The sequence below is a fragment of the Rissa tridactyla genome, chromosome 1 (assembly GCF_028500815.1).
Source record: "Rissa tridactyla isolate bRisTri1 chromosome 1, bRisTri1.patW.cur.20221130, whole genome shotgun sequence".
NCBI classification, from domain to species: domain Eukaryota; kingdom Metazoa; phylum Chordata; class Aves; order Charadriiformes; family Laridae; genus Rissa; species Rissa tridactyla.
Genome location: NC_071466.1, coordinates 10,371,697 through 10,427,343, shown reverse-complemented (window position 1 = coordinate 10,427,343; position 55,647 = coordinate 10,371,697). Strand labels below are relative to the sequence as shown.

Sequence of the window (55,647 nt, the reverse complement as noted above, 5' to 3'; positions counted from 1 at the left end):
GTATGCACTACCCCAAAGGCATAGCGAGACTCTGTGTATATTGTTCCTTCTCCTTTCTCCAGTTAATTTAAGTGCCTGGTTTAAGGTATACATCTCACATATTTGAGCGGACCGTGCACTAGGTAATTTTTCAGATGCTTTTACTTGTTGGTGTCGCGTAAAAAGGGCTGTAGTTTCCATATTTGTCTGTCAGAGTCCCGGACTTTCACTGATTTACTATCAGAGTCCCACCACAGGACTTTCACTGAATCAGATTCACAAATAATCGAAATTAGTTGTTTTATTGAGAGCGACAGAACAGACTTGAGATTGCCGTTGATAAATTCACTAACTACAATAGCGCTAATTACTTCAGGTTAACATTGCTAGCAAAAATAATGATAGTACAGCAACCCGGGGTAACATTCACCAGAGGGTGAAAGGCGCAGCGCTTACCCAGAAAGGCGTCCCTGCCTGGGGCGGAGGGAGAGAACACAGCCCGTCGACTGGTCCGTCACGTATCAAGTTTCTTCTCTCCCAATTTAACAGTCATTTTCTCCATCCTTTTATCCCCAAACTTACAAGGTTTCCCTCCCCTAGGTGACGTGTAGTATGATTGGGGTGGAGAGACGAGTGCTGTAGTCATATATGTTTAGCATGATCTCTAAAAGCTTCATTAGCATATACAGGGGCGTCAACTTTAATATGCATTTCACAGGTAAGGAGGCAAAGGTCAATTACCAGACATGGCAGCCTCTCAAGGAAACAAAGAGCTACACGAGGTCTCTTGATTTTACTGTCTCTGCTGATGAAAAGCAGGGCTGTCCTGGCTCCCCAAGACTACCCCGTCATTTACGTAGCCTGTGATAGCCAGACAAGCCTTCACTCCCCTGGGTTGCACAAGAGATAGCAAAGCCAGTCTTAATTGCTCTTTGAGCACAGAGACTTCACCTCATTATCCACATTCCACAGTCGACTCACTCCATGCACCACCGCATAGCCATTACACCTCTCTCCTTCTATCCCTCTTGAAGGACCGTCTACGAACAAATGAAGACCCCCAGATAGGGGTTCTTCCCTTAAGTCAGATCGTGTCCTAGTCTGGTACTCAATTACATCTATGCATTCGTGTGTAAGTTCTTCATCCTTTGCCTCTATTTTTTTCACAAAAAGCTCACTGGGTTAAGGCAAGGGCGGGTAGTTAAAATCAAATCATCCTTTTCAATTAAAATTCCTTCATACTTCAGTATTCTTGAATTGGTTAGCCGTTTTCCCGTGGTTTGGGCTAAAATGATTTTTACTTGGTGAGGGGTGCTAACTTCTATCATTCCCCTGGCCACCCTCAGGAGACCAGATCTGAGAGTTTAGATGAACAGGCCACTGGCTGCCGCTTATCCCCCCCCACTCTTGAGTTCCTAACGCAGCCCCTTTGTCTACAGTTACAAATAGTTGAAAAGATTTCTTCAAAGAAGATAAGGCTAAAACTGGAGCTCTGATTAGGCTCTGTTTTCAATCTTACACTAAATCCTCCTCTTCTTCTGTCCAAACCAATACATTCGGATCTTCAGCTAACAGTTTGGAATATAGTCCTTTAGTCTTTTGAGCATACTCCTCTATCCACAGTCTACAGTACCCAGTCAGCCCCCAAAATTTTCTCAGTTCCCTCTTGGTCTTTGGCAGAGGTAAGTCTACTATTCCTTTGATCCTCTCAGGATTTATAGGATTTATTTTTTCGACTCCCTTCACTGACTACATGTCCCAAGTACTTCACTTCTGTTTCCACCTATTGCAATTTTTTTTATTTTTTTTTTTTGAGACCCTCAAACCTTACTGTCCCAAAAAGCTCAGTAACTCATTCGTGGCTTCTTTTACCCTGCCTTCTTCCTCCCCAGATACCAATAATCATCCACATACTGAAGCAGGGCTACTCCCGATGGAGGGCTGGATTGTTCAAGCACTTGTTCTAACACTTGCCAAGCAAATTAGGGGATTCTGTAAATCCCACAATGATAACACCCTACCGGTGAACCTCGAGCTGCTGGTAGGAGCGGTCGGGGCAGTCCTCGTCCCCTGTTATTCACCCCTCTCCCTCGCCCCCAAGTAACAGCCTAAGGGGTCCCACTTTGGGGATTCAATTTCTTTGTCGATTGAAACATCACCGACGGTCTGGGCTGCGAACATATAAAATGGATTTGGGCGTTCCTGAATCTATTCATCTTGACCCAGCAAAAAGCATATTCACCTTCTTCAACTTCCTTATTAGTCCTTATTATTCACATACATGTTTAAAGTCTGACAGACCCAGTCTTCATCAGATCCAAATTTGGACCAAAATACACTAGGAGGTCTTATGGGTTCTTTGGTCCAAACAAATTCAAATGCAAATGCAAACGTGTCCCACCTGGGACACCTCTGGGATCCTCTAAGACAGACACAGGACCCCTAGGACACCCCTGAGACCCTTCCCAGGATGTCCACGGCCCCCCCGTCCGCCCCCGGCTCCTCCGGGATGCGGTCCGAACAAAACAAATCATTTTCTTTTTATCTTTATCCCTTGTACAAGAAGAATCATTCCGAAACCTCAGCATTCTCCCCTAAAGGACTGTCTGGGGCAATGTTCCCGGGGTCTTTCTTAGTATCCCCTTCTTCATCCCTAGGCCTAGAATCCTTATTTCCCATTCTGAACAGAGACTTTTCTTACACCCCTTCCTTTCGCTTCGTCCTTCTCCGGCTGCGCCCCTCGCGGGACTACAGAACCGCGGACCCCGACTCCACACTCGCTTCGTACCGCAGTACGTCTCAGTCACTCACACACAAGTCTCTTAGAATGTCCCGACCACCAAGGCAATACTTTAACGGTCCGATTTTTCTTACCTTGGTCCGTGCACGGAGTTGCCTGGTCGTACTCTCTGTGCCGACTGCACCTATCCCTTTTCCCCCTGTGGTTCACAGAGTCTGCTGTACAACTGGGTCTCGAGATCTTAGTCGATTCCTCCCGGAATCCCTGCGACGATCCACGAGACCGTTGAAAACAACGGGACGCGTCTTCCCGTCCTTCGGCAACACGGACTCCCAAGAAGATGACTTCTGCTCCCGGACGAGCCCCCAAATTGTGAGAAATAAGTTCCGGTCCGAATGAAATAGGCTCAGGCAGAATCCTCTGGGAGGCACATTTTTATTCACGCTCTTGCAAGAGCGGGTGACCTAGCAAGTAGGCACACTTTCCGTTCTTGAAACACCACACCTTTTTATTTCCTAATCCCGGCCCAATTTTTCCCTCCCCTCTTTCCCGTTGGTTGGGTACTCCAGGGTTCACGGTCTGTGCGAGGCGCCTAAAATTCTTCCCGCATGTCCTGCCGCTGTTTGCTTCTCTTCATGCTACACCTAAAGAGATTATCTGACTAGTTTATTTCCTTCCTTTTTGGTAACAAAAAAATTGCTCCATGTCATTAGCCCTGGTTAAATGTATGACTACCCTTCCAGACGCTAATCCAGTAGGAATCACTTTGTCCTTTTGTCTGTGTGATAAGAGATGTTCTACAAGCCTTTGCTGGAGCCTCTTTGTCTCAGTCATTCCCTTATCGTGTCACCTCTGATGGAAACGGCTTTTCTCCTCTGCAAAAGCAACACCTGCCTTTCTTACACCCCTGAGCGGAGTTGGCGCAGGGCTGGGGTCTCGGTGGGACCCCCGTCCCCGCTGCCCTGCACTTTCCATGCTGCCTGGCCCCTTTGCCTTCCTCCTCGGCCGCTGGGGCTGCCCTGGCCGGGCTCCCTCCTCGCCTCGGGGCTCCCCGCGGGGACAGCGGCTCCTTCCCCTCGCCATGTCCCCCCAGCCGGGTCCCTGCACTCAGCCGGGGGCGGTGTTGCTGCCCCCCCGCACTCCCCTCGCTACGGCCATCCCTGCTGCCAGCGTCTGTGCGCCATCCCAGCCAGCCCGAGGGCACTCCGTGTCCCCCGCACCCTGTTCCGGCTGCCCCAGCGCCTCCGGCTCTCATCCCCCAGTTCCCCCATCACCCACGGGTGTCTCCCCGGGTTTGGCCACCGTCCCCCTCCCCACCAGCTGATCAGTCCCCTCCACCGGTGACAAGATGGCATGAGCCCCGAGGCCTCCGACAGCCAGTCTGTGGGGTGTGGGGCAGGGATGGGGACGAGGGGCCCAGCCCCCCCCGGCACAGGCTGTCGGGCAGGGTGAGCGCAGACCAGCCGCCATCGCTGTCGCAGGAGAAGAGCCAGAGGTCACTCAGCCAGAGCTGATGGAGTCGTTATTTTATTGAGGACGGATCAGTAAATGCAGGGGGGTGAGATATTCCGTAAGCCCGGATGGATCGGCAGGAAATGCTCCGCTATTTACCGCACGCGGGGTTTGGGTGGGATACAAAGGTCATGACGTTGGTTTCCCATATGTATCTTAAATGTCACAGGTATGCAAAGGTACGGTGTCTCTCAGCCTCGAGGGGTCCCCTTGAGAGGGGTCCCTGCTCCAGGGGACAGTCCCCACCTGGGCAGGGGGAGCTCCACAGACCCCGATGGCTGCGGGTGTTTAGAGCATCGAGGGGTTGAGTCGTAGTCGGGTTTTCTGCTGCGTTCAGGCTGTTTCAGCCACTTACCAGCCCGATCTCCAGCCGAAACAGGGCTGGTTTTTGGTTTTGGTGCTGAGCTCTCGCTGACGGCCTCATGCAAGAGCATTAACTTGGGTTTGGCTGAGCATCTGCCTGCACCCAAGTGCGGTTCGCTCACACAGCAGGGCTGCACCCCTCACCCACCGTCCCCTACCCGCGCAACAACCTGCACCCGCCCCTGAACGTGGCGGCTTCCCCTTGTGCGGCTCCAACGGCAGCTTCCCCTTCAAATTCCCCCACTCCAACCCGGCGAGAGCCCTGCAGCTGCTGCGGGACCCTGCCAGCCACCCGCGGCACCCAAGTGCTGCCCCACACCCGCCATGGGTGCTATGATGGACCCCAGCACTGACCTGCCCTGCCCTGGGTGGGCAGCAGCCCCAGAGCTCCACGAGCCCCGCACTCTGTCACCAAAGGCATCGAGGGCCAGACCCCTCCGTCCCTCCTGGGCACCATCCTGGCCCCAGCCAGCACCCGGAGGGGACGGGGTGGGGGCTGCCCTACTCTCCTGGGACCCTCAGCAGGGCTGCCGGACACTGGAGTGGCATCTCGGGGGGCTGCAGCAGACCCGGCCCCTGGCCAGGCAGGGTGGCAGGCACCGGTGGGGACACAGGAGGAGCGGAAGGTGTCTCTTTATATATATATATAAATATATATATGTGGTCCAGAGGAGGCCCCGGAGATGCTGGGAGGGCTGGAGGCCCTCTGCTGTGAGGACAGGCTGAGAGAGTTGGGGGCGTTCAGGCTGGAGAAAGAAAGGTCCGTGGAGACCTTGGAGCCCCTTCCAGTCCCTCAAGGGGCTCCAGGAAAGCTGGGGAGGGACTCTGGATGAGGGAGGGGAGCCATGGGACGAGGGGGAAGGGGTTTCCAATGCAAGAGGGAAGATTGGGCTGAGATCTGAGGCAGAAATTCTTGGCTGTGAGGGCGGTGAGCCCCTGGCCCAGGTTGCCCAGAGAAGCTGTGGCTGCCCCATCCCTGGAGGGGATCAAGGCCAGGTTGGACGGGGCTTGGAGCAAGCTGGGCTGGTGGGAGGTGTCCCTGCCCAGGGCAGGGGGGTGGAATGAGATGATCTTTAAGGTCCCTTCCCACCCAAACCATTCTGTGATTCTATGATTCTACATCTATATTTCTCTACGTCACCACCCAGACAACTGCTCGGGGGGCCGTGACCCCTCAACCCTGCAGCTGGGGCAGCCCCGGCCGAGTCAGGTTCCCGCTCTCAGGCTCCTCTTCCCTGGCGCTGGTGGATCTTCCACCCTGCAGGTCCATGAAGGGCCAAGGGGGGCTCAGGACGAGCCACCCTCATGGGGCACCCGTGGCCACCACTATCCCTGGGGGCAGTGAGTCCACGGGGCCATCAGGCAGCATTGCCCAGGACCAGCACACTCATGAGGAAGACCATGAGGAAGAAGACCCACATGAAGAAGCGGTCCATCACCTTGGCCACCTTCTTCCACTCGCCGGTCCGGCGCTGGGAGGCTTGGTGATGCCGGAAGCAGCTGGCGACGTAGCCCACGTTCCTCAGCAGGCCATCATGGTGGCACAGGCAGCGGTCCCGGGGACAGCCCCCTGCCTCGGCACCCACCTCCCCCTCCATGGGGCTCTCCCCCGGCCCCCCAGTGTCCTCCCTGCCCGCCCGCCTGCCCAGCACCCGCTGGGGGCTCTTGCAGCTCTCGCCCACCTCGTAGACACAGCAGAGCCAGGCCATGTGGTGGAGGATGAGCCACCTGGCCCAGGGGGGCATGGGCCGGGCCCCCGGGCCGCAGTGGTGGACGTTCATGATGAAGATGGTCAGCGCGGTGGAGGCCGTGATCATGGTCATGGTGGCGATGTAGTACTTCCCTGCGTGGGTAATGGGTGGTGATGCCGCAGCGGGGTGGGGAGAGACCTGTGCCCACCTCCCCCCATCGAAACCCCCCCTGGCATGGGGGGGTGCCCACCACCCCGGTGCAGACGCCCTGGTCCCATGGGAGGGTCCTGGGTGCCATCAAGGCTCACCAATGAGCGGGACGCTCTCCGAGGGCTGCATGCTCTCCGCCACCAGCAGCTGGAAGACGGTGAGGGCCAGCAGCACTGTCACCCCCAGTGAGACCTTCTCCCCGGAGTCGGCCGGCAGGTAGAAGCCAAGGGGTGCCAGGAAGGAGACCATGATGCAGGGCAGGAGCAGGCTGAAGATGTGAACATAGTGACCAAGGATGAGGAAAAGGCTGAGGTACTTAATGCAGTCTTTGCCTCAGTCTTCAGCAGTAGGACCAGTTGTTCCCTGAGTACCCAGACCCCTGAGCTAGAAGACAGGGATGGGGAGCAGAATGAAGCCCCTGTAATCCAAAGGGAAACGGTGAGGGACCTGCTTCAGCACCTGGAGCTGCACAAATCTATGGGGCCGGATGGGATCCACCCAAGGGTATTGAAAGAGCTGGCGGAAGTGCTTGCCAGGCCACTTTGCATCATTTATGAGCAGTCCTGGACAACCGGGGAGGTCCCAGCTGACTGGAGGTTAGCAAATGTGACACCCATCCACAAGAAGGGTCGGAAGGAGGATCCGGGGAACTACAGGCCAGTCAGTCTGACCTCGGTGCCTGGGAAGGTCATGGAACAGATCCTCCTCAGTGCCATTACACGGCACATGCAGGAGAACAGGGTGATCAGGCCCAGTCAGCATGGGTTTGTGAAGGGCAGGTCATGCCTATCAAACCTAAGATCCTTCTACGATAAGGTGACCCACTTAGTGGATGAGGGAAAAGCTGTGGATGTTATCTACTTGGATTTTTGCAAAGCTTTTGACACCGTTTCCCACAGCATTCTCCTGGAGAAACTGGCTGCTCATGGCCTGGACAGGTGTACTCTTCGCTGGGTAAAAAACTGGCTGGATGGCCGTGCCCAGAGAGTGGTGGTAAATGGAGTTAAATCCAGTTGGTGTCCGGTCACAAGTGGTGTCCCCCAGGGCTCGGTGCTGGGGCCGGTTCTCTTTAATATCTTTATCAATGATCTGGATGAGGGGATCGAATGCACCCTCCGTAAGTTTGCAGATGACACTAAGCTGGGCGGGCGTGTTGATCTGCTTGAGGGGAGGTTGGCTCTGCAGAGGGATGTGGACAGGCTGGACCGATGGGCTGAGACCAATGGTATGAGGTTCAACAAGGCCAAGTGCCGGGTCCTGCACTTGGGTCACAACAACCCCATGCAGCGCTACAGGATTGGGGCGGAGTGGCTCGAAAGCAGCCCGTCAAAAAAGGACCTGGGGGTGTTGGTTGACAGCCGGTTGAATAGGAGCCAGCAGTGTGCCCAGGTGGCCAAGAAGGCCAACAGCATCCTAGCCTGTATCAGGAATAGCGTGGTGAGCCGGACTAGGGAAGTGATCACCCCCCTGTACTCGGCACTGGTGAGGCCCCACCTCGAGTACTGCGTTCAGTTTTGGGCCCCTCGCTACAAGAGGGACATTGAGGTGTTGGAGCGTGTCCAGAGAAGGGCTACAAAGCTGGTGAGGGGTCTGGAGGACAAACCTTATGAAGAACGACTGAGGGAGCTGGGGTTGTTTAGCCTGGAGAAGAGGAGGCTGAGGGGAGACCTTCTCGCTCTCTGCAACTCCCTGAAAGGAGGTTGGAGAGAGATGGGGGCTGACCTCTTCTCCCTGGTGACAAGTGATAGGGTGAGAGGAAACGGGTTCAAGTTATGTCAGGGGAGGTTTAGATTGGATATTAGGAAACATTTTTTCACTGAAAGGGTTATTAAACATTGGAATAGGCTGCCCAGGGAGGTGGTGGATTCACCATCCCAGGAGGTGTTTAAAAAAAAGGGTAGATGGGGCACTTAGGGACATGTTTAGAAGTGGCTTTTGTCAGGGTAGGTTAAAGGTTGGACTTGATGATCTTAAAGGTCCCTTCCAACCTCAGCGATTCTATGATTCTATGTAGAAGGAGGCGCGGCGGCGGAGGAGCAGCGTGTAGGTGACATCAGGGTAGGGCTCAGAGCAGCAGCCATAGGTGATGACGTTCCTCGTGGCCGGTGTTATAGATTGTGGCCCAATAATTGACAGGAACCAGTCCGATTAATCAAATTAGTTTATTAAGCAAGCGGCAGCAAGCAAAACAGCGCTGGGCGGCCGGGGAGTCTTTGCTCCGCCAACGGCGCACAGCCACTTCCCGAAAGTAGTTGATTATATACTCTTCTGGTTCCCGTATATGTGTCAATCCTGGTATATTCTGTGTCTGAGCGACGTGTTGCTAGGGGGTCGGTCTTGTCCCGCCTCCTGATGGTGGTGGGGCTGAAGGCTCCTCATCTTTATCAGTGTCCTTGGGGAGACTCTTTTCAGCTTATCTCACAACTTAGCTCTTCCCTTTGAAGTGTTAAAACACACCAGATGCCTGTGATTTAGGCCTTGAGGTGTCAAAGTGCCCCAGACAGCACACCGGATGCCTGTGATTTAGGCCTTGAGGTGTCAAAGTGCACCAGATAGCACGCTGGATGCCTGCGATTTAAGTATGTGAAGAGTCGAAACAGTGTAAGTTTTCACCAGCCTTTAAGAAAGCCTGATTTGATTAACAAACATGATTCTGTTTATTACAATCCCCCCCCCCCCCCCTTTTTTTTTTTTTTTATTTACCATTTTGTTCATCAAATCTTTGGAGTTCAGCGTGACTTAAAGCTAATGTTTCTTCTATTGCTGGTTCCTGATCTAATGACTCGTATTTAGCCCTGAGAAGCATTAAATGGGCAGCTTCCAGTCTGCCCTTTACAATTTCAATTACTCTGTTCAATATACAAGGGCCAAATGTTAATCCCAAAATTAATAGTAGCATAGGTCCCGCAATGGTAGACAATAGCGTAGTCATCCATGGGGAATAATTGAACCAGGATTCATACCAACTTTGCTGTGCTTCTCTTTCTTTCTTTCTTTTTTCTAATCCTTCTCGTAGTTTTGTCATGGTGTCTCTAACTACTCCAGTGTGATCTGCATATACGCAGCATTCCTCATCCAGAGCAACACACAACCCCCCTTGCTGTGCAAACAATAAGACACCTACAAGATTTAGTAAAATTAAAATTAGAGTGTGGCGAGAAGGGTGGAAACCCGGCCGGCTAATAAGTTTAGTTTGAACACTCACTCCAATTACCCAGTCCTTTTCAGTGCTATCACTCCTCCCGGGGCATTTCGTGCGATTCCCTTGGTTAACACTGAGGCAGTCCTCCCAGTGTCTTTGTACAGTCCCACTCTTTGGGTTCTGTTCTCCACAGCTTTGTACTCCTCTGCCTCGCTCGTCAACTCGGTTGCTTTGAGCCACGAGGGGTATCATCTTCTCGGCAGCAGGGGTAGTCTTCAGGGACTGCATCGATTCCAAAATCCTTCCAACACTCATAACATGGGAATTCGTCTGATTCCTTTCCACAAGTTATACAGTCCTCCCGAGTTCTTTTAGTCTGGATCACCATTAATGCCGCTCTTTTTGCTTCTTGATCAGCAAGATTGTTTCCTCTGACTAATGGGCTTAATCCTTTTTGGTGTCCTTTTAAATGTACTACGGCTATTCCCGCTGGTCCTCGTAATGCTTGTAAGACCTGGATTATTAATTCCTGGTGTATTAATCCTTTTCCTTGAGAATTTATTAAACCCCTTTCTTCCCAAATTTTTCCAAAAGTATGCACTACGCCAAAGGCATATTTTGAATCCGTATATATGGTTCCAATTTTACCTTTTAAAAGTTGCAAGGCTCTTAATACAGCATATAGTTCACAAGCCTGTGCAGACCAACTAGGACTCAGAGGTCCTGATTCTATTACACTAAATGTTTTCCCATCAATGATTGCAAATGCTGATTTTCTCTTTCCTTCAACTACCCGGGATGATCCATCTACAAATAGCTTTTCTCCTTCTCCAAGTTCTTCCTCATCTAAATCTGGTCTGATTTTTGTTTGCTCCTCAATGTTGTAAAGACAATCACGAGTTATTTTGTCACTCGGCTCCCCATACAAAAACTGTGCTGGATTCTGCACGCTTGTTACCTCGAGTTCCAGTTTGGGAGAGGAAATTAGGATGCCTTTATATTTTAGGAGCCGGGGCATCTGTTATCCATTTGTCAGCTTTTTGTTGCAAAATTCCCCTGATGTTGTGAGGTGATAATACCCTCAATTCTCCTCCAAAGGTAATTTTATGGGCTTCCTCTACCAAAAGGGCTGCGGCTACTACCACTTGAAGGCAGGTAGGCCAACCCCTACTTACAGGGTCCAGGAGTTTAGATAAGTATCCCACAGGTTTCTTTCTTCCTGCCCATTCTTGTGCTAATACCCCAAATGCGGTCCCTTCATCAACATTGATAAATAGATAAAATGGTTTCTTTACATCTGGCAGGCTCAAAACTGGGGCATTTACTAAATCAGTTTTTAGTGTTTCTAATTGTTTATCATCATCCTCCGACCATTTCAATAATCCATCCTTAGTTAATTTGGTATAGAGGAACTTCACCTTTTTGCTATAGTTCTCAATCCATTGCCTGCAATAGCCAAAGAGACCTAATAATTGCCTAACCTGTCTTTTAGTTCTAGGAGCCGGTAATGACAATATGCCATTCACCCTTTCGGGGTCTAATTTCTTAGTTCCCTTGCTTAGTCTGTGTCCCAGATATTTTACTTCTTTCTCAACAAATTGTAGTTTTGATTTTGATACCTTCAATCCTTGTAAACTCAAAAAATTTAGTAACTTAATACTTTCCTGCCTCACTTTTTCTTCGCTATCACCAGCTAGGAGCAAATCATCCACAGATTGGACCAGTGTGACTCCTTCACTTAACTCATACCCCTTCAGGATTTGTTCTAAGGCTTGTCCGAACAAGTTCGGAGATTCGGTAAACCCTTGGGGCAATACCGTCCGCCGTAATTGTTTCCGATGGTTATCTGGGTCTTCCCATTCAAAAGCAAAGTAATCTCGGCAATCTTCTTTGAGAGGGCATGCCCAGAATGCATCCTTCAGATCTATTACACTATACCATTGATTATCGGGCCCTATTTGACTCAGGAGGGTGTGTGGATTCGCCACCACCGGGAATCTAGCTATTGTTCTCTGGTTAATTTCTCATAAGTCATGTACTAACCTATATTTTCCATCCGGCTTTTTTTTTTCGTTTGTTTGTTTTTTTGTTTTTTTTTTTTCAGGCAGGATGGGAGTATTAAAAGGAGACATACAGGGTTCTAGCAACCCCTTTTCAAGTAATCTTTGGATCTCAGGTTTCAAACCTAGCCTCCCTTCTCTAGGAAGGGGGTATTGTTTTATTCTGACTGGTATTTCTGGGTTCCTTATTGTTACTGAAAAGGGTTCAATATCTAACTTACCTACTGTTTCCGGGGTGTACCAGACTTCAGGATTTATTTTCTCTTCATCTATTACTCGTAAGGGACACAGTTTAATTTTTTTTAGTGTTTCATTTTTTACTTCTAAGCCAATTCCTAATTCAATCATCAAATCTCGGCCCAATAAATTATAGTCTGCTTCAGGCATGAGTAGCAGGGACCCCACCCCTACCTTAGAATGGGTTTCAAAAAACACATCCTTTATTACGGGTATTCCAAAAGGTTCTCCTTTTGCTCCAATAACCTGTGTAGTCGCCGAGGATATTTTACATCCTTGGGGCAATTTTTGAACGGTAGATCTTTCTGCTCCCGAGTCCACTAGGAACTCAATTTCTTGTTGCTGGGGACCCACTTTTAGTTTTATCAAGGGCTCTCGTGTTTTTTTTTTTTGTTTTTTTTGTTTTTTTTTCCTCGGGTTCCCAGCAAATAGAGCCCCTGACACCCCTAGTCTTTGAACATTTTCTCATCCATCATTCTCTTTCTGCAGTCCTTTTTAACATGCCCTTTTCCTCCACAATAAAAACAAACCACAGTTCCCCATTCTCTCCCTCTTAAAGGTTTTCGGGTCTCCTGTCTTATCTGGCGAGCTTCAAACCCTTTTCCAGGGGTTGACGTCCTTTGCCCTTCTCTGACTGCAGCTACCAACATTCTGGCTTGTTTCTTATGTATTTCCTCCTCCCTGCGGACATACACTTTCTGGGCTTCCCTTAACAATTCATCCAAACCCCTATCCTGCCAATCCTCCACTTTCTCCAGCTTCTTTCTAAAGTCCGTCCATGATTTAGCTACAAATTGGTTTTTTTCCTACCCCCCTGTTTCTTCTCTCTCAAGTGATATAGATTTACTCTAGTCTCTGACCTTATCCACAAGTGTGCATATTCACTCTCCTCCAGGCTAAAGGGTTCCTTAGAATTAACATAAATATGTAAAGCCTGGCATATCCAATCTTCAAAGGACCCAAAAACGGGCCAATACAGGTGGTCACTTCTAATTTGTTTCCCACCCCAAACTTCCATACAATAACGTATCATTTTTGCTTTATCCTTACCCTGCCTAGAAGGGTAATCATCCCAATATTTAATCATTAATCCTAACGAACTGTCTGGCGGTATCTGGGGTAACCTAACCTTAGGCACCGACCCACCCATGGGATCAGAAGGCTTGCTTTTCTTCTGTCCCATCTTCCGGAGTGCCTTCACACACGCACACAATCTTTTCCCCCTGTTCGTGGCCCAGTCCCTCGCGGGAGATGGGAACCGCACTACTAAGGGGTCCGCACTTGCTTCGTCCTCAAGTGGACGTCTCACACAGGCACACTCCAGGATACCCAACCCCAACCGAACGGATCACCGGCCTATACTTACTCACTCCTGAGTCTTCGTTCGGGTCTTTGTGCACAAAGTTTACAGGGTTGCCGGCTTTTATTTGCTTGCTGCCGAATTTCGAGTTCGTCGGTAGAGGTTTTGGGTGTAAAAACCCCCAACAGGGGCCGCTTACTCAGCGGGGCGCCCCTCTGTGAGGTTTACAGCCAAATTGCCTCTATCCGAGTTACGGCACCAAATTTGTTATAGATTGTGGCCCAATAATTGACAGGAACCAGTCCAATTAATCAAATTAGTTTATTAAGCAAGCGGCAGCAAGCAAAACAGCGCTGGGCGGCCGGGGAGTCTTTGCTCCGCCAACGGCGCACAGCCACTTCCCGAAAGTAGTTGATTATATACTCTTCTGGTTCCCGTATATGTGTCAATCCTGGTATATTCTGTGTCTGAGCGACGTGTTGCTAGGGGGTCGGTCTTGTCCCGCCTCCTGATGGTGGTGGGGCTGAAGGCTCCTCATCTTTATCAGTGTCCTTGGGGAGACTCTTTTCAGCTTATCTCACAACTTAGCTCTTCCCTTTGAAGTGTTAAAACACACCAGATGCCTGTGATTTAGGCCTTGAGGTATCAAAGTGCACCAGACAGCACACCGGATGCCTGGGATTTAAGTATGTGAAGAGTCGAAACAGTGTAAGTTTTCACCAGCCTTTAAGAAAGCCTGATTTGATTAACAAACATGATTCTATTTATTACAGCCGGCATGCCCAGCGCCTCCCACTCCACGTTCTCCACGAAGTCCATCAGGTCCCCGGTGCCCAGCCGGTTGCGGAGGTCGATCTGGTTCCCGTTGTAGGTCCAGGAGCCGAAGGTGAGGCGGCACCGCTGCCCGTCAAAGGGGAAGTAGGAGACATCCACCTTGCAGGAGCTCTTGGTGATGGCGGGTGAGTCCCACGTGATGTGCCCGTCGGAGCGCAGCACCACGTTGGTCTCCACCGAGCCGCCAAAGCCGTCGTCGGTGCTGGGGGAGGGATCGCTGTGGGGCCAGGATGGCCCCGAGCCCCACGTGGGGCAAGGGTCTGCGGGGCCGGGGCCGAGCACTGGTCCCCAACCCCGTGTCCCCTCCCCACGTCACCCCCAGGAAGAGGGGGCTCGCTGCCCCTGGTCACCCCCGTGGTGGCACATCCCAGCTGCCAGGTGGGTGGCACACCAGGCTGATGCCAGCACCTCCTGCCGCCGCCTTCTCACCCAGTCGAGGTGACCGTCTCCCCACATCCCCCACACCAGGACCCCCCCTGCTCCCCGTTGGCAACACCCCCAGCCCCAGCCTCAGCCCCCCCAGCTCCGGGAGCAGCCGGGGGGTGGGGGAGGGCGAGCAGCACCCACTCGTTGTAGAGGATGATGATGTGCGGCCGCCAGACGCAGCTGCTGGGGATGCGGATGCTGTCGATGCCGCCGTAAGCATCCTTGTCCCAGGCGAGGTGGGCGTCCAGCCAGGCCTGACGGACCCACAGGTAGGAGGTGAGGACCTGGTTCACCTTGTCCTGCCGAGGGCAGAGGGTGGGGGACGGGGACAGGGACAGACCTCGCTGCCCCCCTGTGGAATAAATACTACATTGGCTAAAAACACAAAAGTACAGCATTGTTCACACAGGAAGGAAAAGTAGAAAATCAAGAGGCTTCTGAGGGAGAAAACAGCCGCAGCTGGCATGAAGAATACAACACCTGTGGTTCCCTGATAAGCTACATGAGGTACGGGACGGGATGCAATTATTCCGCGGCTTTACCTTAGGATGTATAGCGGATACGGGAATGGGATGATACCAGGAAACAGATAAGCTGCCAATTAGCTGCCCGCTCCATACTCGGAGCCAACATTTTGCCAAATTTTGATGAAATGCTGTCCTTTGTGCGAACTTTGCTCGTTAGAATGTCATTATAATACCAAAACACATCTCCACCCCGAAGGCTACCCGCCTCCAAGGTGCGACCGCTCCTTCTTGAGCCTGCGCCCTGAGCTTCTCGTAAACTAGACCTTTAATTGTGAAGCGAGAAAAATTTACACCACTCATGATAAAAGTATGTATGACTAAAGTCACTCAAACTCCACCTCGAAGATAACAAATAGTAGAAAAATAGCCCGAGAGAGGGGGGATACCCAGGGAAGACACCATCGCAAAGAATTCCATCACTGGCTTCTGGGAGCATGTGACGGGCTGAGCCTCTCTTCCCCCCATAGGGACGCCTTTGGGTAAGACTTAGATTATACCGAGGGCTTCCTCGGGAAACTTAGAAATTTCTCTAGAGACTCTCTTTTCTACATGTATAGCCAGGCTGTATCGTTAGAACTTTGTCCCGCGTTTTGTAGATGTAACAATACTTTCATTTGCACGTGCTTTGCAGACAGTGTATTTATCACCGGCTGCCCTAAGAACCTATCTATCTGTTGCTTAAATAAACTGCACTTTTTGAAGTAGCTTGTCCTTTTGGTTTCTCACTGAACGCGACCAAAGACTCGAGAGTGGCCGTGCTAGTTCATGAGCACGACTGGACTGAAGGTGCAGTCCAGTAGTAGTGTATCCATCCAGCCAGCCAGCCAGCCTGTCCAGGGCCCTCTGTAGAGCCTTCCTTCCCTCAAGCCAATCAACACTCCCACCTAGTTTGGTGTCGTCTGCAAACTTACTGAAGGTGCACACAATCCGCTCATCCAGATCATTGATAAAGATATTAAACAAAACTGGCCCCAAAACTGAGCCCTGAGGGACACCACTGGTGACCGGCTGCCAAGAGGATTTCACCCCACTAATCACAACTCTCTGGGCACGGCCATCCAGCCAGTTTTTAACCCAGCAAAGAGTACACTTGTCTATGCCACGATTCGCCAGCTTCTCCAGGAGAATGCTGTGGGGGACGGTGTCAAAGGCCTTACCAAAGTCCAGAGAGACAACGTCCACAGCCTTCCCCGCATCCAGCAGGCGGCTCACATGGTCATAGAGAGAGATCAGGTTGTTAAGCAGGACCTCCCTTTCCTAAACCCATGCTGGCTGGCCCTGATTCCGTGGCTGCCCCGCACTTGCCGTGAGAGCTCACTCAAGATGATCCTCTCCACGATCTTCCCTGGTACCGACGTCAGGCTCACAGGCCCGTAGTTCCCCGGATCCTCCTTCCGACCCTTCTTGTAGATGGGCGTCACATTAGCCACCCTCCAGTCATCTGGTACCTGCCCTGTTGACCAGGATTGTTGATAAATGATGGAGAGAGGCGTGGTGAGCTCTCTCGCCAGCTCCCTGAGTACTCTTGGGTGAATCAGTCGGGACGGACAAACGACAAGACTCTCCTTGAAGAGTTAAGTTAAGCTCTCTCTTTATTACAAACTTGGCTTTCTTATATATCTAATCTTTTGTTCATGTGTTCTTTCTACGCATTAGCGTAGCTTCCTCAAATAATGTCTGCCCTAGGTTTGTCCATTGCGTTACACTAAATGCCGTAACCGACGTTACTTCTACTCCCTCTTCCTTTCCCCACAATAGCATTTTTCGCAAGGTCACTTCAGGGAGGATTACGCCCTGCCGCTTTAACAGCAGCGTCCATGTGGAGAGTACAGTCTGCTCTTCCTTAGTTAACTTCTCTCCCATGTCCCCAGTGGCTCACCTACTACAGGTGTCTTCTGAAATATGATCCGGATCCGTCAACAGCTCTGCCCGCTGTCTTCAGCTTCACTGGGCTCCGTCCCCACGACTATTTCCAGTCGTCTTCTTCCTCAGTATCACGTCGGGGTCACCAATTGTCGTTTCAGTCGGGACGGACAAACGACAAGACTCTCCTTGAAAAGTTAAGTTAAGCTCTCTCTTTATTACAAACTTGGCTTTCTTATATATCTAATCTTTTGTTGACACTCCGTTCACGTGTTCTTTCTACGCTTTCAATTGGTTAGGTTACATAGCACACGCGCTCGTAGCTACAATACGATTGGTTATTGAAATCCTGTTCGCATTGCTCAAAATCTGGCTTCCTCACAGCCTAACTCTCCTTCTTCTCTGAAGCGATCTTCTTCTTTCTCCTTTTTGTTACTTTGCCCTTATATGACGCAACTCGCGGCCTTCTTACGGCTACACTGCAATCTCTATCTCTTCTGTCAAAGGGTCTACGGGCCCGCCGCATCCCCCAACATGTATGTTATTGCATGCCTTAGTAGATTGCTCTGTGTTATGCCCTGCGAGACTAAAATGAACCCAGCAGAAGCGGTCTCCTGAGCAAGGGGGTGGAATATGGGAAAGCAACGGCAGATCGGCGAGGAGGATTGTAAATACACTCAAGAGACTCGCACCTGGGTGCTGGAAAACACATATATCACACCAATCGTTATTCAGTCTCGGGTGCTGGCAAGAAAAACGTTTGGATGACATAAGCCTGTGATGGACTCACAGACACCTCATCTAGCTGCTTGAGAATCTTGGCCTGTTGTGGAAGAAGATCAAAGCACAGTACCAGCAAGAACAGGGAGTCCGCATGCGCTCTTGCTAACGAGGACTCTTTTGCTGCCAAGGATTCGTGATAACAAGGACTCTCTTGCTGCCAAGGATAAGTTTAACAATGCTACTAGTACCGCTATTTCTGAGTTGTTGCTGGATGTAGATAGTATTCGATATGCGATGTTGCAAAACAGAACTGCTACTGATTTTTTGCTTTCAGCTCACAGACATGGTTGTCAAGATTTTAAAGGACTGCATTGTATGAATCTAAGTGACCACTCCAAATCCATCCATGCCCAGTTGCAGGAACTGCACCGACCGAACCAGCAACTTGTGGAGACCACTGGGTGAAATCTCTTTGCTGGCTGGACTTGGGGGTGGGGTTGGTTGAAGCAAATTATACTCATTGCCTGTGTGGAAGGAATTTGTCTGTTATGTTTAGTATGCTGTTTGCCGTGTGTAATAAGCATTATACGATCAGTTGTAAATGCCGCTTTGCATCGTACCCTCGTACGAGTTGTAGAATATGTTGCTCTAAAAACTATGTGTGTATCCATGAGAACCCGACCTTCACAGAAGAAGCTAAGACGGGATTACAACAATGTAGTCACGTATCAGACAGCCGCTGTTAGCAAAGCTGGATCATGAGTTTGGTGAGACTCGCTGCATACGCTGGCCACGCGTGCAGCGACTCTGGCCTGTACTTTTCTACTCAGTCCAGTGCAGGAGAGTCTGGTGGGACTTGCTGCGTGCACTGGCCACGCGTGCAGTGACTCTAGCCTGTACTTCTCCACTCAATCCAGTGCAGGATATAAGGGGGCTGTCTCGGGTCAGAGACGGGGAGAGAGACATGAGCGAGGGGGAGAGAGACATGAGCGCACTTTGAAGATACAGGGGATGCCCTGAAGCACTGTGTCTGCCCCCGCCCCCCCCCCATAAGTTCTATGTTCATTAACCCCAACAGCTCCGAAGGCATTACAGCATGTTGCAAGATAAGATATAGTCTACTACTGCTGCAAGACGCATTGAACACCTTCCTACAAGAATTTCAACTTTATGCCCTGATAGGACAGTGGGATGATGCACTCGCAAAGAGCCTGACTGCACTAGAGTGGGTATTTTTGCCACATACCTTTTCAAAACCAGTAACTACGATGATTGAAATGTTACCGCGATTGTTTTTCCAGGGTCGTTTGTGCTGTCAGCAGCTTTCTGGAATGGATCCAAGCCACATACATGTCCCCACCAAAAAGGATGACCTTGACCCTTGGTTAGCACAAAGTCTTAACCTCCTTAGTACATTATATTGGGCAAATAAATTATTCTTTCCCCTGGCACAGACTATTACAGTCACTTTCACAAATTCCTTTACAGCCGCGCATCCTGCTAGCACCAAAGCCTCTTGATGGCACCTGTTCGGTGTTTGCAGATGGTTCAGGGACACAGTAAAGGCTTTGGACTTATTTCAACAGGAACTGCTAAATGTAGGCAGAATCTCAATGTGTTACTGGTATTGTTCAAAGACTTGAAGGAGCATTTCTAAAACAAGTAGAGAACCAATGGTTATTTAGTCTCTTACTGCAATTACTGTTGCTTTTATGAAAAAGACAGTTTCCTTATTTTATTGTCCAGATACGCTCTCATAGCTGTTTACTTGGCCCGTTAACTGAGGGAAACACAGTTGCGGATTATCACACTGTTGGTAACAACTCCCAACATTATGCAGCAAGCTAAAATGTCGCATGATTTTTTTTCATCAAAATGCGAAGGCATTGAGGAAGCAATTTTCTTTGACACAACAACAAGCACGTGATACTGTGTGAACGTGTGCCGGTTGTCAGCAGCTGGCTCCTCTGCCATCCTTTGCGGGGGTTAACCCGCGAGGGCTTACGCCTGATGAACTTTGGCAATCCGATGTTACGCGCATTATGGAATTTGGACATGTTTCAGTTGATTTGTTTTCTCACTTTGTTGTAGCTACTGCTCATACAGGAGAGAAGGCTTGTGATGTTATTCGACGTTGGTTGCAATGCATCGCAGTCGTGGGAGTACCGAAAACTATAAAAACTGATAATGAACCAGCTTATGTGTCCGCTAAAGTACAGGTCTTTTTTTTTTTACAGATATGAGGTATTAAACATGTCACCAGTATTCCTCATTCCCCGACTGGGCAAGCAATTGTGGAGCGTATGCATCATACTTTAAAAACCATGCTTGCTAAACAAAAAAGGGGGAATCCCGTAGGTATGACACCTCAAGAGTGAGTGTATAAAGCAACTCATGTTTTAAGTTTTCTAAACATGTCTTCTTTGTCATCCACAGCAGTAGAGCGACATTTTGTAAGAAGTGTTGAATGGCCTGAACAACCAAAGGTGTATTATAAGCACCCTAAATCGGGGTGCATGCTAACCACAGATAATACTGCAACAAATAGAAGTTGCGAGCAAGACAATTCTGTAATGATTTGTACTTCTCATCCGTCTCTTTGCTTCGGCTCAAAATGCAAGTATACAAGAATGTAATCAATCTTATTGTGTAAAGTTAATGCTAGTAAGGTATAAAACAGCAGTAATATGGATAGGGAATCGGCAAAACGCATTAAAAACACGTCTTTCTCTGTATTGTGATTGGGAGTACAACTCTCGAAGACTTTGTGTTACATCTCTCCCCTGGAATACGTTGCTACATGGCTGAGAAATGGTTAAACACCATCTCCAAGGTGCTTTTGACATGTCGTTGCAAGAAAATATTCGTCCTTTACATGACCAGCTAAAAGCTCAAATACTAAACATTCAAGACTTAATGAACCGCAATGTATTTGAAATATTACAAAAGGATTTCTCGTGGGTAAATCCAAAGAAATTGGCTTTCTGGGCTAAGTTTAGGAATCTGGGTATTTATTGCCTTAGCAGGGTTCTTCTTGATTCTGTTTTTAATTGTGTTCAGTATGATATATAACCTGCTAAGAGCGTCACAACGAGTAGAAGCACGAGTCATGGCCACCTTGTTAATAAATGGTCTGGTGTTAAACAAAAAAGGGGGAGATGGGGCAGATCTACGAGCAGAGGCCTGCGTACGGCCAAAGACACAGTGAGCAGAGCACACAGTAAACACAGAGCCAAGAGAACAGTTCGTACCTTCACTCCATCCTGTGACGACCATATAACGTTCCCGAATCTCGGACAAAGAATAGGGCTAAGTATTCTTCCTTCGCTGGGAACAGCCATGGCATTGAATATGTTGAATAAGATAGGGTGTTGGGCAAGTAAACAGATAAACCTTACAACTGAAATCATATCTAGCTTGCTCACTGATGTTGATAGCATTCAGCATGCTACGTTGCAAAATCGAGCGGCTATTGATTTTTTGCTGTTAGCTCAGGGTCATGGATGTGAAGATTTTGAAGGTATGTGTTGCATGAACCTTTCCAACCACTCATCATCCATTCATAAGCAGTTGCGGGATCTGAAGGATAACATGTCCAAATTAAAAGTGGTCAAAAAGCTTTCGATGATTGGTTAAGCTCATGGGGTATAACGGGATGGTTATCAGATTTACTAAAGCAAGGGCTCATGCTATTGTTGGTTATATTACTATTGGTTATGGTAGCCTCGTGTGTTCTCCGCAAAGTGACTGACATGATAGAAAATGCCATGCATAAGGTCTGGATGGCTCAAGAAGAAAAAGGGGGGATTGTAGGAATGTGTCTGAGAGAAAATGGTCACGTGAGCCAGCCTCCCTACTATGAGAGATTAGAGCAAGAGCAAAACAGGTGGTAGAAGATGGAATCAGTACATGGCAAAAACGGGAACTGAGAAGGCAGAAAACATGTTGTGCTAATGACTAAGCAATTTACTATGTGAATTCTTGTAACCAATCTGCTGTGTGAACGAACTGCATGGACAGCGCGTGGACAGCGTAACTAGCTAATCAGAAATAAGCGAGTCGCGTGTACGGCGACAACACAGGGTATAAAAGGTGATGATCTGTGCTTAATAAACGGCTTCTGTTGGTTCACATTGGATCGTCTGGAGGCCAGTTATTTCTCCTCACCTAGCCAGCCTCGGAGCAGATCTCTGGGCGGTAGTCTTAAATAGTCGTTTAGCCCTAAACAAGACCTGCAACGTATTCAAGAGACATAACACTAGGAACATGCTGGTTTGAGCATCCCAAGGATATTCAAAATTCTCAAAAGCTGTCATGCCTGACCCGAAGGAGAAAAGCCGTTTCCATCAGAGGTGACACGGTAAGGGAATGACTGAGACAAAGAGGCTCCAGCAAAGGCTTGTAGAACATCTCTTATCACACAGACAAAAGGACAAACTGATTCCTACTGGATTAGCGTCTGGAAGGGTAGTCATACATTTAACCAGGGCTAATGACTTTAAGCAATTTTTTTGTTACCAAAAAGGAAAGAAATCAACCAGTCAGATAATCCCTTTAGGTGTAGCATAAAGAGAAGCAAACAGCGGCAGGACATGCGGGAAGAATTTTAGGCGCCTCGCACAGACTGTAAACCCTGGAGTACCCAACCAACAGGAAAGAGGGGAGGGAAAAATTGGGCCGGGATTAGGAAATAAAAAGGTGTGGTGTTTCAAGAACGGAAAGTGTGCCTACTTGCTAGGTCACCCGCTCTTGCAAGAGCGTGAATAAAAATGTGCCTCCCAGAGGATTCTGCCTGAGCCTATTTCATTCGGACCGGAACTTATTTCTCCCACCATTCTGTGTGTCCAGAGAAGGGCAAGGGAGCTGCTGAGGGCTCTGGAGCACAGGCCACGGCGCCGGGCCCTCAGCCGCCCCACAGCCGGGCGCAGCCCCGCCGCAGGCCCCGGCCCCGGCCCCGGCCCCGGCCCACAGCGGCGGCTGATGGCGGCGCTCGGGGGTTCCCTCACAGGACGCGGCGGTGTTCCCCCCCCTCCGATTATTAACTGCTCCTAATTTTTCAGACAGGCAGAGATGATCTGTTACCGAGAATCCCAAGGGAGATCAAGAGAGACTTCTGGGGCCTTGGGATGACTAGGAAAGGGCTCAGGAGCGCAAGTCGTGTTCTCCTCTGTCGTTGCAGGCACAGGGAAGGATGAGGAAAGCAACAGGAAGAGCCCGCAGATCAATACCTGGCTGCGAGCCTGGTGTCAGTGGCAGGACTTTGGGGTTTTTGATCACAGCATGGTTTGACAGGACAGCAGGCCTGTTGGAGACAGATGGGATACACCTGCCTCAAAAGGGGAAAAGGATCCTTGCACAGGAGTTGGCAGGGCTCATCAAAGGGGCTTTCAAGTAGATTTGAAGGGGGAAAGGGATGAATCCGGCAGCAGAGACACAAGGGTCGTTGATGGGTTAGAAGCTACAGCTGCGCCTGGGAATGGTCAGGTAGGAGTGAAGCCTTCTTCCAGCAAAAAGGTGTCAGGACCAGTAGGCCAGCTGAAGTGCTTCCACACCAATGCCTGCAGCATGGGCAAGAAAGAGGAGGAGCTGGAAGCCATTGTGCAGCAGGACAGCTATGACGTAGTCGCTGTCACGGAAACGTGGTGGGCTGACTCGCACGACTGGAGTGCTGCATTAGATGGCTACAAACCCTTCAGAAGGGACAGGCAAGGAAGGAGAGGAGGTGGGGTGGCCCTGTATGTTGGGGAGTGTTGTGAACATCGAGACCTTAATGATGGTAAACACTGGGGTTGAGTGTTTCTGGGTAAGAATGAGGGGGAGGGCCAACAAGGCTGATATGATGGTCTGTTATAGACTGCCCAACCAGGACAGAGAGGCAGGTGAAATATTCTGTAAGCAGGTGGGAGAAATCTCACGATTGCTGGCCCTTGCCCTGGTGGGAGACTTCAACCTACCAGATATCAGCTGGGAACACCATACAGCTGAGAGGGAAGAGTCTTGGAGGTTTCTGGGGTGTGTGGGGATAAATTCCTGACACAGCTGGTGGGGGAACGCACTAGGGAAGGAGCCCTGCTGGACCTGCTGTTTGTGAACAGAGAAGGACTTGTGGGGGATGTGATGTTGGAGGCCGTCTTGGGCACAGTGACCATGAAATGACAGAGTTTTTGATTCTTAGGGAAGCAAGGAAGGGTGCCAGCAGAACTGCCACCATGGGCTTCTGGAGGGGGAACTTTGGTCTTTTCAGGAGCCTGCTGGAGAGAGTCTTCCTCTAGGTTTGGCTCAACACCCAGAGGAGAAGTGAAAAACTGTCTTCTCAATGTAAGATGACAGCGAAACTGAGCAGAGCCCCTGGGCTCACCTACCTGATGGCTGTCTGAGACGTGTCTTCCATTGGTCAGACGACAGGGACAGATGTAACGCTGCCTTGCTCTGTAAAAATGGAATTGGGCCCTGCACTCGGGATCCCTCCCTCCTCCACGAAAGATGAAACTGGAATTTGGACTACTGGGGGAAGCCCCGTCTTACCAAGAAAATACTCAATGGCTTTGGCTAGGCGGTTTTGTGATAAAACACATGGACGCGTGTGCGACGAGCGAGGGAAACAAGCAGTCGACTCAATATGAGTGATAAAGCAAGCTTCAGCTTTATTGCAGCTTCATCAGACTTTTATACTCTTATACTTAGATATGCCTATTTGTCTTACAACTATTGGCTGTGCGCTAAAGATTACATTATTCATACTCCTCCTACATGCAGTTTCTTGGGTCCAGGTTTGTTCCTGTTCTCTCACAGTCTACTTTCTCAAAGTTGTTTATCTGACTTAAGGAAGGTCAGCACGGCCTTCAGCATCTTTCTTATCAGCGTGACTCGGAATTCTCCATGCAGGCAGGCATAGCTTACTTCTGACAATCCTGCATGGCGCCGTGTCCGTTCTCATATAGCCATTCCTCAACACGGGTGACAATTTTTAACCAGATTGAGAAAAGGTGGACAGTCCCCGGAAGACATATGGCAGTAAAGGGGATTGTGAGTTCTTGGCCCACAGGTTGGAAGTTTTCCGGTGCAAAACCCAAGCAGGAGGCTGGAGGGCAACCGTGGTCATACTTCCCATTCCAAAGGCTGCAGATGGGTTATGCTGACGTGCCTCCTGTGGAAGGCGTTAAGCACCCGCTGGTAATCATGGATCAACCCTCAGGAGGAGTAGAAGCTTTTCCTACCAGGAAAGCTGATCCCCCAGGAATGGTCAAAGCACTTTTGTGGGAAATCATTCCCAGATACTGACTGAAATGAAACCAGAGGGTCAGACAGGGGTTCTCATTTTTCAGCAGGAATACTAAATAATATCTATAAAAGTTCAGCCTGGAGAAGAGAAGATTGCGGGGAGACCTTGGAGCCCGTTCCAGCCCCTCAGGGGGCTCCAGGAAAGCTGGGGAGGGAGTCTGGATGAGGGAGGGGAGCCATGGGACGAGGGGGAAGGGGTATCCACTGCAAGAGGGGAGACTGAGCTGAGATCTGAGGCAGAAATTCTTGGCTGTGAGGGCGGTGAGCCCCTGGCCCAGGTTGCCCAGAGAAGCTGTGGCTGCCCCATCCCTGGAGGGGTTCAAGGCCAGGTTGGCCGGGGCTTGGAGCAAGCTGGGTTGGTGGGAGGTGTCCCTGCCCAGGGCAGGGGGTGGCACTGGGTGGCCTTTAGAGGTCCCTTCCCACCCAAACCATGCCCTGAAGGGGTGGGGCCCTTCTCCTTCTCTCCTCCTTCTCCCTCCCTTCTTGTTATGGTTTGAGAAACCCACCACAATTTCTTGTCCTTTAGACAACTACTCTCTCACCCGATGACCCCTCCCCACCCGGGAAGGGGAATTGGGGAAAAACAAGGAAACAAGAGGGTTGCAATAGAAATAGATTTAATAGGATAAAAATAAAGAATTAACATTAATAATGCTAAAGAAGCAGTGTCAATCCCGATATCAATATAAAATACCCAAGGACTACACCCAGCCCATTCCATCAGCAGGAAGCCGTGCACTCCCAGCAGGGGACAGCCAATGGGGGACACTGCGAGCGCTGCGGCTTCGGGAGGAAGGGAAGGGCTCAGGGCTCCGAGACTACGGCAAGGAGTTCTCTGGACGACCGCCATCACGGGAGAGTCGAACTACACAGCAGACTTTATAATTTATATTAAACGTGATGTTCATGCTATGAAATAGTCCTGTTGGCAGCTTGGGGCAAGTACCCTCCTTCTCTTGCTCTTCCTCATCCCTTGCTGAGTGTCGCCAAGGGGGGCTTTGACTGCCCCACGATGTCACAAAGCGGGGCTCTGACTGCCCCACGATGTCACAAAGCGGGCACGTAAACCCCGGCCACACTATAAATGGGGGACGCGGTCCCCACTGGAGCCGTCAGCGGATGCTGGGCACCGCAGTCTGGCATTGTCTGGGCAGACTGCAGCCTCGGCCTCTGACACCCCAGCAGTCTTGCGGGTCCCGTCACTGGGGACCCAGGAGGACACTGGGGAGCCGCATCGCGGTTCTGTGCTGGTGACTCGGAGCACCGCAGCCACACCGGAGTCGGTGCCATGGGGCGCTCTGACGCCGTGTCTCCCCTGGGCCCTCTCCTCCTGATTGTGATGGGGCTCAGCGTGTTCTCATCTGTGCTGCAGAGCAAGCGGCTTCAGGTAGGTGACTGTTGCACCACACTGTGCTGCGGCGTGGGGTGGCGAGGGATGGCGTGGGGTGGTGTGGGGTGCCGTGGGGGGCTGTGGTGTGGGACTGGGAGGTGCTCCCGTCTCACACAGCTCCTCGGAACCTTGCAGAAGTGGTTTAAGAAGAAGAAGAAGAAGCGTCGGACAAGGAGGACAAGAGCCCGGACAGAGAAGCAGAGCGGTGAGTGGCCCCAGCACCGAGAACCCTGCAAATGGCCTACACACCACGGCAGCCCTGAGCCGGGGCTGTGCCGGCAGCTGCTGGCCGCTCACTCTGTCTCCTCCCTCCGCAGCTTCTCAGACAGTGGATGGAGGAGTGGAGAAATCCCGGCCCAAGCAGGAGAAGCGGCGAGTGTGGGGGAGACCCCAGATGCTGCCCCAGACCCTCACCCCGTGCCCTGCCCCTGCCTGCGCTGGGCAGCCCTGCCCACCGGCCAAGGAGGGGTGCTGCCCGCGGGTCCCGCTGGGGTCTGGGGTGCAGCGGGGTCTCTTTCTCCTCCTCTGCAGGGCGAGTGCGGAGGCCTTGAACAGGAAGCCCCTCTCCCCATGGGCCCCGCTGGCCACCATGGACTGTGTGACTGACAGAGGCTCCTCTTCCCTCAACTCCCTCTACTCCTTCCCGGAGCCCTGGCCTGGTGCGATGGCGGAGCTGACAGCATTCAACCACTCAGGACCCAGCCATCCCCCCAGGGCTGTGAAGGGGAGGGTGGAGGAGCCAGGGCCAGCCCTCTGCCAGGAGCCCCCACTGGAACTGCCAACAAGGACCAAGCAAGAGCCGGTCCCCAGGGAAAGCAGGGACAGGGCGCAGAGCCCTGTGCACACACACCCTTCACCCTGCAGCCCCCCAGCCATGGCCACGGACCAAGGGGAGCTGATCATGGGGCTCCTCCACTCTTTTGAGTCCACCCAGGAGATGGCCAGGCAGTGCTATGAGATGATGAAGGTGCTGCAGGCCCGTTGGCAAGGGGCAGCAGGGGCCTGTGACCAGAAATTCCCCGGGGAGCCCTTCCATCCCCTGGGCAGGATGGAGGCGCAGGAGCAGCTGGGGGCCACAGTGAAGTCCCAGCACGTGGGAGCAAAGCAGCCGTGGGTGGATGCAAACACGGATAAGGCTGAGGATGGGGACATGGACAAGGAGAAGGACACGGGAGCAGACACAAGCGTGAAGGAGAAGGAAAGGAGCAGCCCTGTGGAGCTCGGCAGGGGGAGCCTGGCGGAAGTGAAGAGAAACAGCAAGATGGGGCCGGGCGAGAACAACTCCATGGGGCCAAGCACCAGCAGCCCCCCAGGCTTGGGCAGGAGCACCCCCATGGACGTGGAAGGGAGGAGGGACAGGGCGCAGAGCAAGTCCTCAGAGGAGGAGAGGCAGCAGCACGACGAGGTCATGGACAGGGAGTGTGACCAGGCATCCCCGGTGCCTGTGTCACTGCTGCACCCGGCTCTGGCACCGCCTGAAGGACTGGTGGAGAGGCTGCTGCCGGCCGCGCCGTGTCTGCTTCAGCAATTTCCCCCAATGGGTGGGAAGTGTGGGGCCGGGAACCCCCTGGGGTGCCCCTCTTCTAAACCAATAAAAAAGTCAGTATTTTCTATATCCCTGTGACTGTCAGTAGATCAGTTTTGTCCCTTGACAGGAGCAGAGAATCAGTTTTGTGTAAGGACAAGAGTATGTGCTACAGTAATCCCAACTGTCCCGTGGAGATCATAGAATCATAGAATCTTCATGGTTGGAAACGACATTTGAGATCATTGAGTCCAACCATTGTGCAGCAGGACAGCTATGACGTAGTCGCCATCACGGAAACATGGTGGGCTGACTCGCACTCCCTGCGGGAGCACAGTGCTCATTCCCAGCCAATGCCACGGACAAGAGGGATCTCTAATGGAGCTTTTGGATGCTTTCAAGTCCTCGGAGGAGGAGAGGCAGCACCACAGCGAGCCCGTGGACAGGGAGTGTGACCAGGCGTCCCCAGGGCTGTGCTCGCTAGGACGGTGCCTGTGTCACTGCTGCACCCGGCTCTGACACCGCCTGAAGGACTGGTGGAGACACTGCTGCCGGCAACGACGCGTCTGCTTCAGAAATTCCCCCTAATGGCTGGGAAGTGTGGGTCCAGGAACACACATCCTCCGTGACACCAAAGGGCTCTGACATGGGCACCACTTAATTTACATCCGCTCTAGACGTTTGTGTATTGCCAAAAGGGAGCAGAACCATGAGTGCAGGCTGACGCAGGCTACAGCTCTGCAAGCAAACAGGGCGCACGGACTCCTCTCCTCATGAGCACATTTCCCTGCAAAAGGGTGGGGTTCAGAAAAATCGGAAAGGATAAGAAAGTTCCCAGTTACTAAACGCCTAAAAAAACCCCAACAAAACAACCAAAACCAGCCCAATGAGTGAAAAAGAATCACGGTACAAGCACAGGCCACATCCTTTAACTTTTTGGCCTTCGGTCTAGCTAAACAGTGAAATGGTCTCCGCTGCTGAAGTTCAAGTGCCAAGTCTGGGCAGGGCTGGGAGTGCTCAGCCTGGAGAAGAGGCGGCTCAGGGGGATCTCCTCCACGCACATCAATACCTGCAGGGAGGGTGCCAAGAGGACGGAGGCTGGAGCTGGTCATCACCGCCGTGAGCAGTGGCAGCAGCTCGGGGCGCTGCTGAGTTCATGGGAGGTTTTGGGATGGTGTGAGACCCGTGAAGGGGTAATGCCAAGTCCTCCTGTCCCTTTGCTGAACATCTCCTTCTCTCCCTTTGGGGCGCACAGGCCTCAGACTTGTGCTCCCACACTTTTCTGTGGGCCCAGAAGGCAAATGTGTGGAGCCTCTGAAAGCATTTTGCCTGGAAGGGATCGACTCAAAGGTGTGTCTTCTCAGGGATGCCCGCACCTCCCCTTCTATCCCTTGCTGACCCTCCACCCCCTTCCCTTTCTGTCCGCAAGCCTTCCCTCTTGTGTCTGCTCTTCCCCAGGCTGCTCCTGCCTGCTCCTGTGTCCGTGTCCCTGTCCTTGTTCACGTCTGCATCTGCGTCCATGTCCCTGTCTGCCCCCAGCCCCAGTTGCTCCCTCCCAAGGCACTGGGGTGTCACGCTTTCGGCTGGGGTGGGGATGACTTCCTTGCGAGCAGGTGGTGTAGCGCTGTGTTTTGGATTTGGGATGAAAACAGTGTTGGTAGCGCACTGGTGGTTTTAGCTGTTGCTGAGCTCTCAAGGCCTTTTCTGCTCCTCACGCTGCCCGACCGACAGTGGCCTGGGGGGCACAGGGAGTTGGGAGGGGACAGAGCCAGGACAGCTGACCCCGACTGAGCAAAGGGACATTCCGTGCCATTTGACGTCACGCTCAGTATATAAAGCCGGGGAAAGAAGAAGGAAGGGCTGATGTTCAGAGTGATGGCGTTTGTCTTCCCAAGTCACCGTCACGCTGCCGGAGCCCGGCTTTCCTGGAGACGGCTGAACCCCCGCCTGCAATGGGAAGCAGCCAACGGGTTCCTTGTTTGGCTTTGCTTGTGCGCGCGGCTTTTGCTTTGCGTATTAAACTGCCTTTCTCTCACGCCACGACTTTCCTCCCTTTCCCACTTCCCATTCTGTGTGTCCAGAGAAGGGCAAGGGAGCTGCTGAGGGTTCTGGAGCACAGGCCACGGCGCCGGGCCCTCAGCCGCCCCACAGCCGGCCGCAGCCCCGCCCCAGGCCCCGGCCCCGGCCCCGGCCCCGGCCCCGGCCCGGCCCGGCCCGGCCCACAGCGGCGGCCGATGGCGGCGCTCGGGGGTTCCCTCCGAGGAGGCGGCGGTGTTCCCCCCGCATATCCCTGCAACGTGATCAGGAACTAGTGCTGAAGGGCCGTCTGTGTCTTCTCGCGAATTCTCACTCGCCAAGGGACAGCTTCGGGGCAGGTACGTCCGCAAGGGAGCGGGGGTTGGTGGCGAAAAAAGGCAAAAAAGGGGCTATTCCGGAGCTGCCCGGGGCCGGGGAAAGGCCGGGAGGGCGCAGGCCGGCCGCGAGGGCCGGCAGCTGGCGGGGGGGCGCTGACGGGCCGGGCCGGGGCGAGCAGGAACGGCGCTCAATTTAAACGGGGTGTAACGGCCCCCACCGGTCGCTTCCCGAGGGACAGCTTCGGGGCAGGTACGTCCGCAAGGGAGCGGGGGTTGGTGGCGAAAAAAGGCAAAACAGGGGCTTTTCCGGAGCTGGGGAAAGGCCGGGAGAGCGCAGGCCGCCCAGCAGAGCCAGCAGCTCCCAGGGGGGCTGCTGACAAGATGGGGGACACAGCAGATTCCCCGCCCTCCCTCTGCCTAGCTGAAGAAGGTAACTAAGAGGACAGGGGGCTGTGGGAACATGTTCCTGCCCGGCGAAGCAGGCGTGTCTCCCCAGTAACTCCCTGGCCTTCCAGGTACCCTGAAAAACCAGGTACGAGGCTCTGCAAGGGGAACCTAATGCTGACGAGGAAGATAATGCAGTGTCCACAGAGGTGTTGCCAAGGTTAAGCCAAACCACACCTCGCATCAAAACGTCTTCAGTTAAGAAGAAAAGACGGGTCACTGTTGTAGGCGACTCCATCCTGAAGGGAGCGCAAGGCCCGATATGCAGACCAGACCCACTTCTCAGGGAAGTGTGCTCAGGGAAGGGGCCCGGGTTAAAGATACCAGAAGAAAACTTCTCTCCCTGGTAAGCCCCTCAGATTATTAACCGCTCCTCATTTTTCAGACAGGCAGAGATGATCTGTTACCGAGAATCCCAAGGGAGATCAAGAGAGACTTCTGGGCCTTGGGATGACTAGGAAAGGGCTCAGGAGCGCAAGTCGTGTTCTCCTCTGTCGTTGCAGGCCCAGGGAAGGATGAGGAAAGCAACAGGAAGAGCCAGCAGATCAATACCTGGCTGCGAGCCTGGTGTCAGTGGCAGGACTTTGGGGTTTTTGATCACAGCATGGTTTGACAGGACAGCAGGCCTGTTGGAGACAGACGGGATACACCTGCCTCAAAAGGGGAAAAGGATCCTTGCACAGGAGTTGGCAGGGCTCATCAAAGGGGCTTTCAAGTAGATTTGAAGGGGGAAAGGGATGAATCCGGCAGCAGAGACACAAGGGTCGTTGATGGGTTAGAAGCTACGGCTGCTCCTGGGAATGGTCAGGTAGGAGTGAAGCCTTCTTCCAGCAAAAAGGTGTCAGGATCAGCAGGCCAGCTGAAGTGCTTCCACACTCATGCCTGCAGCATGGGCAAGAAAGAGGAGGAGCTGGAAGCCATTGTGCAGCAGGACAGCTATGACGTAGTCGCCGTCACGGAAACGTGGTGGGCTGACTTGCACACCCTGCGGGAGCACAGCACTCGTTCCCTGTGCACCTTGAATATCAAATGTCATATCCACGACCCTCATGGGCAAGTGGTCACGGGAATGTCGTGGGCCAACTTGGCCAAGAGAGCCCCAAAACTGCGCGTGAACCTCTTCTTTGAAAGAGTCACGAAGCACGATCACCTAGCCAGGATCCTGCTAGCGGAGATGCCAGTCAGCAGCATAAGAGTCTGCGGAGCTACAGTTTCAGAGACCCAGGCTGGAGAATGAGACGCACCCTCACCAACCTCCTCCCAGCCTCCTGGTGTGTTCTGCAGGTACGGGAACCCAGAGTGACATCTCACCGCGGTATCACAAAGCTAAGCAAAGTGATCCTCCAGGCCTTCTGCATAGCAGCGCTCAGCAGGAGGAATTCCTGACCACTTCAGTGTTATGGCCAGAGGGTCATTTTCATAAGCGAGCCACTGCGGTGTTCCACTCTAGCCTGGTTGAGGTTGTTGTCCTTGTCCAGTTGCGATGCCCGTTATGCCAGTCTTCACTGTCAGGCTGATGTCAGGTTGCCCTCATAAAAAGCTGAAACACCCAAAATACTGGTGCTGGGATGTCAGCTGTGAGCAAAAAGAGCTTTTCAGGCAGGAAAACCTCAATTTTGTGAAAAAGCTTTAGGCTTGTTCTAGTAACTGACAACTTTCTTATCCTTTCCGATTTTTCTGAACCCCACCCTTTTGCAGGGCAATCTGCTCATGAGGAGAGGAGTCCGTGCACCCTGTTTGCTTGCAGAGCTGTAGCCTTCGTCAGCCTGCACTCATGGTTCTGCTCCCTTTTGGCAAAACACAAACGTCTAGAGCAGATGTAAATTAAGTGGTGCCCATGTCAGAGCCCTTTGGTGTCACGGAGGATGTGTGTTCCTGGACCCACACTTCCCAGCCGTTAGGGGAAATTGCTGAAGCGGACACGGCGCGGCCGGCAGCAGCGTCTCCACCAGTCCTTCAGGCGGTGTCAGAGCCGGGTGCAGCAGTGACACAGGCACCGTCCTAGCGGGCACAGCCCTGGGGACGCCTGGTCACACTCCCTGTCCACGGGCTCGCTGTGGTGCTGCCCCTCCTCCTCCAAGGTCTTGAAAGTGTCCAAGAGCTCCAAGTCGAGCTCCCTCTCGTCTGTGGCCTTGGCTGGGGGGCGGCTGGGGGGCAGCTGCACGTTCACGGGGCTCTGCGCCCTGTCCCTCCTCCCTTCCACATCCATGGGGGTGCTCCTGCCTGAGCCTGGGGGGCTGCTGGTGCTTGGCCCCATGGAGTTGTTCTCGCCTGGCCCCATCTTGCTGTTTCTCTTCACTTCTGCCAGGCTCCCCCTGCCGAGCTCCACAGGGCTGCTCATTTCCTTCTCCTTCACACTTGTGTCTGGTCCCGTGTCCTTCTCCTTGTCCATGTCCCCATCCTCAGCCTTATCCGTGTTTGCAGCCACCCACGGCTGCTCCGCTCCCAGGTGCCGGGGCTTCACTGTGGCCCCCAGCTGCTCCTGCACCACCATGGATGGAAGGGCTCCCCGGGGAGGTTCTGGTCACAGGCTCCCGCCCTTGCCAACGGGCCTGCAGCACCTTCAGCATCTCACAGCACTGCCTGGCCATCTCCTGGGTGGACTCAAAAGAGTGGAGGAGCCCCATGATCAGCTGCCCTTGGTCCGTGGCCATGGCTGGGGGGCTGCAGGGTGAAGGCTGCGTGTGCACAGGGCTCTGCGCCCTGTCCCTGCTTTCCTGGGGACCGGCTCTTGCTTGGTCCTTGTAGGCAGTTCCACTGGGGACTCCTGGCAGAGGGCTGGCCCTGGCTCCTCCACCCTCCCCTTGACAGCCCTGGGGGGATGGCGGGGTCCTGAGCGGTCGAGTGCTGCCAGCTCCACCATCACACCAGGACAGGGCTCTGGGAAGGAGTAGAGGGAGCTGAAGGAAGAGGAGCCTCTGTCTGTCAGAGAGTCCATGGTGGCCAGCGGGGCCCGTGGGGAGAGGGGCTTCCTGTTCAAGGCCTCCGCACTCGCCCTGCAGAGGAGGAGAAAGAGACCCCGCTGCACCCCGGAGCCCAGCGGGACCCGCGGGCAGCACCCCTCCTTGGCCGGTGGGCAGGGCTGCCCAGCGCAGGCAGGGGCAGGGCACGGGGTGAGGGTCTGGGGCAGCATCTGGGGTCTCCCCCACACTCACCGCTTCTCCTGCTTGGGCCGGGATTTCCTAACTCCTCTATCCACTGGCTGAGAAGCTGTGGAGGGAGGAGACAGAGTGAGCGGCCAGCAGCTGCCGGCACAGCCCCGGCTCAGGGCTGCCGTGGGGTGTAGGCCGTTTGCAGGGTGCTCGGTGCTGGGGCCACTCACCGCTCTGCTTCTCTGGCCGGGCTCTTGTCTTCCTTGTCCGACGCTTCTTCTTCTTCTTCTTCTTCTTCTTCTTAAACCACTTCTGCAAGGTTCCGAGGAGCTGGGTGAGACGGGAGCACCTCCCAGTCCCACACCACAGCCCCCCACGGCACCCCACACCACCCCACGCCATTCCTCGCCACCCCACGCTGCAGCACAGTGTGGTGCAGCACAGTGTGGTGCAACAGTCACCTACCTGAAGCCGCTTGCTCTGCAGCAGAGATGAGAATATGCTGAGCCCCATCACAATCAGGAGGAGATGGCCTAGGGGAGACACGGCGTCAGAGCGTCCCATGGCACCGACTCCGGTGTGGCTGCGGTGCTCCGAGTCACCAGCACAGAACCGCGATGCGGCTCCCCAGTGTCCTCCTGGGTCCCCAGTGACGGGACCCGCAAGACTGCTGGGGTGTCAGAGGCCGAGGCTGCAGTCTGCCCAGACAATGCCAGACTGCGGTGCCCAGCATCCGCTGACGGCTCCAGTGGGGACCGCGTCCCCCTTTTATAGTGTGGCCGGGGTTTACGTGCCCGCTTTGTGACATCGTGGGGCAGTCAAAGCCCCCCTTGGCGACACTCAGCAGGGGATGAGGAAGAGCAAGAGAAGGAGGGTACTTGCCCCAAGCTGCCAACAGGACTATTTCATAGCATGAACATCACGTTCGATATAAATTATAAAGTCTGCTGTGTAGTTCGACTCTCCCGTGATGGCGGTGGTCCAGAGAACTCCTTGCCGTAGTCTCGGAGCCCTGAGCCCTTCCCTTCCTCGTGAAGCTGCAGCGCTCGCAGTGTCCCCCATTGGCTGTCCCCTGCTGGGAGTGCACGGCTTCCTGCTGATGGAATGGGCTGGGTGTAGTCCTTGGGTATTTTATATTGATATCGGGATCGACACTGCTTCTTTAGCATTATTAATGTTAATTCTTTAGTTTTATCCTATTAAATCGATTTCTATTGCAACCCTCCTGTTTCCTTGTTTTTCCCCAATTCCCCTTCCCGGGTGGGGAGGGGTCATCAGGTGAGAGAGTAATTGTCTAAAGGATAAGAAATTGTGGTGGGTTTCTCAAACCATAACAAGAAGGGAGGGAGAAGGAGAAGGGGAAAAGGAGAAGGAGAAGGGCCCCACCCCTTCAGGGAATGGTTTGGGTGGGAAGGGACCTTAAAGGCCACCCAGTGCCACCCCCTGCCCTGGGCAGGGACACCTCCCACCAGCCCAGCTTGCTCCAAGCCCCGTCCAACCTGGCCTTGATCCCCTCCAGGGATGGGGCAGCCACAGCTTCTCTGGGCAACCTGGGCCAGGGGCTCACCGCCCTCACAGCCAAGAATTTCTGCCCGAGATCTCAGTTCAATCTCCCCTCTTGCAGTGGAAACCCCTTCCCCCTCGTCCCGTGGCTCCCCTCCCTCATCCAGAGTCCCTCCCCAGCTTTCCTTGAGCCCCCTGACGGACTGGAAGGGGCTCCAAGGTCTCCGCAGAGCCTTCTCTTCTCCAGACTGAACTTTTATAGATATTATTCAGTATTCCTGCTGAAAAATGAGAACCCCTGTCTGACCGTCTGGTTTCATTTCAGTCAGTATCTGGGAATGATTTCCCACAAAAGTGCTTTGACCACTCCTGGGGGATCAGCTTTCCTGGTAGGAAAAGCTTCTACTCCTCCTGAGGGTTGATCCATGATTACCAGCAGGTGCTTAACACCTTCCACAGGAGGCACGTCAGCATAAACGATCTGCAGCCTTTGGAATGTGTTTCTTTCCCATCTACAAGAAGGGTCGGAAGGAGGATCCGGGGAACCACAGGCCTGTGAGCCTGACGTCGGTACCAGGGAAGATCGTGGAGAGGATCATCTTGAGTGAGCTCTCACGGCAAGTGCAGGGCAGCCACGGAATCAGGGCCAGCCAGCATGGGTTTAGGAAAGGGAGGTCCTGCTTAACCAACCTGATCTCTTTCTATGACCATGTGAGCCGCCTGTTGGATGCGGGGAAGGCTGTGGACGTTGTCTCTCTGGACTTTGGTAAGGCCTTTGACACTGTCCCCCACAGCATTGTCCTGGAGAAGCTGGCGAATCCTGGCATAGACAAGTGTACTCTTTGCTGGGTTAAAAACTGGCTGGATGGCCGTGCCCAGAGAGTTGTGATTAGTGGGGTGAAATCCTCTTGGCGGCCGGTCACCAGTGGTGTCCCTCAGGGCTCAGTTTTGGGGCCAGTTTTGTTTAAAATCTTTATCAATGATCTGGATGAGGGGATTGAGTGCACCCTCGGTAGGTTTGCAGATGCCAGCAAGCTAGGTGGGAGTGTTGATCTGCTTGAGGGAAGGAAGGCTCTCCAGAGGGCCCTGGACAGGCTGGATGGATGGGCCAAGGCCAATTGGATGAGGTTTAATAAGGCCAAGGGCCGGGTCCTGCATTTCGGTCACAACAACCCCAAGCAACGCCAGGGGCTTGGGGAAGAGTGGCTGGAAAGCTGCCCCGCAGAAAAGGACCTGGGGGTGCTGGTGGCCGGCCAGCTTAACGTGAGCCAGCAGTGTGCCCAGGTGGCCAAGAAGGCCAACAGCATTCTGGCTTGTATGAGGAATAGCGTGGCCAGCAGGAGCAGGGAAGTGACCGTGCCTCTGTACTCGGCACTGGTGAGGCCTCACCTCGAGTGCTGTGTTCAGTTCGGGGCCCCTCTGTACAAGAGGGACCTTGAAGTGCTGGAGCGTGTCCAGAGGAGAGCTACCAGGCTGGTGAGGGATCTGGAGACCAAGTCCTATGAGGAGAGGCTGAGAGAGCTGGGCATGTTTAGTTTGGAGAAGAGGAGGCTGAGGGGAGACCTCATTGCCCTCCACAAGTCCCTGAAAGGAGGTTGGAGCGAGGTGGGTGTTGGCCTCTTCTCCCAGGTGAACAATGACAGGACCAGAGGAAATGGTCTGAAGCTGCGGCAGGGGAGGTTTAGATTAGATAGTAGGAAGAATTACTTCACTGAAAGAGTGGTCAGGCACTGGAATGACCTGCCCAGGGAGGTGGTTGAGTCACCATCCCTAGAGGTGTTTAAGAAACGCCTAGATTTGGCACTTCAGGGCATGCTCTAGTGACAGAGATTGTAGGGGGTTTTTGTGTGTGTGTATGGTTGGACTCGATGATCTCAAAGGTCCTTTCCAGCCATGAAGAGTCTCTGATTCTATGATTCCCAGTTAGGCTTACTTCCGCCTCCAGTACAGTCAACTCTTGGGATCCCCCTGTGACCCCAGAAATACAAATGGGTTCTGATCCTCTATAGCTTGATGGTATTAGAGTGCACTGTGCACCTGTGTCCGCTAGAGCCTTATACTCCTGAGGGTCTGATGTGCCAGGCCATCGAGCCCACACCGTCCAATAAACCCGGTTGTCCCTTTCTTCCACCTGGCCGGAGGCAGGGCCCCTCTAATACCAGTCATAGTATCCGTTACTCACTCACTTCTTGCAGAAATGACTTGGAAGTTCCTTCAAGAGGATCAGAAGCAAGATCAGGCCTTCTGCTCTGTCTGGGGAACTGCCCGCTGGAAAGTGGGGCGGCACTTTTCCTGGAGGGATCCCCTTTTGTGGTTGTCCTTCCTTGCAACTCCTGTACCCATGTCCGCAGGATCCAAGTAGGTTGCCCATCCCACTTCCTCATGTCCTCCCCGTGGTCACGCAGGTAGAAGAACCACAGGGTGCCTCGTGGTGTGTACCTGAGATGCTGGCCCGTATAGGTGGGGAGTAGGACATATTCTCTTCAAGTTGCTGGACCTTTCGGGACAGTTTCTCCACAGCTGGGACAAGGCGGGAAGAGAGACTTTCTTCATATCGCCGGAGCCGGCCAGCCACCTCATCCACCGTTGGTCCCTCTTCGCCTTTCCATTCCGTTACTGCCAGTGAGTTGGCATATGACGATGGTGCGCTTCGTACAAACTTCCGCCACATGGGCCTTGTGCATTGCACCTCATCAGGGTCTGTGGGTAAGTCTGCATTGTCCGAGTCATAATAAATCATCTCCCGCACGGCTAATTCTCTCAGGTACTGGATACCTCTTTCCATGGTAGTCCTCTTGCTTGGTTGACATACAACATCTTCACTGAAGGGGTACCTCTCCCTCACGCCTGACAGGAGTCGTTGGCAGAGGCTGAGGGCTTGGGTCTTCTTTCCAATTGCCTTGTCAATGCCGCCTTCCCTAGACAGGGATCCCAGCTGCCTGGCTTCCCTACCCTCTAATTCCAGGCTACTGGCCCCGTTATCCCAACACCGAAGCAGCCAGGTGACAATGTGCTCGCCTGAAAGTGGGCTAAAATCTTCTCGCATATCCCGCGGCTCACTCAAGGATAGGGATCAGGTAATTATCTCTGGTTCTGCCCCTTCCTCCTCTTCTCATGATGGCCCTGGTTCATCATCATGTCTTACTAAGCGAACTGATTTCTTCGTGTACTTCTTCTGTATGGGGGCAACTGATACTGGCACGGGTTGGTTCCCTGGTTCAGCGGCAGTGTCTGCCACAGGGCTTGCAGTAGCCGCAGTGTCTGTCACGGAATCACGGAATCTTCAGAGTTGGAAGGGACCTCTAGAGATCATCTAGTCCAAGTCCCCTGCTAGAGCAGGATTGCCTAAAGCACATCCCTCAGGGCTGCATCCAGGCGGGTCTTGAAAATCTCCAGAGAAGGGGACTCCACAACCTCCCTGGGCAGCCTGTTCCAGTGCTCTGTCACCCTCACCGTGAAGAAGTTTTTCCGTGTATTTGAACGGAACTTCCTATGTTCTAGCTTGTGCCCATTGCCCCTTGTCCTGTCACTGGGAACCATTGAAAAGAGCCTGGCTCCGTCCTCCTTAAACCCACCCTTTAGGTACTTGTAAACATTAATCAGGTCCCCCCTCAACCTTCTCTTCTCCAGGCTAAAGAGTCCCAGCTCTTTCAGCCTTTCCTCATAAGGGAGATGTTCCAGTCCCATAATCATCTTGGTTGCCCTTCGCTGGACTCGCTCCGGTAGTTCCCTGTCCCTCTTGAACTGGGGAGCCCAAAACTGGACACAATACTCCAGTTGTGGCCTCCCCAGTGCAGAGTAGAGGGGGAGAATGACCTCCCTCGACCTACTGGCCACAGTCTTCAATATGCAGCCCAGGATGCCATTGGCCTTCTTGGCGACAAGGGCACACTGCTGGCTCATGGATAGTTTGCTGTCTACTAGGACCCCCAGGTCCTTCTCCTCAGAGCTGCTTCCCAGCATGTCCGCCCCTAACCTATACTGGTGCTGTCGGTCTGGTCTCCATCTCTTTCCCCTGAGGGTGCTGCATAACACTGAGCAGTGCCTGGTAGATAGTGGCCAGGGCCCAGCACAGTGCGGTGAGTTGTGCCTCTCTGGAAGAGCCCCAGTATTTCCCCTGCAGATATTCTACTCCTCTCTCAGGGTCCTGTAATTGTTCAGGGGTGAAGTCCCAGAGCATTGGAGGCGAGAAGTTCTCTAGGTACCTGCCCCTGTTCTCCCACATGCCATGCCACCCCTGCCTGTCCAGCCTCAGAGCCTCAGAGCTGGGGAGGGACTCTGGATGAGGGAGGGGAGCCATGGGACGAGGGGGAAGGGGTTTCCACTGCAAGAGGGGAGATCGAGCTGAGATCTGAGGCAGAAATTCTTGGCTGTGAGGGCGGTGAGCCCCTGGCCCAGGTTGCCCAGAGAAGCTGTGGCTGCCCCATCCCTGGAGGGGTTCAAGGCCAGGTTGGACGGGGCTTGGAGCAAGCTGGGCTGGTGGGAGGTGTCCCTGCCCAGGTCAGGGGAGTGGAATGAGATGATCTTTAAGGTCCCTTCCCACCCAAACCATTCTGTGATTCTATGATTCTACATCTATATTTCTCTATGTCACCACCCAGACAACTGCTCGGGGGGCCGTGACCCCTCAACCCTGCAGCTGGGGCAGCCCCGGCCGAGTCAGGTTCCCGCTCTCAGGCTCCTCTTCCCTGGCGCTGGTGGAGCTTCCACCCTGCAGGTCCATGAAGGGCCAAGGGGGGCTCAGGACGAGCCACCCTCATGGGGCACCGGTGGCCACCACTGTCCCTGGGGGCAGTGAGTCCACGGGGCCATCATGCAGCATTGCCCAGGACCAGCACACTCATGAGGAAGACCATGAGGAAGAAGACCCACATGAAGAAGCGGTCCATCACCTTGGCCACCTTCTTCCACTCGCCAGTCTGGCGCTGGGAGGCTTGGTGATGCCGGAAGCAGCCGGCGACGTAGCCCACGTTCCTCAGCAGGCCATCGTGGTGGCACAGGCAGCGGTCCCGGGGACAGCCCCCTGCCTCGGCACCCACCTCCCCCTCCATGGGGCTCTCCCCCGGCCCCCCAGTGTCCTCCCTGCCCGCCCTCCTGCCCAGCACCCGCTGGGGTCTCTTGCAGCTCTCGCCTGCCTCGTAGACACAGCAGAGCCGGGCCATGTGGTGGAGGATGAGCCACCTGGCCCAGGGGGGCATGGGCCGGGCCCCCGGGCCGCAGTGGTGGACATTCATGATGAAGATGGTCAGCGCGGTGGAGGCCGTGATCATGGTCATCGTGGCGATGTAGTACTTCCCTGTGTGGGTAATGGGTGGTGATGCCGCGGCAGGGTGGGGAGAGACCCCTGCCCACCTCCCCGCATCGAAACCCCCGCTGGCATGGAATCCATCGGGTCCCCGGTGTGCAGCCGGTTGTGGAGGTCGATCTGGTTCCCGTTGTAGGTCCAGGAGCCAAAAGTGAGGCGGCACCGCTGCCTGTCGAAGGGCAAGTAGGAGACATCCACCTTGCAGGAGCTCTTGGTGATGGCGGGCGAGTCCCACATGATGTGCCCGTCGGAGCGCAGCACCACGTTGGTCTCCACTGAGTTGCCAAAGCCGTCGTCGGTGCTGGGGGAGGGATCGCTGTGGGGCCAGGATGGCCCCGAGCCCCACGTGGGGCAAGGGTCTGCGGGGCCGGGGCCGAGCACTGGTCCCCAACCCCGTGTCCCCTCCCCACATCACCCCCAGGAAGAGGGGGCTCACTGCCCCTGGTCACCCCCGTGGTGGCACATCCCAGCTGCCAGGTGGGTGGCACACCAGGCTGATGCCAGCACCTCCTGCCGCCGCCTTCTCACCCAGTCGAGGTGACCGTCTCCCCACATCCCCCACACCAGGACCCCCCTGCTCCCCGTTGGCAACACCCCCAGCCCCAGCCTCAGCCCCCCCAGCTCCGGGAGCAGCCGAGGGGTGGGGGAGGGTGAGCAGCACCCACTCGTTGTAGAGGATGATGATGTGCGGCCGCCAGACGTAGCTGCTGGGGATGCGGATGCTGTCGATGCCGCCGTAAGCGTCCTTGTCCCAGGCGAGGTGGGCGTCCAGCCAGGCCTGACGGACCCACAGGTAGGAGGTGAGGACCTGGTCCCTCTCCTCCTGCCGAGGGCAGAGGGTGGGGGACGGGGACGGGGACAGGGACAGACCTCGCTGCCCCCCTGTGGAATAAATACTACATTGGCTAAAACCACAAAAGTACAGCATTGTTCACACAGGAAGGAAATGTAGAAAATCAAGAGGCTTCTGAGGGAGAAAACAGCCGCAGCTGGCATGAAGAATACAACACCTGTGGTTCCCTGATAAGCTACATGAGGTACGGGACGGGATGCAATTATTCCGCGGCTTTACCTTAGGATGTATAGCGGATACGGGAATGGGATGATACCAGGAAACAGATAAGCTGCCAATTAGCTGCCCGCTCCATACTCGGAGCCAACATTTTGCCAAATTTTGATGAAATGCTGTCCTTTGTGCGAACTTTGCTCATTAGAATGTCATTATAATACCAAAACACACCTCCACCCCGAAGGCTACCCGCCTGCAAGGTGCGACCGCTCCTTCTTGAGCCTGCGCCCTGAGCTTCTCCTAAACTAGACCTTTAATTGTGAAGCGAGAAAAATTTACACCACTCATGATAAAAGTATGTACGACTAAAGTCACTCAAACTCCACCTCGAAGATAACAAATAGTAGAAAAACAGCCCGAGAGAGGGGGGATACCCAGGGAAGACACCATCGCAAAGAATTCCATCACTGGCTTCTGGGAGCAGGCGACGGGCTGAGCCTCTCTTCCCCCCCACAGGGACGCCTTTGGGTAAGACTTAGATTATACCGAGGGCTTCCTCGGGAAACTCAGAAATTTCTCTAGAGACTCTCTTTTCTACATGTATAGCCAGGCTGTATCGTTAGAACTTTGTCCCGCGTTTTGTAGATGTAACAATACTTTCATTTGCACGTGCTTTGCAGACAGTGTATTTATCACCGGCTGCCCTAAGAACCTATCTATCTGTTGCTTAAATAAACTGCACTTTTTGAAGTAGCTCGTCCTTTTGGTTTCTCACCGAACGCGACCAAAGACTCGAGAGTGGCCGTGCTAGTTCATGAGCACGACTAGACGGAAGGTGCAGTCCACTAGTAGTGTATCCAAATCGTAACACTTTAATACACATTAAACGCCATTGGGCTGATAGTGCTGAATTGGGCATCCCTCAGGATTTAAACCCAGCCGCACCTGGCCTCCCACCTCGGTGAGGAGTGTTAGAACACAAGGGGGTTCCTTTTCTGCCAAAACCGCTTTGCCCCTTTCCATGCGACACCCCCGACCCGCCCCCTGGGCCCCAGCCTGGCGGCCTCTGCAAGGGTCCCGAGGGCTGGGCTGCCTTTGGGGGGTTGCGCTGGTCTGGGGGGGCTGGGCAGGGTCGAGCTGGATGCCAGCGGTCCCAGCTCATTTTGGGGAGGGCTGTGCTGCTTTGGGGGGGGTTGGAGAGAGCTGAGCAGGTTTCCAGTGATCCCAGCTCATTTGGGGGAGGACTGGCTCATGTTAAGCTGGCCGGCCACCAGCACCCCCAGGTCCTTTTCTGCGGGGCAGCTTTCCAGCCACTCTTCCCCAAGCCCCTGGCGTTGCTTGGGGTTGTTGTGACCGAAATGCAGGACCCGGCCCTTGGCCTTATTAAACCTCATCCAATTGGCCTTGGCCCATCCCTCCAGCCTGTCCAGGGCCCTCTGGAGAGCCTTCCTTCCCTCAAGCAGATCGACACTCCCTCCTAGCTTGGTGTCATCTGCAAACTCACTGAGGGTGCATTATTGTTACACATAACAATACATGATCTGATAAAGATAGTAAACGCAATAACAGACCTTGTCTCTCTCTTCGGGTGGGGTGTAATGCACAAGGGGCAAGGGCCCCCCCATCTCCACAGGAGAGTCGGCATTACTGTAGCACATCCTGTTGTCATTACACAAAACTGATTCTCTGCTCCTGTCAAGGGACAAAACTGATCTGCTGACAGTCACAGGGATAGAGAAAATATTGACTTTTTTATTGGATCAGAAGTGGGGCACCCCAGGGGGTTCCCAGCCCCACACCTCCCAGACATTAGGGGAAATTTCTGATGCAGATGCAGCGCGGCCGGCAGCCAGCTCTGGCCATGGACTGTCTGGCCATGGCAGTCTGGCCATGGGCTCGCCGCGCTGCTGCCTCTCCCCCCACGACCTGAAAATGCGCAAGAGCTCAAGTAGAGCTCTTGCGTGGTCCTTGTTGGCAGTTCCAGTGGGGGCTCCTGGCACAGGGCTGGCCCTGGCTCCTGCACCCTCCCCTTGACAGCCCTGGGGGGATGGCGGGGTCCTGAGCAGTTGACTGCTGCCAGCTCCGCCATCCCACCAGGACAGGCCTCCGGGAAGGAGTAGAGGGAGCTGAAGGAAGAGGAGCCTCCATCTGTCTTGCAGTCCACGGTGGCCAGCGGGGCCCATGGGGAGAGGGGCTTCCTTCTTGAGTCCTCCGCACTCGCCCTGCAGAGGAGGAGAAAGAGACCCCGCTGCACCCCGGAGCCCAGCGGGACCTGCGGGCAGCACCCCTCCTTGGCCGGTGGGCAGGGCTGCCCAGCGCAGGCAGGGGCAGGGCACGGGGTGAGGGTCTGGGGCAGCATCTGGGGTCTCCCCCACACTCACCGCTTCTCCTGCTTGGGCCGGGATTTCTCCACTCCTCCATCCACTGGCTGAGAAGCTGCGGAGGGAGGAGACAGAGTGAGCGGCCAGCAGCTGCCGGCACAGCCCCGGCTCAGGGCTGCCGTGGGGTGTAGGACATTTGCAGGGTGCTCGGTGCTGGGGCCACTCACCGCTCTGCTTCTCCGGCTGGGCTCTTGTCTTCCTTGTCTGACGCTTCTTCTTCACTTCTGCAAGGTCCCCAGAGCTGGGTGAGACGGGAGCCCCAACCAGTCCCACACCACAGCCACCCACACCACTCCACGCCATCCCTCGCCGCAGCACAGTGTGGTGCAGCACAGTGTGGTCCAACAGTCACCTACCTGAAGCCGCTTGCTCTGCAGCAGAGATGAGAATATGCTGAGCCCTGTCATGATCAGGATGAGAGGGCCCAGGGGAGACAAGGCATCACAGCGCCCATGGCACGGACTCCAGTGTGGCTGCAGAGCTCTGAGTCACCACCACAGAACCGCGATGTAGCTCCCCAGTGTCCTCCTGGGTCCTTGTTTTTCCCCAATTCCCCTTCCCGGTTGGGGAGGGGTCATCGGGTGAGAGAGTAGTTGTCTAAAGGACAATAAATTGTGGTGGGTTTCTCAAACCATAACGAGCAGGAGAGGGAGAAAAGGAGAGGGAGAAAAGGAGAGGGAGAAAAGGAGAGGGAGAAAAGGAGAGGGAGAAAAGGAGAGGGAGAAAAGGAGAGGGAGAAAAGGAGAGGGAGAAGGGCCCCACCCCTTCAGGGCATGGTTTGGGTGGGAAGGGACCTCTAAAGGCCACCCAGTGCCACCCCCTGCCCTGGGCAGGGACACCTCCCACCAGCCCAGCTTGCTCCAAGCCCCGGCCAACCTGGCCTTGAACCCCTCCAGGGATGGGGCAGCCACAGCTTCTCTCGGCAACCTGGGCCAGGGGCTCACCGCCCTCACAGCCAAGAATTTCTGCCTCAGATCTCAGCTCAATCTCCCCTCTTGCAGTGGAAAACCCTTCCCCCTCGTCCCGTGGCTCCCCTCCCTCATCCAGAGTCCCTCCCCAGCTTTCCTGGAGCCCCTTGAGGGACTGGAAGGGGCTCCAAGGTCTCCGCGGAGCCTTCTCTTCTCTTCTCCAGGCTGAACGTTTCATCGAATCACAGAATTTCAGAGTTGGAAGGGACCTCTAGAGATCATCTATCCAACTCCCCTGCTAAAGCAGCATTGCCCACAGCACACTACTCAAGACTGCAGCCAGGCACGTCTTGAAAGTCTCCAGAGAAGGAGACTCCACAACCTCCCTGGGCAGCCTCTTCCAGTGCGCTCTCACCCTCACCGTGAAGAAGTTTTTCCTCATGTTTGATCGGAACTTCCTCTGTTCCAGCTTGTGCCCGTTACCCCTCGTCCTCTTACTGGCAGCCACTGAAAAGAGTCTGCCTCCATCCTCCTTCAGCCCACCCTTCAGATACTTGTAAACATTAATAAGGTCTCCCCGCAGCCTTCTCTTCTCCAGGCTGAACAACCCCAACTCTCTGCTGCTCTGCCCTCTCCCTGACGCTCCGCAGCCTTTCTGCTCCCTCTTTGACCTCTGCCGCCAGGCCGAGCGGATCAGCCGCCTGCTCGCACCTCACGCACCCGGCATCCCTTCTACCCTCCGCTACCCGGCAGAGGTGAAGGCGCTCCCTGCAGACACAGCCCGGGGGGGCTGCAGGCGTCCAGGGGGGCTCTGTCTGCGTGGCCGCGTCTCCTCTGGAAAGTGCGCAACACGCGGGAGGCTGCGCCTTTCGGGCACAGGCCATGGCTGAGCTCCCCCGCCTCGCCCTGCCTCGGCGTCCCGCGCGAGCTCAACTCCCGCGCGAAATCCCGCGCGAGCTCAACTCTCGCGTGACCTCCCGCGCCCTGGCTGCTCGCCCCGCTCCCGCTCCCGCTCCCGCTCCCGCTCGCCGCCCTCCCCGGGGCCGCCTTTGACGGGGGTGGGGTCTGGCCGCGGCGGCTGCAGGCCCCGCCCCCGCCTCGCCCCCCGCCCTCGCGCCAGCTGCGGCCGAGCTGCGGGTGCCCGCGGGCGAGCTGCGCTTCCCCGCCGCTGCCCGGGCTTGTGCCGGCCTCAGCACAACCCGCCTGGGTGATGCTGCCTCGAAGGGAGCCGGGAGAGACCTGGGAGCCGCCCCCCCCCGGCACTGCCTGGTGGCCCCCGCAGCCCCCGCCCTCTCTCCCCAGCTGTGGCTGAGCCCGTCCCCGCCGGACGGGGGCTGAGATGGGGCTGGGGACCCCCCTGCCGCTGCCGGGACCTGGCTGTGCCTGGGGGCCCTGCTGGGACCCCCCTGTGAGAAATAAGTTCCGGTCCGAATGAAATAGGCTCAGGCAGAATCCTCTGGGAGGCACATTTTCATTCACGCTCTTGCAAGAGCGGGTGACCTAGCAAGTAGGCACACTTTCCGTTCTTGAAACACCACACCTTTTTATTTCCTAATCCCGGCCCAATTTTTCCCTCCCCTCTTTCCCGTTGGTTGGGTACTCCAGGGTTCACGGTCTGTGCGAGGCGCCTAAAATTCTTCCCGCATGTCCTGCCGCTGTTTGCTTCTCTTTATGCTACACCTAAAGAGATTATCTGACTAGTTTATTTCCTTCCTTTTTGGTAACAAAAAAATTGCTCCATGTCATTAGCCCTGGTTAAATGTATGACTACCCTTCCAGACGCTAATCCAGTAGGAATCACTTTGTCCTTTTGTCTGTGTGATAAGAGATGTTCTACAAGCCTTTGCTGGAGCCTCTTTGTCTCAGTCATTCCCTTACTGTGTCACCTCTGATGGAAACGGCTTTTCTCCTCTGCAAAAGCAACACCTGCCTTTCTTACAATTTCCCCCTTTCCTTTCTCATAATCTTATTGTCTTTTGCATTTCCAGGGCATGGTTCCATATGAGGCCTCTGGAGCCGACAGCGTGATGTTACATTCTTCTTCTTCTCGACAGTTTTTATTGTCTTCTAGATGAAGCATTTTCCCAGGGTATGGGGGAGGGTCTACTTCCATTCGTTTCGTGAGGGCAGTTTCAATTAATCGTTGAACTAATCCTCGCACACAGGGAATGATACAGCGTCCGACAGCCGCTAACATTCCCGCTACCGTTATAAGAGAAGTCAATATTGATACCACCATACCTTTCCGTTTCCCAAACCGGGAATCCAGCCAACTTGTCAGTGAGGTGTCTATTCCAGAGTTCTCAGCTAACTCATCAGCTAGACTGGTGAGCCCTTGAAGGGCTTTAGTTATAGCACCATCTGGAGCTGTATTGTTGGGGATGAAGGTGCAGCACCGGTTCCCTAACATTACACACACACCTCCCTTCTCTGCTAAGATCACGTCCGGGGCAATCCTATTTTCCCATGCCATCCGCTGGTTGCATCCAATCGTTCAGCTATTCCTTTCAAAGCATCTCTGGTATAATTAATAAACCTCTGTCGGTTATAGTACATATAATTTATCCAATCTACATTTTTGCTTATAGTTATCCACCAGAAAAAGACAGACTCGAATCCTGCTCCTGTCTGATTCCTTGCTTTGTGTTCATCTGGGACTCCTCTAGGGACTCCAATGGGATCTATATATATCCGTTCATCAAAGGATACACCCACACTTCTTTCTACTCTACTGCCTGAGCTCAGGGTTCCTGTTCCTTTTTCAAATGCTAGGGTGAATGGTATTGCCAATTGTACCATTCCACATGTACCTTTCCAGTTAGCCGGCAACACAGATCGCAAGGTCTTCCCTCCACAATACCACCAGAGATCCACCCAAGGCACTCGTATCGCTGAGTAGTTTCCTTTTACATCCTTGGTCCCATTCAGAGTTTCAGTGCACAGGGTAAATCCCCCCCCAGGTTTGGTAGCATTCACACCCTGCCGTGAGAGGCACGCTGGATGGTTACCAATTGCTGTGGAAAATGCTGGTGGCACTTTAACATCTCTAGATTCCAAGGCAGGAAACAGTAAGGAAAGTGAATGACAAGCCTCGTTTCCCCAGGCCGTCCTTTCTTGGTATAATGCTATCATACACCACATCCCTAGGGAATCTTTCGTCCACCCTAAGGGAAAAGGGACAATCTGTGCTGTGGGCCTTCCTGAGGCACAAGCAGAGCAATTGCTTTGGTTCAAACTATTAACAGTATATTTTACCCATTCTACCCAAGCATTCGTCTCACCGTACCCTGTCTCAATCTCAAATGTTTGTCTAAGATCTGTAATCTCAGCAACCGTTACCAAAGCTGGATCATTCAGTGGTTCCCACTGTTGTATTACTGGGAGTTTTAGTAGTCATAGCTGTCCCTTCTGCTTAACTGCTATTTTCCAGTAGGTCTATTCTAAATCTTCCCCTTGGCTCTCTTCCAGACACATCTGCTCCTATTCCATACCTCAGGTTAGCTGTATCGTCCCTCTGGGTTATAGTTATCAACCGAGGAGTCCATTCAAAAAGGCCACGCTCTGGGGAAGGTGATCCTTTGTAAAAATGTATTTTCTTTTTGAGAGGGTAATAATAAGAAGATTTGAACCACTTGTCATCAATGGCCCACCCTCCAATTTGGGTGGTCCACCACGCTTCACTCCATCGATCACAAGGTGCAGCCTCCTGATATCCCTCTGCGACCCTCCAAATTTCTGGGAACAGGTAACTGTTTTCACCACTCAACCGTCTTTGGGCCTCTAGCTTCCCACACTTCAGTACTTGACAGGCATCAAAGCGTACAGTCTGTGGGGTATCTCCTTTAGTGATATTTATGATAAGCCTAACCGGGTAATCTGGGTGTGCACTTCGTAGGTGATCTAGGTGTACACTCCAGCTTCCTAGTGGGAAGCTCAACACCGCCCCTATGACCAGTATCATCGCAAAACGCTTCTTAAAATTCATGGCATGCACAGATTTATGTCTCCCAACTGGATCATCCCGCCCCAACCCACGGCTTATTGTCTCTTTAGGGTTACTCGCAGTGGGCTGTCAGTAGAATGTACAGTCCACCGTTCTACCGGATCTGTTGGCGGGGGTTCAACTGCTCCTTTTTGCTGAGTGTAGTGAGCCCATCCTTTTTCTGCTGTCCTTACTGCGGTTTCAGTAGTGAGGAGGACTTGGAATGGTCCTTCCCACTCCGGTTGTAGCTTACTCTCCGTCCAGGATTTGACTAGTACCCAGTCCCCTGGTTTATACGGATGGACGACAAATTCCAACGGCGGAGTTTGAGCAAGAAATCCTTTATTTCTGAGGAGAGAGAAAGAAGACGACAACCCCAGTATACGGTTCTTAAGAAACATATCTTTAGTTTCAAAAGTGGGCAAGTCTTCTCTGTTACCCATATAAGGTAGTCCAAAAAGCGTCTCATAGGGCGAGAGACCTGTATCTTTTCTAGAAGCCTGGATCCTCAACAATGCTATGGGTAAACATTTAGTCCGTGGTAATTTCGACAATTGTCTCTTACTGAATTGTCTCTTAATGGTCTGGTTCATCCTCAACTTTTCCTGATGACGGGGGATGCTAGGGGATATGAAATTCCCACACCATCCCTAAACTTTCCAGAATTCCTTGAAGGATTTTAGATAAAATGACTGCCGCGATCTGAGTTTCTATTCTCCACTAACCCGTATCTGGGAATAATCTGTTCGAGTATTATCTTAATTACCCCTGCTGCAGTAGCTGACACCAAGGGGTAGGCTTCCACCCATCCAGTAAGACGGTCCACTAGGACTAAAAGATCTTTTCGCCTGCCTGTTGGTGGTAGTTCACTGAAGTCTACCTGTATACTTTGGAATGGTCTCAAGCCGGGCTCTCCTCCTCCCAAAGATTGCTTTCTCAAGGCTTTCTTGTTTACTTTCTTACAAATAGCACATCCCTCACAAATTTGTTTGGCTACTGTGTATATGCCAAAGCACCTGTACTTCCACAAAACTATTCGCACGTTGCATGCGTTCCCCAATGGCTTCCCTGTTGTAACACTGTCACTGTTTCTCTCATTGTTTGTTGACCATTTCCCTTCCGTCAGGCAGAATCCATTTACCACCTTTCTCCACTGCCCCTGCTTCTGTCATTGCTTCTCCTGCCCCAAGGCTGCCTCTTTTGCCACCTTGTCCGCTAATCTGTTTCCCCTTGCGGTAATGAATTGTCTCTCTGGTGACCTTTAACATGTAAAGCTGCTATTTCACTTGGTATTAATATATTAGCTAACACCTGCTGTGTAAGTTCTTTGTGTAAAAGTTCTTTCCCTTTGCTGTTTATTAGTCCTCGTTCTTCCCAAATTTTACCAAAGGTATGCACTACCCCAAAGGCATAGCGAGACTCTGTGTATATTGTTCCTTCTCCTTTCTCCAGTTAATTTAAGTGCCTGGTTTAAGGTATACATCTCACATATTTGAGCGGACCGTGCACTAGGTAATTTTTCAGATGCTTTTACTTGTTGGTGTCGCGTAAAAAGGGCTGTAGTTTCCATATTTGTCTGTCAGAGTCCCGGACTTTCACTGATTTACTATCAGAGTCCCACCACAGGACTTTCACTGAATCAGATTCACAAATAATCGAAATTAGTTGTTTTATTGAGAGCGACAGAACAGACTTGAGATTGCCATTGATAAATTCACTAACTACAATAGCGCTAATTACTTCAGGTTAACATTGCTAGCAAAAATAATGATAGTACAGCAACCCGGGGTAACATTCACCAGAGGGTGAAAGGCGCAGCGCTTACCCAGAAAGGTGTCCCTGCCTGGGGCGGAGGGAGAGAACACAGCCCGTCGACTGGTCCGTCACGTATCAAGTTTCTTCTCTCCCAATTTAACAGTCATTTTCTCCATCCTTTTATCCCCAGACTTACAAGGTTTCCCTCCCCTAGGTGACGTGTAGTATGATTGGGGTGGAGAGACGAGTGCTGTAGTCATATATGTTTAGCATGATCTCTAAAAGCTTCATTAGCATATACAGGGGCGTCAACTTTAATATGCATTTCACAGGTAAGGAGGCAAAGGTCAATTACCAGACATGGCAGCCTCTCAAGGAAACAAAGAGCTACACGAGGTCTCTTGATTTTACTGTCTCTGCTGATGAAAAGCAGGGCTGTCCTGGCTCCCCAAGACTACCCCGTCATTTATGTAGCCTGTGATAGCCAGACAAGCCTTCACTCCCCTGGGTTGCACAAGAGATAGCAAAGCCAGTCTTAATTGCTCTTTGAGCACAGAGACTTCACCTCATTATCCACATTCCACAGTCGACTCACTCCATGCACCACCGCATAGCCATTACACCTCTCTCCTTCTATCCCTCTTGAAGGACCGTCTACGAACAAATGAAGACCCCCAGATAGGGGTTCTTCCCTTAAGTCAGATCGTGTCCTAGTCTGGTACTCAATTACATCTATGCATTCGTGTGTAAGTTCTTCATCCTTTGCCTCTATTTTTTTCACAAAAAGCTCACTGGGTTAAGGCAAGGGCGGGTAGTTAAAATCAAATCATCCTTTTCAATTAAAATTCCTTCATACTTCAGTATTCTTGAATTGGTTAGCCGTTTTCCCGTGGTTTGGGCTAAAATGATTTTTACTTGGTGAGGGGTGCTAACTTCTATCATTCCCCTGGCCACCCTCAGGAGACCAGATCTGAGAGTTTAGATGAACAGGCCACTGGCTGCCGCTTATCCCCCCCCACTCTTGAGTTCCTAACGCAGCCCCTTTGTCTACAGTTACAAATAGTTGAAAAGATTTCTTCAAAGAAGATAAGGCTAAAACTGGAGCTCTGATTAGGCTCTGTTTTCAATCTTACACTAAATCCTCCTCTTCTTCTGTCCAAACCAATACATTCGGATCTTCAGCTAACAGTTTGGAATATAGTCCTTTAGTCTTTTGAGCATACTCCTCTATCCACAGTCTACAGTACCCAGTCAGCCCCCAAAATTTTCTCAGTTCCCTCTTGGTCTTTGGCAGAGGTAAGTCTACTATTCCTTTGATCCTCTCAGGATTTATAGGATTTATTTTTTCGACTCCCTTCACTGACTACATGTCCCAAGTACTTCACTTCTGTTTCCACCTATTGCAATTTTTTTTATTTTTTTTTTTTGAGACCCTCAAACCTTACTGTCCCAAAAAGTTCAGTAACTCATTCGTGGCTTCTTTTACCCTGCCTTCTTCCTCCCCAGATACCAATAATCATCCACATACTGAAGCAGGGCTACTCCCGATGGAGGGCTGGATTGTTCAAGCACTTGTTCTAACACTTGCCAAGCAAATTAGGGGATTCTGTAAATCCCACAATGATAACGCCCTACCGGTGAACCTCGAGCTGCTGGTAGGAGCGGTCGGGGCAGTCCTCGTCCCCTGTTATTCACCCCTCTCCCTCGCCCCCAAGTAACAGCCTAAGGGGTCCCACTTTGGGGATTCAATTTCTTTGTCGATTGAAACATCACCGACGGTCTGGGCTGCGAACATATAAAATGGATTTGGGCGTTCCTGAATCTATTCATCTTGACCCAGCAAAAAGCATATTCACCTTCTTCAACTTCCTTATTAGTCCTTATTATTCACATACATGTTTAAAGTCTGACAGACCCAGTCTTCATCAGATCCAAATTTGGACCAAAATACACTAGGAGGTCTTATGGGTTCTTTGGTCCAAACAAATTCAAATGCAAATGCAAACGTGTCCCACCTGGGACACCTCTGGGATCCTCTAAGACAGACACAGGACCCCTAGGACACCCCTGAGACCCTTCCCAGGATGTCCACGGCCCCCCCGTCCGCCCCCGGCTCCTCCGGGATGCGGTCCGAACAAAACAAATCATTTTCTTTTTATCTTTATCCCTTGTACAAGAAGAATCATTCCGAAACCTCAGCATTCTCCCCTAAAGGACTGTCTGGGGCAATGTTCCCGGGGTCTTTCTTAGTATCCCCTTCTTCATCCCTAGGCCTAGAATCCTTATTTCCCATTCTGAACAGAGACTTTTCTTACACCCCTTCCTTTCGCTTCGTCCTTCTCCGGCTGCGCCCCTCGCGGGACTACAGAACCGCGGACCCCGACTCCACACTCGCTTCGTACCGCAGTACGTCTCAGTCACTCACACACAAGTCTCTTAGAATGTCCCGACCACCAAGGCAATACTTTAACGGTCCGATTTTTCTTACCTTGGTCCGTGCACGGAGTTGCCTGGTCGTACTCTCTGTGCCGACTGCACCTATCCCTTTTCCCCCTGTGGTTCACAGAGTCTGCTGTACAACTGGGTCTCGAGATCTTAGTCGATTCCTCCCGGAATCCCTGCGACGATCCACGAGACCGTTGAAAACAACGGGACGCGTCTTCCCGTCCTTCGGCAACACGGACTCCCAAGAAGATGACTTCTGCTCCCGGACGAGCCCCCAAATTGTGAGAAATAAGTTCCGGTCCGAATGAAATAGGCTCAGGCAGAATCCTCTGGGAGGCACATTTTTGTTCACGCTCTTGCAAGAGCGGGTGACCTAGCAAGTAGGCACACTTTCCGTTCTTGAAACACCACACCTTTTTATTTCCTAATCCCGGCCCAATTTTTCCCTCCCCTCTTTCCCGTTGGTTGGGTACTCCAGGGTTCACGGTCTGTGCGAGGCGCCTAAAATTCTTCCCGCATGTCCTGCCGCTGTTTGCTTCTCTTCATGCTACACCTAAAGAGATTATCTGACTAGTTTATTTCCTTCCTTTTTGGTAACAAAAAAATTGCTTAAAGTCATTAGCCCTGGTTAAATGTATGACTACCCTTCCAGATGCTAATCCAGTAGGAATCACTTTGTCCTTTTGTCTGTGTGATAACAGATGTTCTACAAGCCTTTGCTGGAGCCTCTTTGTCTCAGTCATTCCCTTATCGTGTCACCTCTGATGGAAACGGCTTTTCTCCTCTGCAAAAGCAACACCTGCCTTTCTTACACCCCTGAGCGGAGTTGGCGCAGGGCTGGGGTCTCGGTGGGACACCCGTCCCCGCTGCCCTGCGCTTTCCATGCTGCCTGGCCCCTTTGCCTTCCTCCTCGGCCGCTGGGGCTGCCCTGGCCGGGCTCCCTCCTCACCCCGGGGCTCCCCGCGGGGACAGCGGCTCCTTCCCCTCGCCATGTCCCCCCAGCCGGGTCCCTGCACTCAGCCGGGGGCGGTGCTGCTGCCCCCCCGCACTCCCCTCGCTACGGCCATCCCTGCTGCCAGCGTCTGTGCGCCATCCCAGCCAGCCCGAGGGCACTCCGTGTCCCCCGCACCCTGTTCCGGCTGCCCCAGCGCCTCCGGCTCTCATCCCCAGGTTCCCCCATCACCCACGGGTGTCCCCCCGGGTTTGGCCACCGTCCCCCTCCCCACCAGCTGATCAGTCCCCTCCACCGGTGACAAGATGGCATGAGCCCCGAGGCCTCCGACAGCCAGTCCGTGGGGTGTGGGGCAGGGATGGGGACGAGGGGCCCAGCCCCCCCCCGGCACAGGCTGTCGGGCAGGGTGAGCGCAGACCAGCCGCCATCGCTGTCGCAGGAGAAGAGCCAGAGGTCAGTCAGCCAGAGCTGATGGAGTCGTTATTTTATTGAGGACGGATCAGTAAATGCAGGGGGGTGAGATATTCCGTAAGCCCGGATGGATCAGCAGGAAATGCTCCGCTATTTACGGCACGCAGGGTTTGGGTGGGATACAAAGGTCATGACGTCGGCTTCCCGTATGTACCTTTAATGTCACAGGTATGCAAAAAATGTCACATACCAACCCGTTGGTGCCAGGTACGGTGTCTCTCAGCCTCGAGGGGTAACCTTGAGAGGGGTCCCTGCTCCAGGGGACAGTCCCCACCTGGGCAGGGGGAGCTCCACAGACCCGATGGCTGCGGGTGTTTAGAGCATCGAGGGGTTGAGTCGTAGTCGGGTTTTCTGCTGCGTTCAGGCTGTTTCAGCCACTTACCAGCCCGATCTCCAGCCGAAACAGGGCTGGTTTTTGGTTTTGGTGCTGAGCTCTCGCTGACGGCCTCACGCAAGAGCATTAACTTGGGTTTGGCTGAGCATCTGCCTGCACCCAAGTGCGGTTCGCTCACACAGCAGGGCTGCACCCCTCACCGTCCCCTACCCGCGCAACAACCTGCACCCGCCCCTGAACGTGGCGGCTTCCCCTTGTGCGGCTCCAACGGCAGCTTCCCCTTCAAATTCCCCCACTCCAACCCGGCGAGAGCCCTGCAGCTGCTGCGGGACCCTGCCAGCCACCCGCGGCACCCAAGTGCTGCCCCACACCCGCCATGGGTGCTATGATGGACCCCAGCACTGACCTGCCCTGCCCTGGGTGGGCAGCAGCCCCAGAGCTCCACGAGCCCCGCACTCTGTCACCAAAGGCATCGAGGGCCAGACCCCTCCGTCCCTCCTGGGCACCATCCTGGCCCCAGCCAGCACCCGGAGGGGACGGGGTGGGGGCTGCCCTACTCCCCTGGGACCCTCAGCAGGGCTGCCGGACACTGGAGTGGCATCTCGGGGGGCTGCAGCAGACCCGGCCCCTGGCCAGGCAGGGTGGCAGGCACCGGTGGGGACACAGGAGGAGCGGAAGGTGTCTCTTTATATATATATATAAATATATATATGTGGTCCAGAGGAGGCCCCGGAGATGCTGGGAGGGCTGGAGGCCCTCTGCTGTGAGGACAGGCTGAGAGAGTTGGGGGCGTTCAGGCTGGAGAAAGAAAGGTCCGTGGAGACCTTGGAGCCCCTTCCAGTCCCTCAAGGGGCTCCAGGAAAGCTGGGGAGGGACTCTGGATGAGGGAGGGGAGCCATGGGACGAGGG

The 55,647-nt window shown here is 53.4% G+C and overlaps 1 protein-coding gene across 1 annotated transcript; it reads right to left on the bottom strand.

Moving 5' to 3' along the window:
• Positions 1-5,952: 5,952 nt before the first annotated feature.
• LOC128901486 (neuronal acetylcholine receptor subunit alpha-10-like) lies at positions 5,953-54,536 on the bottom strand. The gene is made up of 6 exons (XM_054183524.1): positions 54,528-54,536; positions 14,636-14,787; positions 14,012-14,270; positions 8,506-8,601; positions 6,594-6,771; positions 5,953-6,437 (listed from the first exon to the last, which is right to left on the bottom strand). The coding sequence occupies exons 1-6, from the start codon at positions 54,534-54,536 to the stop codon at positions 5,953-5,955; spliced, it is 1,179 nt and encodes a 392-aa protein (XP_054039499.1).
• Between the last annotated feature and the right edge of the window lie 1,111 nt (positions 54,537-55,647).

Coding starts and splice junctions, on each gene's coding strand:
- LOC128901486 (XM_054183524.1), bottom strand. Junction 6,772..8,505: donor GCCGCCGCGCCTCCTTCTAC/ATAGAATCATAG, acceptor CACTATGTTCAC/ATCTTCAGCCTGCTCCTGCC. Junction 6,438..6,593: donor GGAGAGCGTCCCGCTCATTG/GTGAGCCTTGAT, acceptor TTACCCACGCAG/GGAAGTACTACATCGCCACC.